Source organism: Gymnogyps californianus, chromosome 1, assembly GCF_018139145.2.
Source record: "Gymnogyps californianus isolate 813 chromosome 1, ASM1813914v2, whole genome shotgun sequence".
Lineage (NCBI taxonomy): Eukaryota > Metazoa > Chordata > Aves > Accipitriformes > Cathartidae > Gymnogyps > Gymnogyps californianus.
Window position 1 is genome coordinate 51,306,852 of NC_059471.1, and position 72,089 is coordinate 51,378,940.

The window sequence follows — 72,089 nt, forward strand, 5'->3', positions numbered from 1 at the left end:
AGAAGTTTTCTCATGAAGTTTTCTCCTGCTTGCACTCGGCACACCTGTGTGCATACAGAACTGAGCATGCCAAGACAAGCTGTAGTGCTTGGCCAATCATTTGTCAGTGTTGCTAGACTGATTAGTTAATTTAATGTGACACTTCTAAACTAACCCATGTATAGACTGTGTAGTTTTGACTAGTAAAGTTTATTTTATGATATCCCGAGTTTCTTAATAATATGATAAATATCCCCTTCTCTCTCCTTGACTGTGATATTTTCCTGCATATCATATCCAGCAGATCTCCCGTGGCTAATGAAAAGACAAATGAAGGAACTTTAATATGGACTAAACTTAGTAAGTCCAGAGTTAAAGTCTGGGTTCAGCATGGCTGACAGCTCCCTGTAGACTTGTCAGGAGGACCCTGGGGGTGTGTCAGGGCAGGACCTGGCAGCCTGGTCCTGTCCCACCGCCCCAGAGGAGCAGGGTAGCTGGGGGGCACCAGGGCAGACCCAGTCTCAGAAATCAGGCACCTCCCTGGGGACAGGGATGGAGTGAGGCTGGGCTGGGGCATAGGCCTGCAGGTGGGGCCGGCTTGGCAGGGCCCATGGCTGGGCAGGGCAGGGCTGTGGGAGCTGGAGACCAGCCCTGCTGTGGCATCACTGGGGCAGGGGCTGATGGTCCTGGGGGGCTGAAATGGGGTCCTGGGCTTTGGGCAGGGTGGGGGGAGCCCTGGGGGGTAGGGTAGGGACAGCCAGGCCTGGAGGTGCCTGCAGGGCCCTGACAGCCAAACGCTGAACTTAAAAATATCAAGTTCAAAATACATATTTTGAGCTTCTATGCTTTATCTGAGTATTGTGTTTCACTTCTATGCTTTTCGGAGATTGAGTTTGGTCAACTATATTCTGACTAAGCAGAGGAGAAATATATGAGATGACTTGTTTCCTTAACACATTTTCTGAATAGAATGGAAGAACAGTTTCTTATACATTGTTACAGATACCGAGGGACTCTTTGTATCATCTCACCAATTTCATGTTTCCATACTGTTTCTTTACTCTTGAACTTTACTACCACTGTAATTCAAATTTAAGATAACGTGAAATCCATCATGTGAGACTGTTCACTATAGAACAGACCTTTTCTTTTTCTTGGTAATGTTATCAAATACTCCTCTTCACTCACCAGAGCTGGAGTTAAGGTTCTGTCTTACGTGGTCTGTGAGACAGAAATAGACTGTGTTGTGGGAGATGGATGAGTATAAAACCTGCTACAGATTTTGCAGCAATGATTGTTCTTACTTGGAGGGCACTCAGAATTGATGGGTAGCAATAAAAAATTCCAAAGGTCAGTAAAAGAATGGCACATGGAATGGATGGGCAATTTTCTACATTTCTAATGACTGTACCCATGAGGCTTTTATAGGGGCAATCTAAAAATAAACTCTGTTTTTTGTTTGCTTTATTTTTCATTTTTTTAAATATGAAAATATCTTGGCTAGTACCTAGTACTGTATTCAAAAGTAAATGATTTACAGTTGTTGATTAAATGTCTTTGTTACAGCTCTTACAGCACTTGCTTAATGTAAAAACCTTTTTGCTTCAAATGCCATACATCTGAAACATTACAGAGAGTGTAGATTTTCAGATGGACCAGAAAACAAAGCCTAAATACTTACCTGCAATCAATATTAATTAATGTGACCTTATCTTAGAACATACACATTTCATTAAGAAGGTTTGAATAGTTCAAAATTAATTATATTTCTCCTGTATTTTATTCTTCCATAAACTGATACTATTTCCAAAGTTTGAGGTTTTGTTGTAATCTCTTCTGACATACATGTTTCAAATTATTTTCTTTCAACTAGATTAACACTATGTAGACAACACTAGTCTTATGCTGTGTATATTACCTTTCCATCTTGAAAGACATTATATTATTATTTTTTTTAATATAAAATATAATCTAAGATATAAGGATGGATAAAAAGAGATGGGATTATCTGCATATTTTCTGCTTCCACATGTACTGAACTGGGCAAAAAAATTTCCCACAGAAAATTCTCTAATCTACTTTCAAGTCACACATTTAAATGTAGCATAGATTTATTTAAATAAGAAAGCAATAGTCATTTGGCTCACTTTCTTTTATGATAAGGAAAGAAGAGCATCTGTAGTTTCAAGAGCAAAGATTCTTTTTTAATTTGCTGTTTTAGACTGGCAATCAATGGGCGAGCATGTTGATTTTATTATTGATCTTGCTATTGACCTAGAAGCAAATCTGATGCTCAAATAAAGATTGTCTTACTTAGGGTCAATTTAGGGGTTGCAATACATGCAAAGAATATTTAAAATGGATTGAACACACTTCACGTGCAACACGTATTTGAAGTTCTGCTGTTTAACAATAGTATGATCTACTGCATATGCCATACGCCTGAGGCACATTTTGTTTCCCATGTATTTGCCTTTGAGCAAGTAACCCTTAGTTCCTCCACTGTAAGGTACAAACAATGATTCTTAATTACTAGGTGTGAAAATGTAATATAGAGACGCAGGATTTTGTGGGCAAAGGTAGAAAAAATTATTGTTATACTTGTAAACCGTATCGTCAGTTAACCCATCTAACTTCTTTAGAAGTATTCTCGTCTCGGCTTTGCAGAAATATATACAAGAAGGGGAAGATAAAAAGTAGGGGAATGTTGAGGTCAAAGGGCAATAGGTTCTTGCACTTTGGATAGTCATTTATATCCAGGCAAGCATAAAGCAAAACAAAATTATTTATGTCCTGAAGGGCTTCAATTCCCATTTTGCATTTAAGGTAACATTCCACAACACCTAATAGGTATAGTGAAGATTCAACCTCCTGCAGTCTAAGCACTGTCTGTGACAGAAAATTTTTATCTACCATTTACCACCAAAGGAGATGCTGTGCTTCATCTTCAAATCATGTAAGTGACAATAAGGGGAAAAGGACAAAAGAGAAACAATCACTATACTTTGCAAATGTGCAGATATTGCATAGAAAGATGAGACAATGTTATAAAGACGAATATGATTTAAGATTAGCTATTGCAGCAAGACAAGCATGATCACTCAGTAAACAAACAAAAAGGGGATAGTTAAAGTGTCCTTCTGCAAAGCAGAGAGGCTGTGTTGTCTCTAGATTTAGTAAAGTGAATCTATCTCTAGCTCTGGTAAAGAAAAAATTTGTTCTGCATGGTTGCTGCAGCGAATGTGGATCACTGCTCTGAGAGGTCATACAGCTTCTTTACCACTTCATGAATTTTAGCTACATCAGCAGCAGAGATCTTTGTCTCAGTGAGTAACAGATCATTCTTAAAAACCTTTAATAGAAGGAATATTAGACATTCAGCTGTTGTGAACACAAATGCTATAGTAGACAACATTTTCAAAAGTAGGTGATCTAGTTCATACTTAAGGACTCAAATAACTTTTAATATCTAAATATGAAACTAAAAATCAAACTAAACATTCAAATTTGAAGATTTTAGTCACTATCAGTGGCACTTCTCTGGTTAATCTTTGACAGTCTTTAAGGTAAAATATTCTCTGATACTGATAGTCTTGTTTCTTCATTACTCTTGAAAAGTTGTTGTTGCCACTTTGGTTAAAAAAAAATCAAAATTATAGCACTAAAAGTATCTCCTACCTTCTGAGAAAAAGGATTCTTAAAATTACCTTTGGCTATCGCATGCAAGTACATTTCCACTATGTATATATCCAATTTAAGACTTACCTTGTAGTAATGCCTCTAAAAAGAAGAGTGGCTGATGCCCAAATGAAGTGCTCTGATGCACCTTAGGACATGAACCCAAGATTCTCAGCTTAGCTTATTAGTCACTGTTGGCTTTCCTAAAGAACCATGTCTTTGGTTCTCTTCTGGGCTTAGTGTAGAGGAAATCAGGCTGTGAAAGGATGAGGGAACTGTCATCACTGTTAGAAATTGTTTGGCGTTTTTTTCTCTACCGTGCTACAAAGTTCTTTAATCTGCAAACTAAAATAGTAAAATGCTTCCTGTAATCTTGTGCTTTTCTTAGAAAGAATGTGGTATAATCTATCTATGCATGTGGAAAAAAACATTAATCATCCCATGAATGGTAATCATTATGCAACAGCCCTAAAACCAATTTACAGATGCACTTAATTTCAGCTCCCTATAAAATGATTTTGATGTCCTTGAGATAGCTCACGGACTTAAAGCTATATTAAGCACTCTGCAAATAAATTCTTAGAGAGGCAGAGCTTTATTGCCCAACATCTAAAAGGCAGAACATTGTAGTGTTTACTTGTCCTGCGATAGAGTACGAGATAGGATGAAAAGAAGGTGAACACAGTGAATGCTTTGTAGTAAGTTTCAAAGAACACTGCACTTAGAGATGTGGTTGCAGATGTGGCAAGAGTGATAGGACTTAAGTTATTAGCAAGTTATAAATCTGAAAATCAAGTTTGTTCTTCACCTACAGTTGTGTTGTAGTTGGGTGTCAGGACTATGCTTGTATGTTCATTGACAGGAACCTAAGTTGTTAATTCCTTGGGTGGTCCAGGAATTCCCCAGTCAGTCATCTGAATAGATGAGGTAATGGACTGGTGTGAGACAACAGACCAGCTTGAAACAAGGTGGACCTTTACTATTAATATTAGACAGGAACCCTCCAGGTGGGAATTTTGGACAGTTCTATAATTTCTCCCCCCCACCCCTCCCGGTAGTTGCTACTGCACCTAGTACAATTTGCATGCCTAAATGTGTTGATTAACATCCTGGGTGCAGCATCCCAAAGACTTGTTACAGAAGTGATCAAGATGTGCACAGATATAATATCGGTATAAAGTTAGTAGAAATTATTTCTTCAGGAATGACCATGCCAGATAGTCTTTTGTATGTAGCTAAGATATTTAAGAGATGTCTTGTATGTAGTTAAGGTGTATCAAGTGATTAAGGTGTATTAAGTGATGCAGGTGTTGAGGTGGTCACATGGGACCTGGGGCCACATGGATTATAAGCACTGAGTAGAACAGTGGTTTGAAGAGTTTCTCCCAGTCCAGGTGAAGATGCCAGTGCAAGAACCCTTGCAGCAGAGGGTCTCATTGCCACTGGACAATGACTGACTGTCATCTTTGAAAGATTTCATTCCCTGCACAAGTGTTACCCTATTCCATTAGCTCAATAAATTAGTTTTCACTTCTTAACACTCTGAGTGTCCATGCAAAACAGAAAAAGTACAAATGCACAGTTAAACTCTAGTATGACTAGAGTTGTTGACAATACAGTCATATTAACATATCAACTCATCAGACTAATGCTGTCTTAGATTTTTTCAAGATATGACATTAGCTGATTTCAAATTACTTATTCCATTAACTTAGTATAAGACCTTGAGTAGATCATTTCTTTCAGTGTTGGTATTTCACTTTATAGATAAAGAAAGTTATTTCTACCCTTTGGTTCAATTAGTTCTGACAAGAAAAAGAAACTGCTTCTTCTTAGTAAAAGGTAAGATGGTATAATTCAGATCTATAAAAACTATGAGATGTTGGCAAAGTTGATAGAGTATATAAACTAACTTTTGAGATGAAAACTTGGAAACTGCATTAGCAGCCTGATTTAGTATTGTATGGGAATTCAAAGAATCATTATTGGAAATAAAAAATACAAGTTGATTTGGAAAATTAATTTTAAATGCATTTGTAGTAAGTCAAAAGCTTATTTTTCATGATAGTTGTTGGATGGATGGCTACAGGAATAGCTACCTGCAGTGCACACAGCTCTCTTGCTAAAGAGCTATGTTGAAATATTGGACAAGTAGTCCTGGCATGATTCCTTTGATAAACAGAATATAGCTCCAGATTTTAAGAACTGTATTTTATGTAGTTTTTCCTGTGAACACTTCAGGCCCATCACTTTGGAACTAATCAATGACAATAAAATTTTACTTGGTGTTGCTAAATGGTCTGAAAATAATAGTATCTGTTGTGTTGCAGTTCCACAGATGCTACAGTTGGGTTTTGGACATGTGATTATACAACAGCTGATAAAAAAGTTAAACTACCACAATCATGAATTACATTTTTTTAAATTGTAATCAATTTACATTAGTTGAGAGCTCTTGTGCAGCAAGTGACTGAAATAAAATCTCATTAATGATCAGCTTAATGTCACAACCTCTGATGCTCAGGTTGGATACCATTACACAAAAGGTAATACCATTACACAAAATACTATTACACAAAAGGTAAGAGATTTTTGCTGTTGGGGTCTTGCCCAAGGCCAGTATCTATTGGTGATTGAGAAGATCACCAATACTGTTTGTTGGTAGTATGGAGAAAAACATCCTGTGGCAGAATTAACTCCAGATGCTTTTTTTTTTTTAGCTTAATCCTGAACATTTAAGGCTTTATATCTAGTATAAAATAGAAGTCACGTGCTTGTGGGTCATAGTAATAATCTAGAACTTTGTTGTTCTTCTAGTAACTACATTTAGGGAAGAGCATAGGGGATCTTTCCGTATAAGGTGGGTTAGAACCTTAGAAATCCATGGAGTTATCTGACTCATGGAGTAGACACACAAAAACTACACACAAAGCTTAACTCTTAAGAAGCTGGGGATGTAAAGAATATGAAAACTCTTAACTTAGTTTCTTTTTTTTTTAGAAAACTAATGTTTGGCTTTTACAAGATGCTTGAAGAAAAATCTGGAAGTAAAAGGATAAAAAAGGGATTGTATGTTAACAATAACCAACACATTTCAAAATAAAATATCTTGATCTGAACTCTAAATTTTACTGCTCTTTTTTTTTTTTTTTTTACTTTCTGTTTATTATTCAAGAGAATGTTTGCTTCAGTTCATTGCATAGCCTTACCCTTGGACAATATTTCCAATACCCAATAAAAAGGTTACATCAACCTTTTATTGTGGGGCTACCCCTCATCAATTATAGCGCTTAGGTAATGGTCTCGGGTTTCCAGTTATGAAGACTGCTACCTTTCAAGAATTCAACAACATTCCTTTCAGAGTAAAATTTAGAATACAAGATTCCAGCTCAAGATAATTGTCATTCTAGATTTTTTCTTCGTGAACTTGAGATTGATTCTGTACTTAATTATAAGGTCTATGTAGTGTATTAAACACGTTTATTAGTTATATGTATTTGGTTTGTGTTCCAGCATTTAATGCAAATGTGTATGTATGCCTACCCGTGCACAAGAACACATTTAAATATACCTGCTTACCTGTCTTATACTAAAAACAGAAATTCTACAGGTCCTCAACCTGTAGCAGCTAAACACTTTTTAATATCTCCAGAGAGCAAAACTGAAACATCATATTGCTTACTTAAAGAAAAGCTTCTACTATGAGAAGAAAGTATCTTTCAGCCAAAATTTCACTAAATATATATATATAGAATATTATGAGCATACATCTATAAAAACATACTGTACAATGTGGATTGACTTCCTGTTCATTTCTAGCATAATTCCATGATATTGTCTTTGTTTGTGATACTTGGACCTGCCTATTTGGTAGAAGTAAACTAACTATACAGTGGACCTTAATGGAACTCATCGTCCATTGTTGATTTTGAGATCTTTTACTTTGCAACAGTGCAATCAGTCCTTTAAGCTGATGTTACAGGTCTATTTGGAGGGGAAAAGAAAATAACAGGATTTTTCCAGCATTCCCAGGAAGATAAATTGAACATTCTTCCTAAAGCTTGTGAAGTTACTAATATGACATGTGGGAAAAGCAAAGAATTTCATAAAACATAGTATTAGTCTACTGACTCACAATGTTTTTTGGAGATATCAAGAAATTTGATATTTTTCTTAAAGTTCTAGATCTCGTGATTTTTTCTGTTATAAAGAACATGCATTTCCAATGATAAAGTTTCTAGCTCTCTTCTTTACCTATTTACATGGATATACACATATTTATAATTTCTGTAGGCTGAAGTTATGATTTTGGTGGAACTGGTTCGATTTCTTAAATGTGTGAGGCTGGCAATATTACCTTTGGTTTTTATATATTTCTTACATTGTGTGACCTGTAAATACATTTTAAGGAAGCCCTTTAGGACCAAACACAGATTTTTCTTTGCCTGTGTTACCAGGAGTCACTAGGAAGGAAAATAATAAGAACAATTACAGTTTTATAAGTGTCAATACAAACCACTTTTTCTGTTAAAGGACATCATGGTATTTTCATTTCTATGGTAAAGACATATAAAGACAGAGACAACATGAAGCACAATGGACATGGGGTTGGAAAGGGAAGGAAGCATAGTTAAAGTGAATTTCAGTGGAATTTTCAGACATTGAAGTAGTTTACAAATATGCTCTTCAACCAAATATAATTATATACAGAAGAGGAAATTTTGTAGAGAAGAGGAAATTTTGCAGAGAATTCCTCCCCGGTTCGTAGCTTGTACCAATATTTTTCCCACAACTGCACCAGATTTGTTTTTAATCAATCCAATTAGAAATATGAACTCGAGTGGCCAGAACTGTAATCCAGATTGACAGAGGAAGCAAAATATAATGCTGCTTGGAGCAATTTGTTCAATACTGTGTTCCCAGGCCAGCAGTTAAGGTTAATGAGTTTAGGAGAATCAGGCAGCAGGGAAGGAAAGAGATTTGTCTTTCAGAATCTCTCTTGCTTTCTGAGCGGCTGTACTTCCTTGACTCAGTTCAAGTGACTCAGTTTCTGGGGAAGGGAGTACATGGAAGATAGGGAAGTGGATCAGGCAGATATGTAGTGAGTTGCTTTCAGTGCACCATTATTGCCTGTTTCCTCAGAGAAAAAAAATGGATCTGTCACACCTGCAACATCTACTCAGTGACCTTCTGGGACTAGAGGCTCAGAAAGCTATAGAGATGCTATGCTAGATTGAAGCCTAGGACTTTAACATGGGTAATTGGTTCATTTATTGATAGTGTTGAATTTAATGCTTACGCTCAATGGTATTGCTCATCTGCTATAATCTATTTCAGAGGTAATGAGGCTCGAAAATCCAGTCTGACATCCCATGAAAACCTAATATCTAACAAAAAATGTGCAAGCTAACATACTCTGAACTGGTGTCAGAAATGTGGAAGGCTTCTTCTACCTGTTAATTCAGTAGGAATAGTTCATTACCTGCTCTATGCCTGTCACCTTTGGCAATAGTTTGGAAATCGCAGCCAAGATTTTTGGACGTTTTATAAGGGCTGATAACAACAGTTTCAGTCTTTTCAATCATGCTTTGAGAAATGCTTGACTCGACTCTAACACTTGCATACTACAACTGAGTAGGTGGATAGAGTATTTCTTTCCGATCCCTCCCCCCCGCCCCGTTCAATTCCATTGTTACATGATAGTTAAATAGGATGTATTGCTATTTTAATTTCTTGGCTTTGCATACTGGCTTCAAAGTTTTGTAGGGAATAACACCAGGGTAGCTCTATAAGTCCCAAAGTACATCAGAATAAGTAGTGTAGAGGCTTATTACAGGCTTCTGTAATATTAAAAATGTATGTATGATAGATGATGGTCTGGTATACAGACATATACTTGGAGTAACTCACTTGAAAATTACAGAATTACTAGAAAAGAAAATAATTAGTTTGAACTTAGTATCAGAAAAATATGGAAAAAAACCTTTGTGCAGTGAATTCCTGCTTTTTTGATGCAGCAAAATGAAGTAAAATAATGCAGTCTAAAAATAATCTTTAAATGAGTACCTTTATATTATAGGAGACTTTTCATTTGGGAAAAAATAAACAAACCCCACAACTTAATTTTGCTGTATTGTTGCAAACTCTATGAAAACACTGACTCTAATTCTGGAGTATACTATACATATCACTGCAATTTTTCTAAATTTGTTTACATAAGTGTTCTATATTTGGCTCTAAGCTTGGTATCCTAAAACAGTAGACATTTCCTCAAGTGAGCCAAATCTGCCTCTGATCTATATCATTGTAAAGGTGATAAATGTGTGATAACCATTGTCTTCTAAGTCACTTATTTAGCAAGGGTTTGTGGCATGTAAATGCTCACTCTGAAATTTGAGAATTACTGTGTAAGTATATGTTTTACTGTACTACATGTGTTGCAAGAGCAAATTTTAGTTGTATGCCAGTGTTTGAACAGATGTGAAATAAAAAACATGTTAAATCAAAAATGTATTGTGAAAAATATACTTAGAAGTATCTCTGCATTTTTTCTTTGGTTGGTTATTAAAGGACCATCTGTTGTGGGTTTGTTTTTTTTCTTTCATATGTGGTAATAAAGGCATAAACTTGTGTCTGTGTTTCATAATGCAAGGAGATATAGAGCACTTTGTGTTCTTCTGATACAGACGTTCATGGCAATATGGGGTCTTTAACCTAGCTTGCCACCCAATTCACTGGCAAATGCTCCCAGTGGATCCTTTCGCATTCTGAGTCTCAGAGGAACAATGCATACTAATGACCACTAAAAGAGTGAGTGAAAGAGTGATTAAAGATATCAGAGAATTCTTATTTGGTAACAAAATACTGAACGTTCTTGATGGAGATTTTCTCACACTGAATTAATATGCTGCTCTATTTTCTAGCATGTAAAGGAAAACTGAGAGCAATGCAATCAACAGTATTATGGTAACACAAATAAATAATGACAGTGTTTCTTTTGTTCCTGTCCTCCTACACTATAATCTTACATTTTATTACAGTCTGTCCATGATCTTTAAAAATTTAAATCTCCCTCATTTTTTTCTCCTGTTGAATATGTTTAAATGTATCTTGTTTTTCTCATCAAGTGTGTATTCTTGAATAAAATTGACAAACAGCTACCACTATCAACATACTTATTTGATATGACTGAAATCCAAGATATCAGAGTACAAAACTATTTCTGATCAAGCACAGTAATTTTTGTTTTCATATTCTAAAGATTTTAATCACCATAATAGGGGTCTCTAAGCACATAGTTACAGAACAGACTGAAATAACTTCAAATCTCTGTTTGTGTAAATAAGGCCTTAATCAGATCAGTACTGATTTTAGGCTACATGCATTTTATATTTATTTCATAAATTGTCTGAGTACATTCAGTAAATAGAGCACAATCTTTTGGGAAATAGTCAAGCCAGGGGTATAGTCAAGCAAAAGTCACCCTCATCTTCAAAAAAAGCAAGAAGGAGGATCCAGGGAACTACAGGCCAGTCAGTATAGCTTCAGTCCTAGGAAGATTTTGGAGCAGTTTTTCCTGAAAGTACGTCTAGGTACATGAAGGGAAGAAGGAGTTTGGGAACAGACAGTACGGATTTACCAAGGTCATATATCACCTGATGAACCTGACAGTTTTCCATGATGAGTTGACATAATCAGTGAATAAGGGGAGAACATTGGGTGCTGATTATAGAACTGGAGAATGTTACAGATAAAGAAAACTCCATGCATTTGTTTTAAATTTTAATAAAAACGTGTTAAACTCTTGATCAAGTGAACATCATTATTAGAACTTAAAAATAAATTATCGATTTTCTTTTCAAATAAATTACCCACCATATCCAAATTCAGATTTTAACTTATGTTTACCTAACAATCTGAAAATATTCCAACATAACAACATAATACACGTTTGGTCTAATATTCCACTTTTGATTTTTTTATCCACACATTTTTATATTGTGGACAGTTATTGGGACAGTCTGCATTCCTTTTAATTTTTAAATGTAGAATAGATTCAAATACCCTTCAAAAAACAGTTGAACATCAATTTAAACTGATGTACATCTACCTAGATTTTTCATTTTCTTCCTTGAATGCTTAGAAATCCTTTACTTCTGACCTTTGAAATACGAAAATGTTTATAATAATTTTCATTTAAGATGTGTTGACTAAACTGGAGCATGATTTATTAATGATATGAAGCATCTACAATTTAAGAAAGGTTCTGTTATGGCCCCCTGGTGCACCATTTAAAATGTATATGACGCTGGAAGATTACTGAAACAATCAGAGCTTTACAGAGCCATAGTCTTCATTAGGATAGAAAGCATTATTAATGATATGCTACTTAATTTGCTCTTTCACTTACTCTTCTGATCTTCATGCAATGCTGAAAAGGTCATTTTTAACACAAAGCTACGTTGAAAGATGCAGGGGATATGTGTTGATAGGTGGAGATGCTGATGTGAGCAGCCATAAAGGTTAGAAGGGAAAAATTACTGAACAGAAGAAAATGCCTGTTCAAAAATACCGACAGAGAAATTACCTGCCAGCCTGTGAGCTGTGAGCCTGGGAACTAGGCCTGGGAACGAGAAACACCCTTGAAAAGTGCAGCTGGCATCTTTGAAGTACAGCTGGGTGCCTAGAAACAAGAGACATCCTGAGATACCATCGATAAGCATAAAAACAAAAAAATGTAATGGCAACTTATCATCTGAAAAAGTGGAAGCAGTCTGGGAAAATAAAATTGGTCTGAAAGAACAGAAACATCATCATCTCTTGGCTGTTACAGGTGAAAAATTGAAGTTAACAACATCTATTGGCTGCTCAAAGTAATTATGTCTTATACCTTTTTACGTCTCTGTGATATAAAAAGAACTAAATTTTTATCCAAAATGAAGCTTCTCTCTCTGAGAACTTCCCATGCTGCATGTACTTTTTCTTGCCTAAAGAGGCTGAATTCCACACGAACTTTTTACGAGATCTTGGACTCTCACCAGGGATGCCTGGCTGACTCCAGATTCCGTGATGCGAGTCATCTTTGAAGTGAGACTGAAGTCTACTATTTTACTGGTCCCCCTCTGGGCCCACTTCTGGGGTCAGTTCGGCTCGGCCTCCCACCTCTGGAATGGTTGGGTCTCCCTCTGGGATTGGTTTGTCCTCCCCTCTGGGATGCTTTGGCCCCTTCTGAAATCTAATTCACTTGGTAAGGGTATTATATATCTGTATAAATGATCTACCATAAGCATATCTGCTGCTATATTATTGTAAGTTGCTTCACTAATTACAAGTTTGTAGTAACCTGTAATAGTGTATACCTACTTAGTTGTTGCTGTTATTGGTTGTTGCTATACGATTGGTTGCTGCTATTATTAACTGCTGCCATACTATTGATTGATACTATACTACTGATTGCTAACAGTAATTTGTAATAGCTTGAGATATATTATCTTTATTAATCATAGATATACTTGCTAGTGGTTATTTTTGTGATAGTTTACATGCTAGTGGTGATTTTTGTGGTATTTGTGGTAATCTGTAATAAAGTAGAGAAATTTAGAGGATAGCTGCCTCCATGTTCTTGTGTATTACGGAATCCTACGAACCCACAGTTGTGATGTCTACACACCTGCAGGCTGGGTAACCCCCTAGGTCATGACGGATGCAAAGGGAAACAGACAGAATTCTGCTTTTGTTCTGAACTTCAGATTGGAATTCCGTACCCAGGAAAATTAAGAATGAAAATTTTAGCAATTAATTCACTGAAAATACTTCTCTCTGTTTACACCTATCACTTATTCACTGGTTATTACTTATTAAACCGTGACATACTAAAAAGGGTTAAAAGACTTGATATAAATATTTGTAGAACCTTTAATACTGCTTTAAAAGGAATAACTCAAGAGGGGATTCTTTTGGGCATAAAATAAAATTTAACAGTTGACATCTGTTTCCTTTAGTATTTACAGTGAAAAAGAATTTAAACTGTAACAGATCAGTGACTTGCAACCTGCCTAGATAACACAGCTGCGGCATTGTGTCAGCCTGTAAGTAGCAGAGAGACAGAGCTTGCTTATCAAACACAAACTAAGCAGAAGCGATAACTGCCATTTTATGAGGGGATTGCATCTATTACCTCCAAAAAATGATGAAAGCTGTTCTCATTTCAACATCACGGTGGTTAAAATTACATCCAGAGCTGAAATAACAGGTGTAAACAGTAAACAGAAAGGAAACAGTTGTGCCCTTAAGGAAAGCAAAAATCTGGAACTTTGTAGTCTTTTTACTGAGGATTTTCAATTTTCATGTAAGGAACACAAAAATTAGAATTAAAAATAACTCATGATGTGGATGGTTTCAGTGGACAGAATGGTAAAAATGAGAGCCGTGACTTGCTATTTGGCTGTACAAGAAATAAATTAATAGTTTTTCTTTACAAGGTTCTTTACTAGATACTTGTTATTTTTTCCTTTTTTTCAGGAAAGGCTTTGGTTGTTTTAGTTTTTTTTTTTTTAATTTTTTCATTTGTTTATCTCAGATTAGATGTGACCTGATTTTGGAAGATGATTAAATATGGATATGACTAAATACAAATAAGAATTTTTAAAAGTCTGCATTTAGATGAACAATTTGAAAAGATATGTGAAATGATCTGTCAATTATTGACTACAAGGAAAAAAAAATTGTAGTAAATATAAGAAGTCCTATGCCCAAATTTAAAAGATGCTTTTGTTTGCAGGGCTTAACTAGCTCTTTAAAATTTATGGATATTATAAGTTTTGTGCTTTGTTGGTGTTATATAGAAGCCTGATATTAATTTCTAAATAAACCACTGGAACTTGAGGGTCAGGTTCCAATCGTCAAAGAATTTCCAATTCAGGACAGAAATCATTTAACTGAGAAAGCCACTGTGTAGAATCCAGCATCTAACATTTTGCAGTTCAGTGACTTCAGAAGTAGATGCATCACCTACCTTCCAACTTTTAATATGCAGCAAGAACATGCTTTCCTACTGAGCCAGAGTAGATGACATCTTCAGGGCTGAGACAGGCTTTGGAGTCTTTTGTGAAACTCTAAAAAAGGTGCCAAGAAAAAACAATTCCTAGTGTATCTTCAGAATTACAAACACTGCATATGTGGCATTGTCTTTTTAAGCACATTCTCTAGAAACACAAATGTTTTATTGCTGGTGTCTATGGTGACTCCTTCTTGAAAAAAGACAGCAGTTTTCAAACAAGGTATAGGATGTGTTACAGCTCATCAAAATTCAGATGTCATGTCTCATGAGGAAATGATGTTTCAGATGTATTTTTGATAATGACACTAGTAGAACTTAAAGTGGTCTCACTGTGACAGGTCTTCTGTATGACACCAGAATTTCATTTGTTCCCCACATCTGCCAACTGGTACAACTTGTCTAAATGCATATTTTATATATATCTGTTCCTTTTAGAGAGAAGGGAGGAGTCATTTTCAACATGTAGCGGCAGAAAATCTGAATGTACTATCTGAACACTCCTCATAAGTCATGCCTTCTAGTCCTTTCACTATGTTTGCTGCCTTCCTTTGGACATATTCTAATATTTTTATATCCTTCTTATATTGTGGAGCCACCAGCTGCACACAGTACTCAAGGTGAGGCTGCAACAATGCTGAGTATAGTAGGACAATTGCTTCTCTTGACCAGTTAGCTACATTGTGCTTAATGCACCGCAGGATTTGGTTGGCTGCCAGGCTTTTGGCTGCCAGGGCACATTGTTGACTCATATTGAGCTTACCATCAACCAAAACCCCCAGATCCCTTTCTGCAGGGTTGCACTCCAGTCTCTTGTCCCCCAATCTATACATACATCCAGGATTATACCGACCCAGGTGCAGAATCTGGCATTTCTCCTTGTTAAATTTCATACTGTTGGTGATTGCCCAGCACTCTAATCTATCAAGATCTGTCTATAACGCCTCTCTAGCCTCGAGGGAATCAACAGCTCCTCCTAGATTAATATCATCAGCAAACTGACTTTGTGTGCAGTCAAATCCTGTGCCCAGGTCATTGATAAAAACACTGAAGAGAACTGGCCCTAAAACTGAGCCCTGGGGAACACTACTAGTGACTGGCCACCATCCAGGTGTTACCCCATTCACTAGAACTCTTCAGGCCTGACCCTTCAGCCAATTGTTCACCCATCATATTGTGTACATGTCTGGCAGTATGCTGGACATTTTGTCCAGAAGGATACTCTGAGAGACAGTATTAAAAGCTTTGCTAAAATCCCTTGAAACCCCCCCACATCCACTGCCTTCCCTTCATCTACTAGATGGGTAACCTTGTCATAAAAGGATATTAAGTTAGTAAGGCATAACTTTCCCTTCATGAACTCATGTTAGCTTTGACTGATTACTGCGTTGTCTTTCAAGTGTTTTTCAATAACTCCCAGAATAATCTCCATAATTTTACCAGTCATTGAAGTGAGTCTGACAGGCCTATAATTACCAGGGTCTTCCTTCCTGCCCTTCTTGAAAATTGAAATAATATTTGCTAGCTTCCAGTCAACTGGGACCTCTTCAGATTCCCAAGGCCATTGATAAATAACTGAGACATGTCTCGCAATAACATCGGCCAATGTTTTCAGTTCCCGTGAATGAATCCCATCGCGCTCCGTAGACGCATGTGCATTCAGTTGCAGCAGAAAATCCTGTACAAGTTCAAAGTCAGTTGGGAGTGTATCACTCCCCCAGTCACAGTCCTCCAACCCAGGGCTCTGGGGGTCCCAGAGCCCATCATTGGCTTTAAAGACAGAGGCGAAGAAGGCATTAAATGTCTCTGCTTTATCTTCATCCCTATTTGTGAAGGTGACCAACCTCATCAAGTAATGGTCCAACGTTTTCTTTAGTCCTCCTTTTGCTGTTAACATACATTTAGAAGCTTTTTTTTTTCTCTGAGGAGATTTTGATTGTCTTTGAAAATTAATCTATAGTTCTTCTTCCATGAGAGACCCTATGATGGATAGTTAAGTCCATCTAAGAACTGTTATTTTGAAATTCTGGATAAAATGTTCTGCGCTTACAAGCTAGATATCTGGAATATGGAGTGGCTTGCATAGATGTATAGAATATACTGACACCAGACAATCTGCAGTTTTGTAACTTAGTTGCTGCACTACTGAGCAGTTTTGGCAGCAGCTACAAAAAACACAGCTAAAGTCTCCCCTGCTGTCTCCAGCAGCTTCAGGAAGAGAATGGAGAAAAGAACAAAGAGCAATATGGTAAGATTGCACAGCTGTTTCAGGAGGGATGTGACTTAGAATAGTTTCATTTTGGGATCTCAGAACAAGCATGACTGGATGAAGAATGTCTATGGATGAACAATGTGTGTGTGTGTGTGTTAGAAGGATCTCTGTTTCTTGACATATTGTAAATCAGTTACCAGAAGGAAAGAAAAGCATAAAGCAAAGGAGAACTCTCATGTCTGTTCTGATGCACATGTCCGTTGCCATCTGGAAGCTCACTGCTCAGAATGTTAATATCAAATCAAACTGGTGTAACAAATCAACCATCAGTCTGTTGTGGAAATATGTAGAATCATAGAATCATAGAATAGTCTGGGTTGGAAAGGACCTTTAAAGGTCATCTAGTACAATCCCCCCTGCAATGAGCAGGGACATCTTCAATTAGATCAGGTTGCTCAGAGCCCTGTCCAACCTGACCTTGAATGTTTCCAGGGATGGGGCATCTATCACCTCTCTGTGAAACCTGTTCCAGTGCTTCTCCACCCTCTTCGTAAAAAATTTCTTCTTTACATCTAGTCTGATTCTACCCTCTTTTAGTTTACAACCATCACCCCTTGTCCTATCGCAACAGGCCCTACTAAAAAGTCTGTTCCCATCTTTCTTATAAGCCCCCTTTAAGTATTGAAAAGCCACAGTAAGGTCTCCCCAGAGCTTTCTCTTCTCCAGGCTGAACAACCCCAACTCTTTCAGCCTTTCTTCATAGGAGAGGTGTTCCAGCCCTCTGACTATTTTTATGGCCCTCCTCTGGACCTGCTCCAACAGGTCCAGGTCTTTCCTGTGCTGAGGACTCCAGAGCCGGATGCAGTACTCCAGGTGGGGTCTCACCAGAGCAGAGTAGAGGGGGGAGAATCACCTCCCTCAACCTGCTGGCCAGACTTTTGATGCACCCCAGGATATAGTTGGATTTCTGGGCTGCAAGTGCACATTGTTGTCTCATGTCCAGCTTTTCATCCAGCAACACCTCCAAGTCCTTCTCTGCAGGGCTGCTCTCAATTCCTTCATCCTCCAGCCTGTATTGATACCAGCAGTTGCCCTGACCCAGGTGCAGGACCTTGCACTTGGCCTTGTTGAACCTCATGAGGTTCACATGGGCCCACTTCTCAAGCTTGTCCAGGTCCTCTGGATGGCATCTCATCCCTCAGGCATGTTGACTGCACCACTCAGCTTGGTGTCCTCTGCAAACTTGCTGAGGGCACACTTGATCCTGCTGTCTATATCATTGATGAAGATATTAAACAGTACTGGTCCCAATATGAGGGACACCACTCGTCCTCCATCTGGACGTCCAGATGACCTCCATCTGGACATTGAGCTGTTGACCACTACCCTCTGGATGTGACCATCCAGCCAATTCCTCATCCACTGAACAGTCCACCCATCAAATCCATATCTCTCCAATTTAGAGAGAAGGATGTTGTGGTGGATCGTGTCAAAGGCCTTACAGAAGTCCAGATGGATGACATCCGTAGCTCTTCTCTTGTCCATTGTTGTAGTCACTCCATCATAGAAGGCCACTAGGTTGGTCAGGCAGGATTTGCCCTTGGTGAAGCCATGCTGGCTGTCTCAAATCACCTCCCTGTCCTCCATGTGCCTTAGTATAGCTTCTGGGAGGATCTGTTCCATGATCTTCCCAGGCACAGAGGTGAGGCTGACAGGTCGGCAGTTCCCAGGGTCCTCCTTTCTACCGTTTTTAAAAATGGGTGCAATGTTTCCCTTTTTCCAGTCACTGAGGACTGCACCTGACTGCCATGACTTTTCAAATATGATGGAGAGTGGCTTGGCAACTACATCAGCCAATTCCCTCAGGATTCTACTGTTATTCAAGAGAACTGTTGACCTGTACTTTAGGATTTGCCTGTCTCCAGGAAATTATTAAGGGTTTTATTTGCCTGCCATTCTTGGAGAGAGATTCACATCTGAACAAATTGGCATTAACCGGCTCTGTGAATAGAAATATTTCTGACAGAAACTCATCCATGAGATTCAAATCTTAGAACATACGGTTAATGCAAATTTAATGATAGTGCAAGGGTCTCTACTGTACAACAAATAGATCAAGTTTTTCCTTTTTGTGGGGATGGAAGACAAGCTGACTGTTCCAACTGATTTACGTTTATTCTGAATCAAAGTTCTGTGTACTGAAGACAGCTCACGTGTTAGTCTGGCCTTTTTGCAAGGCATCATTTGTCCCACAGTCCTCTATATCCTCTTGTACATGGTGGTATTTCAGTTGAAGTCAAGGTCTCTGCCAGGAACTGGTCCTAGGACTGTGTCCATCTGACTGCTGTCAGAGGTCCCCGTTTTGCCTTTTGATACTTGTAAAAAAATTCTATTTTTTAATGTGACATTAGATGGAAACCTACTGAGACATCATATTTCAGGATTTCTCTTTAATTCTTCTTCCACCTTTAAATTAAAGAAAAATAAAAGACAATAAGGAACAGTATGGGAGCAAGTAATTACTTATGTCATACCTGGGAGTGTATACATCATATGTGACTGTTCCTACCTGACCCCAGTATTTAAATGAGATATGGTATTCAGTTATTTTGAGTCCAAAGCAGCAAGACAGCATGTAGTCCATGTGAGGCAGGTGGAGATTTTGGAATGTAAATGGAAAAAACCGAAAAACGTTTTTAACATAAACTTTACTTCTGAGTATAACAACCAGATGAAAATAAAAAAAAGAGTTGTTTTCCCATTATTTCAGACTAAAGAACCGTGCATTGTGGATACAGATCTTTTTACCTTATTTCAGTGTAATTCTTATCCATATAGAGAAGCTAATGAATTCTTGAAATTATACTGGAATAAATTCCTGGAAACAATGCGAAAGTTAAAGCCTTTTGTGCAAAGATTTGAAAGCTTTTAAAATGCACTGGTAGTTAATACCACTGCAGCACTGATCCTTCTCTCTTTGCATATATTCTTAAGTGCTATGCCAGTTCCTCTTCTCAAATACATTCAGGAGATTAAGTTTACATATATTATCCTCTCCCCTAAAGATAAAGTTTGTGAGTACACAATGACTTTTTCTCTGGATAGAGTGCCATTTTTGCATCATAATTCTTTCTTTCTGTAGTATTACTTGGAAATTTTTTTTCTGACCAGGAATGTAACAGAGAATCCGTCGTGCATGAGGACTAGGCCTGGCCTATAGAAGTCAGACTTACGTTCAGAATGAGACCTTAAATGAGCCCTTTTGCTGCGATTCTTCCTTAAGTGTGTAGAGAATTATTTTGTTTCCTATTTCTGAGACTGTAATAAGTAGAAGAAAATTTTTCATGCTGTCTCCAATACAACAGAAAGATGCTATCTAAGAGTGTTTATGTGGTTAGTTTATTATTAGTATTATTTCTAAGAAAGAGAATGGTTCAGCTATTAGTATATAATAATGGTCTGTGATCTGAGCGTCTTGGCCTTTATTGAAATAATCAGGTAATATATTAGGAGTGATATCACTGTTCTCAAGTGAAATTCTGGGACAATTGTCTATTTTAATTTCTTCTTTTTTGACTTACTCTTTAAAAAGGTTTACATTTTAGTTCTGTGCTCATGTAGCACCTAGCATAAGAGCTTCTGGCAGATTTTTGACTAGATAATACTACTGGCAATAAAAATTATAATATTTGCTACAGTCCCCTTCTTACATCTTGACCTGAGGCTGACTGCATAAAAATGAAGCTATTCCACAAACTAGTTTCCTGCTTAGGGATAGTCACCTTTCCAAACATAACCATATTTCAATATACAACACTTCCTAAATAATGTATTGAAAAAATTGAAATGCATTAATCACCAATGCTAAATGAACCATTCTGTGACAAAAATTTCAGCTATTTGCTGAAAATACAGCAAGTACTAAAATTTTTCTCCAGGGGCAGCTATTCTTTTTTTTCTAGTCAAGTAACTATATTCAGGAGAAACTGCCAAAAATGTTGAGTTAGTGTATAAGCAATTTGTTTCTAATATGAAAATGTTATTTTTTCTATTCTGACATAATATTTGGATTGTGTTTAATTAATTCAACACAATTACAGTTTTAATGTTGCCATTAAAGAAGAAAATACATTCTTAGAGCATGAAAAGTAGGATCATAATAAATATAAAAATCTTCCCTAAGAAGTTCAGGTATATGGTACTGACGTACTGACGTACTGATGTGGTTTAACCGTAGCCAGCAACTAAGCACCACGTAGACACTCACATCTCCCTCCCAGTGGGATGGGGAGGAGGACCAGGAAAAAAAAAAGTAAAACTCATGGGTTGAGATAAGAGCAGTTTAATAACTAAAGTAAAATAAAATACACTACTAACTAAAAATAATAAAAATATAATAATAATAATAATAGTAATTAAAGGAATATAACAACAAAAAAAGAGAAATAACCCCAAGAAAAGACAAGTGATGCACAATGCAATTGCTCACCACCCACTGACCGATGCCCAAGCAGCAATCCACCTCTCCTGGCCAATTTCCCCCAGTTTATATAATGAGCATGATATCCTATGGTATGGAATACCCCTTTGGCTAGTTCAGGTCAGCTGCCCCGGCTATGCTCCCTCCCAGCTTCTTGTACACCTGCTTGCTGGCAGAGCATGGGAAACTGAAAAGTCCTTAAGTTAGGATAAGCGCTATTTAGCAACAACTAAAACATCAGTGTGTTATCAACATTATTCTCACACTAAATCCAAAATACACTGTACCAGCTACTAAGAAGAAAATTCACTCTGTCCCAGCTAAAACCAGGACACGTACACATTTTGTTTTGGTTGTAGTTTTGTTACACAAATCTGAGAGGTAACAGAGCACCAAGTCTTCTTTTATGTCTTCATGCTGCAAATAGAACCAACAAGCTGAATGGTTGATCTTTATGTATCCCACTTAAGGAATTGGCACCATTTGGTAAACTAAATTACGGTTGTAAAATCTGTACTTTTATGCTGTCCTTTAAAAGTGAGTAATACACTCTGAATTCAGAGCAATGTAACTGTCATTAAGTAAGCACTGCTGTTCTTTTGAGAATAACTTGTTATGTTCGTTTTAAACATAATATGACACGTGTTTTTTTTCTATCCCATTAAGTTTTCTGTGACTTCAAATACTTCCACTTCCAAGCACAGCCAAGTTCCTTCCCATTTTACCTTTATACAAGTGATATACTAGGGCTGCATCTGTTGTCTTTATACATCCTTTTTATATCTGAGCATCTACAGTCTTCTACTGCAGTCTCGTTTAACCTCTCCTCTTATGTTCTGGGAATATAACTGTCAGGGAATTAAGAACACAGACACACTGAAATTAGTTTATGTATGCAAAAATCCAGGTAAATTATTTCTTTGAGCCTTCCCACTGATGAAACTTTCCTACTCATTTTCTTACTTCAGTGTCTTGAGTAGCATAGCACACATATTATTTTGTTCCTAATTCTATCCTTCCCAATTAGTTGTCCTGCACACATAATTTTAATGCTCTTTTAATCTCTTTCCGTTACTTAATTCTTACAAAGTGTGATTAACATTGATTTCTTGAAAAAGTTTTACATTTCAGATATATGACCCTGCAAGTGTTTTTCTTCTGTAGACTATAGAATAAGTTATAAAATCTTAATGCTTAGACTTCTCTAGTTACCTCTGCAGATTCATGTGTTAGAACCTGACATTAGAAACTGCAAGGGATCCTAAGGAACCTGAACTTTTCAAAACAAAATTTATTTCAATTTTCAAAGTGTAAGTCTTAAGGAATTTTAGTAACGTAGAGACAAAAAATTTTTGTCACTATGTTTCATGATAAAGATATGTCATATAAATCCTAACTGAAATCTCTCTAGTGAATTTAAAAACTGGTCAACATCTGATTATATTTGTCCACTGCACTTCATGAAGACTTTCACTGTCACTGTTCTTTGGTCACAAAGCATAAAAGCTTAATGGGTAAGCTTATTTGTCTTGAGTTGTTGATGAGTCAAATGGTCACAATATTTCTCCTGTATTGAATCATAAGAAGCTTTTTAATTTTGGGTCCTTGTCCCCATCATATGTAAAATTAAATATATCCCTGCAAGCAAATTACACTTTTCCCTTGAAATTACTTCACTTAAATAATTCTGCTTGAGGCAATACATCTGAGTTTTAGTCTTTTTTTAATGAATAAAGCTTCACTTCAGCTTTATTGCTACCTGTCTGAAAATCCTTTACAGCATGATAAAAGGAGGAAAGAAAAAGGTCCAGGAAATTATGGACTAACTCTTCAAATTTTGGTAGAATACTAGTAGAACAAGTTATTGAACAATCTATCAATAATCAATTATATTATAATAAATCTCAGAAGAAACCATATAAAATCAAATATATTTTCCTCTTTTAGCGAGAAAGTAAGCAACTAATGTCAGCAGTAGAACATACATATGTTGAGTTTGATGAAGTTTTCAACACGTTCTACATGGGAACCTCCTGAATAAAATAAGAAAGCAGGGTCTTTAAGAAATCCTAAAATAGCTGAAGAAATGAATGAAAAAGAAAAAAATACCAACAAAACAACAACCAAAAAAACCAGTACTGCAAGTCTAATTATAATTCTTTTTAAGTTTTTCAAGGTGGATACAAAGAAAGTTTGATTTGGACTTCATTCTGGTCAGTATTTTTTACAAGCAGCTCTCCTGTTGTTAGAGAGAAAACATCTATAGAAAATATCAATCTATGAGCAGCTACAAGCATCACAAAAAATGGTCAAAAGGCAAGAGATACAATTCGCTTCATTAAAACTATATGTGAATTCCTGTACTAAGGCAGGGCATATCAAAGTAAAATCGATCTAGCTAAGCAGATGTATTTCAAGATAGAGGAGTTGGGCTTTCAGTAGGATAAAAATAGAATATGGCTCCATCACATGATACTGTTGCAGCAAATAAATAAGAGGTAAAATACCGTTTGGGGTATATTACCAATCATTTTGTATAAAAGTCAGAGGAGGAAATGGTTTATTTTATTATGTTCTGTTCTAATGTGTGTTTGGGCAAGCACACTTCAAAAATATTGTAGAAAATTTGGAAAGCATAATAGAAAGAGCATATTTGACAAAAAAGCATAAAGAAAAATTGGAATAAATGTATATATTATCTGTGGAAGGAAGGAATTTTCTTTTAAAGAAGTACTCTTTTAATTTATATACCCTTTTTTTTTTTTTCTTTGAAGAGGATAAAACTTATAGACAGTGGTTCCCTATGCTCACGAGGGATCAGAAAAATAGTTCTTAAGTAGTTCTAGAAGGACACTGAAATTTACCGTTCAATGCATGTTTTCAAGACCAGGTTAGACACAACTGTCAGGAACTGTTTAGGTATACTGAGTCTTGTTTTAGGGATCTTTTGAGACCTCCTGTTCTCAGAAAGGTATTTCTCTGATTCTCCTTGACCTTATGACTGTACGGTTACAGCTCTTTATTATAAGGCTTTATATCTTGTCTCATGATGAACTTCACATAATCCCAGTAAAGGAAGTCCGGGTCTCTAAACATAGTGATAGACTTACAGTCTTATAGACTTTTAATATTTGATCACTGGGATATATCTACTAAAAATCATTTGGAATGACAGATCCCCTATGAGTGAACAAAGAAATAGCTTTCTATACTGATGCTGGAGTGACTCATACAAACTGAGAAATCAAGGAAAGACCTGCACAGACTTTATGCTTAGTTTTATAAGAAAAATAAAATCAGATAAATGATAATATAAGAATGGATAAAGGAATATTAATAGCAGAATTAATTAAAAAACAGATTGACATTATCTTTGTTTTCCTTATTAATATTAATCTTTATCACAGAAAGTGAAAGTTTAGTAGTTGGCCAGATTTCATTTAGTCTTTTTTGGACATACATTAAATGAAAAAAGACTGAGTGGGCAAACTCAACAAGAAGAAATTTACTTTGGCAGCAAAATGAGCTAAGTTATTGAAACTAGACACTGAGTAGATAGTAGGAATACTATGAAATATTTGTCTCCTCTAGAATAGAGTTGTTGAAGAATATGCAATAATTAAGAAAGTTAGGAATATAAGATGATGAGACAATGTTGTGCGTTACTGATGTGAGAGATTGTGAAGGAGTAAAAATATCTAGCTTTCATACAGTAGAACACATTCCCATCAAATCACTTTGGGGAACGATGATAAAACAGAGTATAATGAGGCCGAGCTTTTTAGCTCCCCCCCCCCTTTTTTTTTTGTAGACTTCTGTTGTGGTTTTGGATGTGACGTAGTATGATGGGTATAAATAACACCATGGATATGGATTCTTTTATGAAATAATTTAATTTTCAGGATGTTAATTGGAAAACAAAAACAATAAAAATGGAAGGATGTGAACATCATAGTAAAAAAAATTCTTCGTCAAAGAGTTGCTGAACCATTAAGAGGTGAAGCTATTTTAGACATGGTTTTGGTTTTTATTTTTCTAATGAGAACATTATAGAAGGGCCATAAAAAACAATCTCGGACTGTGTGTTGAAGTTTGATTCAATTTAAATTGAATGGAAGAAAAGCAGATCTGTAATTAAAGCTTTGGATTCAAGAAGAGGGCAAAGTTTAATATACTGAGAAAAAGAACAGCTAAGCCTAAAGACTTGAATGTGACAGGCCTTAAATGTCTGCATGTCAAAGGACTTTAAACTGTGAAGCATCTGTACCCAGAAGGCATTGTCTTAAAGAAATTTTTGGAATGTTTTGATCTGTAGATTGATGATACAAGATCAAGAATCACCATTAGTATAGGCTAGTGTATGATCTTGAAGAATGTGATAAGAGAAGAGAATAGAAATAGGACAGATATAGGGTCATGCATTTGGGCACAGTATTAAAAATATTATTTTCTTAGCTTTCCAAAACTGGGACTGAGATACAAATGTAATCTCTAGCACCTTACGGAATAAAGAAAACTCTTTTAAATTGAAAGAAAACTTTTATTTTAAGCTGAAGAACAGTGCAATCAAATATAACCTGCTTATTAATAAATATAGGGACAAAATGATAAAAATGCTTCTCATCATCAAGTTCCAGAATAGTGATGGCAAAATTAAAGAAACAGAGAAAATCCTTAGCTATGTTTTAAGTGGATTTCCATAAGTTTATAGAAAGGTTTATATGGCTTACAGGAGTTTGAGACTTTTCTTGAAAACCAGTGCAAAAACCTTCTCATGGAGGAGGTGGAAAAAACCAAACCAAATTAAAAATACGCAGTTCATAGCACAGATCAGTTTTAATATTTAGGTCATGACTCCCATTAAAAATCAAGTTAGCATAACTTGTGTATAAAGGCAGAAAAGAGGAAAAAAAAAAAAAGAGATGGCCATAAAAAGACTTACAGGAGAGAGATTTTTTTCCAAACTATTAGAAATCTCAAGTAACAGCATTGCAGGCCAAAAGCCTCAGAACACAAACTTAGTTTGTAAATTGGGAATGCTATCAACACAGAGGAATCTGTTATTTTCTCACAGAGGAAGTATTTTACAGTGATAGTTTTAAATTATATGGAAGTGGTACATAGAGAAGATTGGGTAAGAGAAAAGGCTAAAACTGATAGCATAGTTTTTACCAGCTAAATTAAAGTAATGTCTCTACATTTTATCTAATACCTGCAGTATATTTATTACATCCCAGGAAGCAAAGAAAAGAAACACAGCAGTGTACAATGGAGTTCAGTAGGTCAATAACTGAAAGTGTGCCAATGTTTTCACATCCGCTAAAAAATCAGGAAGCCAGTGAAAGTATTCTGGTGAAACATTTTCCGTTTTCACCTCTAAAATACTGATCTGATTTCCTGTAGTTAAGCTTTCCACACTGTGTTTCAGAACGTGTTTGGAAGAAAAACCTAGTAACCTTGACAATGGTTTTCCATTAAATGTATAAAAAGCAATGATTTATGTTTATGTTTCAGGAAAAAAAGTAGCCACACAAGTTGCAATATAATGATTGTAAAGTACAATGAAGGTATCTACATTCTAGTAAACACCTGATTAACATAACTTAAAGATGCCTAATAATACATCATATTGTCATGGTGTTTGTGCTTATGCACAATATTCGTGTATGGTGTGCATTCAGTTTAACTCTTGCAATACCTTTGTGTTATTTATAAACAGTATTTTAAGACTACTAATTTGTAGTGTTTCTTTACTGTTTCCTAAGGTGGTGTTTTTTGTTTTCTCCTAAGGATTTATGAGTAAACTGCTTTCTTGAATCTCCAGTATTAAAGGTCTTGAATTGTGCATTACAATATTGAAGCACAAAATTTCAGTGTATACATTGCATTTAGATGCCTTAGTCATAAACCAACATCAAACATTCTGGTACAGAAAATAAAATTATCAACTTGTCTGCTCATCTCATAGGGTTATTAGAAATGTTATTTAAAATTTGTTGAGTAACTTGAAATCAATTAAAATACTAGAAATTAAATGCAAACAATAAATATTTTTTGGCTTTCATCTTTGTAAGATTAGCATGGCACTGAAGATGCATTCTAACTTGCCTTTCTAGGATGACTAGAAACATAATAACCACAGTTGTCTTTTGTTTTATGTAAATCCTTTCTTCATTCTAAAAGATAAAGTTCAGAGTATGTGACTTGGTTAAGTAATCTGAAATAGAAAAGTGGGAGAATAAATTTAGTCACTCGATATTCCAGATATTTTGTCAATTTTTATTACTCTGCCTTTAAAATTCTTTTTTCTTTATATATAATAAGAAAAAAAATAGTAAGCATCCTCCAAAACCCCTTCAGAGAAGAACTGTTTTCTGGAAGGTATCAATCTCGCATGCATAACAGAATACCATACCATGTGGATACACACATTTGCATGAAGAAATTCTGCCTGAACAATGTTTTCTATCTTGCAAAAGCAGTTACCTCTTTTTCTGACTTCATGCAGATTTATTTCAGATTTTCTTGCTCCTTCCTGTCTTTTTTTAGTTGCTTTACTAATCAGATTTTAACTAACTTCCCCCTGTTCATCCCTACCCCCCAAAGGTCTTTTTCTTCCTTCTTACCAGCCTCTTCCTGCTTCCAATCCTTTCTTTTCAATCTACCATCATGTCATCATCCTCACTCTGTGCGGGTGAATATCTTCTCTCTCTCTTTAAAAATACATTCAAATATGTATGGCCTGGTAACCCATTCTTACTCAGCATATGCATAAGTCTCTACTTCTAAACTAATTCTCCATATTCTTGTTCTCTAGATGAGCTCAGTCCTTTTCACCCTATCTGTACTTTATTTTTCTTTTTATAATTAATTTTTCTTCCAAGTTATCCAGCTCATTTTTAACTACAGGTATATTTGTATACATAAATGGGTGTATGTCTAGATGTATGTCTGATGCATGTCAGATGAAACTGGTGTGACTCATTTATTTTTGGATAAATTATCTTTGATGAAAACTTGAGATTAGAAATAATAGACAAAATAGGAGGTTATGGTCACACCATTCACAAACAGAAGAGGTGAGGAGATTAAATCTGCACATACAACATCAAATGCTGTTATGCAATCCATAAAGGCCCATACCAATTTTTCTGCAATGCCAGACGTCTAATTCCTACAAGGATGTCAGGGCTATGCCCTTCCATATATACACATTCACATTTTTCATATTGAACCGTAAGCTATACAGTCAGGTTAACTGACTGTCTTAGTGATACAACTTCTTCTGTATTCTTTGATAATTATCGAGATCAGTTTAGATACTTAAAAGAACAGACTCTATGTGTAATTACATGATATTTGTGCACTTTCATCTAGAAGACTCACTCCACATGATATTTTTTTTTTAATTTATTTTTAATATTCAGAATGATCATAGAAGGGCATTTAATTTTCTCAAAACTGTCTTATGAAAGCTCTTAAATTTTAATTTTGTTTGAAATATTGCAGTATTTTGTTATCTGCCTGGAAAATATACTCTTTCTGTCCACCCAATAAATAGTTTTAGAAAAGAGCCCTCTTGACTGCCTGTAGCCTGTATCCTGATTAATGTATGCCTCTTTTACTTAGCAAAAGATAATTATCTCTATTATAGAGGACGAAAACAAATAAAACAACAAAACAACTATGCCATAAGAAATCATTGTCAACAATTGTTTTTTAATATTAGTAATTTTATTTGTTGTATAAAAAAACCTCAACCTGAGAGATTTCATTTTCTTTATATACAGTTAAATACTTGTTTGTTTAAATACTTGGTTTTTTTCAGCTGACCAAAAAGATATAATATATCTTCCTTTAAATATATTTTTCTTTTATCCTTAGATTGTCGTTGTTACAATGGTGTTACTACGTTATAATCTGTGCTTGAGGAATGGCTGTAAAAGCAAAGGTCCCTTTTATGAAAACGTAGTAATTCATACATATCGAAATACTTGAGGGCATGCTATTATTCTGTCTGGTTAATCAAATTAAACACAAGAAGAACTTCTCTATTTAGTTTCAGGTCTCTTATAACCTTTCAAAAGTGAAAAGGAAAGTCTCAGATTCCTGAAACACAACTCCAAAAGATAAAATTTAGAGTATGTGACTTGGTTAAGTAATCCGAAATAGAAAGCGGGAGAATAAATATTAGAATTATTTGTGGAAACTTTTAAGGGCTAGCACATCTGAATTTTTTAACAAATCTTTTAAAAACACAAGTATCCTGCTTACTCAGTTTCTGATCTAAATATAAAAAGTGACTCACTCATTGACTTCAAACTGTAGTCAAATCAACTGAGTCACATGGGATGCCAGAAAAAACATACTAAGACATGGAGCTAAAATCTTCGATGCATACCTTCTTATGTTTCCGACTTTAAAAATTATAAAAATGGGCAAAATGCTAGGAATTATGTAAGTTTTATCTGCCATTGTGAGTGCATTACATGACTAGCAGACAGATCTCACACAGTCGTCAGGTTATAAAGGTTTAATGTAAATAGGTAACTCTAAATTTCTTAGTCTTTACCCTCTGCCTAGCTAACATATTTTTCATCCCAGTCTCAAGTGATTAATGAACATTGCATCAGTATGGGGGGGGGGGGAGGGGGTGTGCACAATGACTAGAAAGCTGTACAATAACTAGAAAGCCATATCAATAAAAGAAGAGGAAAACGAAACTTTTCCAACTATGGAGGCCAAGGCACATGTGAAAACAGCAGTTAATAATGAGATTATTAATTCCTGGATTGTCTCTCAAAGGAGCTGAGTGTACATTTGGTGAGCTAAATATAATTAGCGCTATTATGATTTCTTTACTATGGTCATCACTAGTAATAACATTGTTGAGTAGAACTTAATACAATTGCTATCCATCATGCTTGTTACAGATGCACAGTCACCTGCTGTTAAATCTCTACTTTTGTTACAAAATAGGCAAGAGTATATAGTTAAATTCTATGCCTAAATTTTTACTTGCAAAAACTGAAATGGATAAAACGGTTAAATGTTTAGAGTGATAATATTGCTCTGTCTTAAATTGCAATTAGAATGAAACCAACATACTTAAAACATGAACGTTTTCAGTAGTACATGCTGACCCAAATTTCTAATTTTCTACCTCCATGGTAATTTGCAAAATGTTCTAACATTTGCTTCCAATCAATTTTAAACTATTTTTACATTTTTTAGAAAACATTGCTGTTTGGGCTTAATTTTATTATCTGAAAAAAATCTTTCACAAGCTGAAATCAGGTATCTGAGAAATAATGTATAGAAAAAAAAAGCAATTCCATTTCTACTATTTTCCCAAAGTATATCTTTAAACTAATTACAATAAAAATATCCCTAACCTTTTTCAAATACCTTTTAATTAATGTTTTATTTCTCTGAGACATCGAAGATAAGAGTTTTCTAGTTTTAAGACAGAATATAAAATATTTTAGCTACTGAGGAAAAAGTAGAAGCAATAGCCAGTGATCAAAGGTCTCCAATACTCAATGTCTTTGTTTTGCTTAAAACAAACAGGAATTACAGAAGAGAAACTTACCTAATATAGAGAAACAACTGCTAATATCTGGAAAACACTTTCAAGGTTACAGAGATTACTGTCTTGTAAGAACACGCCTCAGTCGATTCACGTTTCTGGGTCAAAAATGCAGTACTGAACTTGAATTGTTTTGTAGAAAGTTTCAACAGACAGTTATCTAAAAAATATTTTGCTAATGATAGGTAGCATGTGAAATTGAAAGTTACCTGAAAACACATATTGGTTATTACATTAATTTGTAGTCTTCATCTGAGTATCTTCCAAGCTTATGTTCATATTATCATATGCAAATGGTGGTACCTTGTGAAAGTTCAAACCAATTGTATTGTTATGCTCTTTTAAAACCATTTTCAAATATCACTCGTACAGTTTCTTTTATGACTTGAAAATAATGAAGAAATAAGGGCTAATTCAAATACAAATTCACTATCCATGCGTTTTTATGTTTTCATGCTTTGAGGCATTTTTAAATGTTGTGAAGAATATGTGTTTTTCAAAACATCTTTAATTGTTTTCTCAATGGAAAAATGAGTTATTTTATAGTTCATTTGGCAATACACAGATTTTAGATTAGCAAGACGTATTACTTTAAACGTAGGTGAAGCTTTAACAACAGTAGTATTTTATATGCATTTTTGGGTGTTAAGCTTTTTTAATTTGTTGTTGTAAACAGTTGGTCTATGCAAACAATCATGGATAACAGTATGTTATGCTTTGTATTTATGCACTCCAGCATAAGTAGTCAGCAATATCCAGGGAGCAATTCAGTCCTAGATTAAGACATTCAGGTTGTCTACAGCATCTGCCTATTAGTTAGATGCCTTCATACACATTATAGTTGGTCTAAGCAGTACAGTCATTGGAATCGAGAGAGCTGTTCAGCTCGTCCTAAAATACATCTGCACATTTGGTGAGTTGAACACTTTTTTCAGGCAACACTGGGCTCTCCATATTTACTCATAAATTGATATCTAGTACCACTTGATTTGGCCTTTGTTTTCCTACTTGGTCTTCAGTTGCTGCAGACAAATAAATTTAGGCATCTGAATGTGAAATTGATTTCTTAGAAAGATATTGTGGCTCAGTTTTGGGCTTAAACAAGTTTTTGGACTTATCTTGCATAAGAGAAAATATAATTTTTACTTCATGAAAGTTTGCATAGATAAAATGTTCCTATCTTCAGCTCCTTAAAAAGAAAAAAGCTATTTCAAACATCTTTTCACATTACAATGGTGAATTCTGGCATTACTGTAAGAGCTTTTCTAAAACAATTCATAATTTGAGGGACTTGAAGATAATTCATAAGTGTAAAATATATTCTCTCAGGTCAGATAAATAGCGATTTATCTGAAGCGAGTATTTGGATTGGGGTAAAGACAGGAACTTAAAATAAACTTTCCAAAAAAACCCAATCAGATTCAGCTATTTAGAGGTTGGGATGACAATGCTTCTTGTGGTTACATACAATTTCCTACTGTTGGCTGGCCAAATTGTTTCATCTTTAAGCAGCATAATGAGTGCAAAGTTTAAGAGAGATTCCAGCTGCACAACTTTTGAATTTTTTCTCTTTTTACTTCTTTTTTGTGGGGCTAACCCTCCTGTTTCTGCTTTTTGTGTCCCACCTTGTCTTTTCGTAGAATTCAAAGGAAGCATGGTTGTGGCGGGTTGACCCTGGCTAGACACCAGGTGTCCACCAAAGCCACTCTATCACTCCCCCTCCTAAGCTGCATAGGGGGGAGAAAATGTAACGAAAGGCTTGTGGGTCGAGATAAGGACCGGGAGAGATCATTCACCAATTACCCTCACAGGCAAAACAGACTCAACTTGGGGAAAAATTAACTTATTACCAATCATATCAGAGTAGGATAATGAGAAATAAACCAAAGCTTAAAAACACCTTCCCCCCACCCCTCCCTTCTTCCTGGCTTAACTTTACTCCTGAATTCTCTACCTCCTCCCTCCCAGCAGCACAGGGGGATGGGGAATGGGGGTTATGGTCAGTTCATCACGCGTTGTTTCTGCCACTCCTTCCTCCTCGGGGTGGGGGAAGACTCCTCACACTCTTCCCCTGCTCCAGCATGGGGTCCCTCCCATGGGAGACAGTCCTCCACAAAATTCTCCAACATGGGTCCTTCCCACGGGCTGCAGTTCTTCACAAACTGCTCCAGTGTGGGTTCCTTCCATGGGGTGCAGTCCTTCAGGAACAGACTGCTCCAGTGTGAGTCCCCTGCAGGGTCACAGGTCTTGCCAGCAAACCTGCTCCAGCATGGGCTCCTCTCTCCATGGGTCCACAGGTTCTGCCAGGAGTCTGCTCCAGTGCGGGCTTCCCATGGGGCCACAGACTCCTTCGGGCATTCACCTGCTCTGGCGTGGGGTCCTCCATGGGCTGCAGGTGGATATCTGCTCCACCGTGGACCTCCATGGGCTGCAGGGCAGCCTCACCATGGTCTTCACCATGGGCTGCAGGGGAATCTCTCTGCTCCGGCACCTGGAGCACCTCCTCCCCCTCCTTCTTCACTGACCTTGGTGTCTGCAGAGTTGTTTCTTTCACATATTCTCACTCCTCTCTCTTCTGACTGCTGTTGGTGTTACGCAGTTTCTTTTTCCACTTCTTAAATATGTTATCCCAGAGGTGCTACCACCGTTGCTGATGGGTTCGGCCTTGGTCAGCAGCGGGTCCGTCTTGGAGCCGCCTGGCATTAGCTCTATCGGACATAGGGGAAGCTTCTGGCATCTTCTCACAGAAGGCACCCCTGTAGCCCCCCTGCTACTAAAACCTTGCCATGCAAACCAAATACAGTGATCTTTTTCCAATGTTACCCACAAGATTTTGAGGATTCCCTGCAAACTCTTAATCTGATTTGAACATACAAGCAACGTACTACACCAAAGCTCCTTAAAGACTGGTGTCCTCTTCTATTTTTAAGCTACTGAAATTAACTAGATCTCTTTTGAAAGGCTTGTAAAATTTTTCCTATCTGCCAGAAAGATCTCGCATGCCACCATGCTTCAGACTCCTCTTACACACAGAATCCATTGGATCTTAACAATAAAACAAATGCCAGCTTAGATTTATTATCTGTGTATTAAGTAACAAAATTTTCTGGAAGCATGTCTTCTCGCACTCATTTTCATTACTTGAGTTACATTTGTTAAAAACCTCAGTCTGAATAATGTTATTTTTTTAGAAAAAGTTATATGTATTTTGGCACTTTAAGAACTGTTATTTCAAGTATATAAATCACTGAAGTTGTAGGGTAACAAGTAATCTTCATGTTCTGTAAAAAGGCAAGGTTGTGAGGTTGAATGTTACATTATAAATGAAAAATAGTCAACATTTTCATTGCTTAATGTTGCTTTGAAAAAGATAACTTTCTGATACTCTTGTGAGAAAGAAATGAAATCAAAGGACATTTTAAATTAGTCAAACTGCTGGACAAATACATAAAGAAACAAATAAGACAGTGACTCTTAAAATAAGGAAGGAGTTGCTTTGACTAGCAATGAGTTTTGGTTGGAAAGTGTATTTGGATTTTACTGGGTTTTGTGTTGTTTTGCTTGTTTTGTTCTGTTTTCCACTAGGAATCTGTCAAAATATGAAATCAAACAGATTTAGGAACCAATGTGAATCAGTAACCACCTATGATAGAACGTCAAGTTTTTAAAAGATCTTGATGTAAACTTCCTGTTCCCTGTAGAAACCATGGCATCTTGTGAAGCACTGATTCAGTAATTTTCAACATGAAGCTACTTTGTTATTGTATGTAATAGCATACACAGGAAATTAGGTGCATATAACAAGTGAGTCATTAGTGCCATAGTTTTTCAGCAGAGAATAAAGTAAGACTCTCTACAGTTTTTGAACTATATTCTTAAAAGTTCATATTTTGTCTTAGCACTAAACTAATTAGTGATGCCAGTATGTCTACACATGAAATGTCCTTAAGCTTATATGAGCAATTTATACTGTTGTGAAATTAAATCTACTAATACAATGGAATAATAATAATTATTATAATTATTATTAATAATAATAATAAAGGAAGAGGAAGGGGAACGGAAAGGAGAAGTGGAAGTAAAGAAGAAGAAAAGAAGGTAGGAGGTTGTGTAGTTGAGTTACTATTTAGATACTAGGAAAAATCTATACAACCATGTCTCAAAATATGACCAAGACTTTTGCTTTTTGATACAGTGATATCCATAAGCATTTAGCTTTATGCCTAATTGTGCATGCAGTGTACAAGGTACTCTAGCTATCTAAAGTAGGATTTCCAAGCATTCTCTGTGTGGCTTTGGAAAATAAATCATGTGAAAATGTTACAGTTCTGCCTTTTTTCTCACACCATAATATACAGCTTTTTTTTTATATCTACATGATGTATGTTAATGTAGATTATTCTGACTGACTAAAGCTTTACATCAATAAAACTCTCATTCAGCAAGGAAACCATATGGCTTGTTGTTGCCAACTGATTGTACATTTACAATAATGCTTTCACAAAAGGATTTTAATGTGTGTAAAAATTACTTTCCTCTGTTGTTTAAGTTGCTAACATCTGTGCACAATTAAACTATTGCATTAATACCTACTGAACAAGCCATTATGTGGCACTTGAGGGTTACAACTGATATTTAGAATTAAATTTATGATTGATTTTTGGAGAATGTGATCAGTTTGCTTATTAAGGGAATATAATCATATATTATCAACTGAACTGTCTTCAATTTGGAATGCGATGCTTGGGGTTTCACTGCTGTTCGCACTGTGAACTTTGAGAACTTGGAGGTTCTCACTTCCTTTTTTTCAAGGGCATAGAGGCAAATGAAAAAAACTTAGCAACATAAATTTATCATAATATCCTTTATTTCCGAGTACATGCTAGCTGTTGGCATTAAACAAATAAAATATTATGATATCTGAGATAAGGGAACTTCAGAAGCACAATGCATATCACCATCCACTGTAAATTACAGTCCACCACATACATGTTTTACTTGAGAACATGTTTTACACATGATTCTTCATGATTTTTTTGCACCACAAGGTCATCAAGTATTTAGAAGGTTACAGGGCATATATACTCATGGAACAATAAAAAGTTCAGTTCTAATCTGAGAGCTGATCACTACATATGGTATCAACTACACTGAAAGCCAGAGGTGCTTTTTAACATTTTATATGGTGTTTTTGAAATTAGGCTGGAAGATCAGTAGAAAAGTATTATTCTGAAAGGCTGAACATCATGTTTGGCATTCAGCTATAGATTGTCAACATCTAAATTCACAGATCTAAAAGCAGGATTCTGATTCACTTCCTTGACTCTCTGAAGAATATCCTAGTAACGTGTCTGAAATAGGGCTGTCAAGTAAGACACAGGACCAATGCCTTTCTGGAACCAAAGGTGGATGTCAGGCTGGATGGCATAGGGTACCCCAGATAGCATTAGATGCATATATGCTTATAACTAAGTGAAGCCCTAGATCTCTTCACTGTAATGGGAGCATAATAGGAGTATATAGGTCACATATAAATGTGGCACCTAAATATTTTGTCACCTTGGGAACGGAGACTGAAATTATTAGTTGAGTCCCAAAAAGTGAGATTAAAAGATCAGATAAAACAAACGGGATAAATGGTCTTTAATATTTATTCTTCATGTTTTATAAAAAAAGCAAAAAACATTGTTTGAATGCCCAAGAAAACATACATATACTCTTTGCTAATAATATAGTCAATGAGTGAAGGAAGTTTTAGGGTAAGAGCAGATATGACTTTTGTAGTACTTTTTTCACAGTTATTATATTCATGCAGAAACAAAATAAAAGAAATGCAGAATTAAGGGAGTCATATGAAAATAGTTACTAATTGAATGCATTTTATTGTACTGGAAATATGAATTTAAACCTATGTGAACTACGACTGAGACACATTTACAGAAATTTGTTTAGTTGCATGGTCTTCAAGTTGAACCAGGTACAAGTTATGGAAATGGTATTTGTTTCCTGCTTTCTGCCACATTCTGGAGGCTTGTGTCCCAGGAGCATTTCCCCTGGCATATGGAAGCCTAAAAATCCTACAGAAATGAAGGTAGTATGACGAGCTTGTCCCTTCCTCTGCATTTGCCACATAGGCTGGATGTTTGAAGAGGTTTGTCATTGATTTATTATTCTGACTCACATGCACAGGAAATTCTAAGATAACTGACAGAAATGGCATTATGATTTATATCACTGATAGGCATGTTATCACTACATTGTTTCAGTTTTTTTCTTGCTGATTGTACTAGTCTTCCATTATAATAACTATGAATTCCAATATAGTTCCAAATAATAGTTCTGTACCTTAAGAGCTTCATATAGTCTAAATTACAAATTTGTTCCCACAGCTTCCTCATTGTCTTAAATGAGTTTTCTGAAAAAGAACTTCAAAGAATAACAGTGCATCTGTTCTGGAACTGAATCCCAAACCAGTTTGAAGGTAATGATAAAATTATTTCTTTGTGCACAGATTAAATATAAAGGACAATGTCCTTTATTGTGTCTTTCTGGGTCACTTCTCTTTATTTTAAGTTCTCTAAACAAGCAAACAAATTGGTATTTCTCCTCTCTGAATTATCAGTACAAATCAACAGTACAAATTAAATCTTCAGACTCTCACTACAAGTCAACATACCTTTAATATGGAACAATTAGATCCCATGTTTTGATTTTCAAGATGTTTGGAAACCTCCATTATGATTGGTTTTCTCATGGATGGAATGAGACTGAGTTGTGTATGGAAAAAAATGGATCAAATCAATAAATATCCAAAATTCTCATTGATATATCCATTTAAAAGTTTGTCTTCACTTAGTATTTATAATTTTCTTCAGCATATCACTAGACTAATCGGATGTAAGAAAGATTTCTCCATCACCGGATGGAGAAAGACTTTTTACCAAGGCCTGTAGTGACAAGACAAGAGGTAATGTTTTTTAACTGAAAGAGGGTAGATTAGGATTGGATATAAGGATGAAATTTTTTTAGGATGAGGGTGATGAGACCCTGGAACATGTTGCCCAGAGAAGTAGTGGATGTCCCATTATTGGAAGTGTTCAAGGTCAGGTTGGATGGGGCTTTGAGCAACATGATCTAGTGAAAGATGCCCCTGCCTGTAGCAGGGGGGGTTGGACTAGATGATCTTTAAAAGTCCCTTCCAACCCAAACCATTCCATGATTCTATGATTCTGTGATTCTGAAAATTACATTTTTCTGAAAGGGCTGTTGTTGTTTCTATGATATATGATACACAACGATGACTGAGATAGATAACATCTGAGTTTGCAATAATATGTTGATCCCTTCCTTTGTTCTTTCTATTCTCTGTCACTCTTTTAGATTGTAACAAAAAACCAGTAACAGTAATCATATCAAGTCAACATTAATCAATGAATGAGTATGGAACATTTACAGTTGTTCAAAATAGTTGATTTAAATAATGATTTTAAGCAGAGCAATATTCATGGAATATGCTTTTCCTCTTTTTCTAAGTATGTAGGATTTCTACAGCACTAATTTAGGACTAAATACTACAAATTTTTAGAGTAGTTATATTTAAACTATCAGTTTAATTCTGCTAAAAATCATAGTGTCTCACTCTGTTCCCTGGAGGGGAATCCAAAACGTAGCATTTCACTCTTAAGTTCCCTATACAATTAATGAAGAGAGATAACCATCTCACAGAAAATCCAAAAACAGTTGAATGCTGAAGAGGCAGCCATGATGTTCTCTCTAAAGGGAATGCTAAACACAGTTATCTTTCTGAAACATTTCTTTGTCCAATTGGCACTGCGCTAACTTCCCACGTCCAGTAGGCTGGGAAGGTTTTAGCCAGCTGATCAGGTCTAGATGCAATGAGCTTGAGCAAAACTGAACTCTGCCCTCTCCTTTGAATTTCTTAAGCTGAAAAAAAAATAACAAACCCTCACAAAAAATAGTAGTTAGGTTTACAAGTTAATTATAGACCATGGAAATTTAGGATCGTTTAATCAATCTAAGTGCTTTTTTGTGTGCTATATCCCAACATCTTTTCTGTTTTAATCTATGTTAGACTATTTTCATTACCAGCATTAATAAAAGATGAATGATGACATTAAATTACAGTTTCCCCTTACGTTTAATCTCAGCAAATGTTAACCAGTGGCTAAGTCAAATCCTGTTCATTCAAACACTGGTCAAAGCAATATATAAACAATGCTATGAGTAGGAAAGCATTTTTGACTCTCATGGTGCCAACCTGTAAAGATTTAATAATCATTTATGCTGCAGCATGGATTGAGAGATGCAAAGTTGATATTGTGGTATGGGTTAAAATGGCTGTAATTTCTATTGAAAAAATGTGGCTTCTCTATATTGACAATACTCTTTACAGGCAAAACTAGGTCTAGTGAGTTTCTTTTACATTAACATTTGTATCACTTTATTCTGAGAAATATGATCACAGAATCACAGAATGGTTGAGGATGGAAGGTACCTCTGGAGATCATTTAGTCCAGCCTCTCTGGTCAGAGTGGTATCAGCTCAAGCAGATTGCTCAGGGATCTTCCCAGTCAGATTTTGAATATCTCCAAACGCAGAGATTCTGCAACCTCTCTCTGAAACCTATTTGAGTGTTTAACCGCTTTCACAATAAAAAAGTGTTTCTTTGTGTTCAGAAAGAATTTAATTTGTTTTCTTCTGTGCCCATTGCCTCTTGTCCTGTGGGCACTATTGCAAAGAGTCTGGCTCCCTTTTCCTCATTGCTCCCCCCTTTCAATATACATCAATAAGATCCTCCTCAAGCCTTCTCTTCTCCAGGCTAAATAACTGCAACTCCTCAGCAACTCCTCATATGACAGATGCTCCAATGCTTTAATCACCTTTTTGTCTGTCCACTGGACACTCACCAGTTTGTCCAAGACTCTCCGGTACTGAGGTACCCAGACCTGGACACAGCACTCCAGATGTGGCCTCAGAAGGGCTGTGGAGAGGGGAAGGATCACCTCCCTCAAGCTGCTGACAACGTTAGCCAAAAACTCTCAAGATTTATGCAGTTAGAATTAAAGGTCAAATTAAAGGTATTTTTGGGGAAAGGATTTTCGTGCTAAATTAATACTACGTACCAATGTGTTGCTATAGCTAAGGAATTTAGAGAAAAAAGTCACTTGAAGAACTTCTTTTGAGTGAATATTGATGTTACTTTATTCTGGGCATAATTTTAATTGTTGTCCTGCTTTCTCATTGGTCACCCTTTCCAGTGATGACATGAGGTACTTAGAAAGTACACTTAATGCATACTTTAGGAAATTGCTTAGATTAAACTTAGAAAGCATGTCTATTACAACTATATCTTCGGAGAATTAGTCTTTAAACAATAATCAGAAAGGCACAGTGGTGTCTTACATTAATGTTCACTGCTGATGACCATCAATTAAGTTACATCACTAGTATAGAAAAGGAAATCATAGAATCACAGAATCATAGAATCATAGAATGGTTTGGGTTGGAAGGGACCTTAAAGATTATCTAGTTCCAACCCTAATGCCATGGGCGGGGACACCTTCCGCTAGATCAGGTTGCTCAAAGCCCCATCCAACCTGGTCTTGAACACTTCCAGGGAGGGAGTATCCACAGCTTCTCTGGGCAACCTGTTCCAGGGTCTCACCACCCTCAGAGTGAAGAATTTCTTCCTAATATCTAATCTAAATCTACCCTCTTTCAGTTTAAAGCCATTACCCCTTGTCCTATCATTACACTCCCTGATAAAGAGTCCCTCTCCAGCTTTCTTGTAGGCCCCCTTTAGGTACTGAACAACACCAGTTCTCTCAGGCTGTCTTCATAGGATAGATGCTCCAGCCTTCTGAGCATCTTTGTGGCCCTCCTCTGCACTCACTCCAACAGGTCCATGTCCTTCTTCTGTTGAGGGCCCCAGAGTTGAATGCAGTACTCCAGGTGGGGTTTCACCAGAGCAGAGTAGAGGGGGAGAATCACATCCCTCGACCTGCTGGCCACACTTTTTTGATGCAGCCCAAGATATGGTTGGCTTTCTGGGCTGCAAGCGTACATTGCATCATGTTGAGCTTCTCACCAACCAACACCCCCAAGTCCTTCTCTGCAGGGCTGCTCTCAATCCACTCATGCCCCAGCCTGTATTGATACTGATGATTGCCCCGACCCAGGTACAGGATGTTGCACTTGGCCTTGTTGAACTTCATGAAGTTCACATCAGGTCACGACTCAAGCCTGTCAAGGTCCCTCTGGATGGCATCCCTTCCCTCCAGCACGTCAACCATACCACACAACTTGGTGCCATCTGCAAACTTGCTGAGGGTGCACTCAATCCCATTGTCCATATTGCTGACAAAGATGTTAAACAGTGCCGGTCCCAATACTGACCCTTGAGGAATGCCACTTGTCACTGGTCTCCACTTGGACATCAAACTGTTGACCACAACTCTTTGAGTACGACCATCCAGCCAATTCCTTATCCACTGAGTGGTCCATCCGTCAAATCCATGCAATTTAGAGACAAGGGTGTCGTGTGGGACAGTGTCAAATGCTTTGCACAAGCCCAGGTAGAAGATGTCCATTGCTTTTCTCTTACCACCAAAGCTGTAACCTCATTATAGAAGGCCACCAGATTTGTCAGGCACGATTTGCCCTTAGTGAAGCCATGTTGGCTGTCACCAATCACTTCCTTAGTTCCCATGTGCCTTAGCACAGTTTCCAGGAGGATCCGCTCCATGATCTTGCCAGGCACAGAGGTGAGAGTGACTGGCCTGTAGTTCTCCAGGTCTTCCTTTTTTCCCTTTTTAAAAATGGGGGTTATGTTTCCCCTTTTCCAGTCAGTGGGAACTTCACCGGACAGCCACGACTTCTCACATCATCCAGTATGTAGTTCTACTGGGACAAATTAAAAGTCTTTAATATTAAACTAAGGGTTGAGATGCAAACATATTCCATTGTTCGCAGAATATTTCATATTGTGAAGCAGAAATAGAAGGTTCTAAGCATAGATGCATCTTTTAGTTAAAAATGAAAGCATCTTGCATAGAATATATTTTATAGCATCTACCATACTATATGCTTGTCTTCTACTCTGAATTCCACCCTCTAAAATACTCCAGTAGACAAATAGTAATAAGAAAAATTTTCCTGTCCTCTGAAGTTCTCTGAAACTTTTCAGAGATTGTAACTTGATAGGGTTGAAATAAATCCATTGCTTCTTCCATTCACCATAAATTTAGAAAGCAGTTAATTTCCTCCCTTCTTACAACCAGTATACACACATTTGAAGGTCCACTGTTCTCTCTCCACATATTTCCCCACTGTTCTCTTTTTACATTGATGTCCTGGTTTCACTGGGATAGAATTAATTTTCTTCTTAATAGCTGGTACAGTGTGTTTTGGATTTAGTGTGAGAAAAATGTTGATAACACACTGTTATTTTAGTTGTTGCTAAGTAGCACTTATCCTAACTTAGGACTTCTCAGTTTCCCATGCTCTGCCAGCAAGCAGGTGTGCAAGAAGCTGGGAGGGAGCATAGCCAGGGCAGCTGACCTGAACTAGCCAATTCCATACCATAGAACATCATGCTCAGTATGAAAACTGGCGGAGTTGGCCGGGAGGGGCAGATCACAGCTCTGGTATCAGTCAGCGGATAGTGAGCAATTCCATTGTGCATCATTGTTTTTTTCTTGGGTTTTATTTCTTTTCTTTTTTTTTTTTGTTATGTTCCTTTTCATTACAATTATAATTATTAATATTATTATATTTTATTATTGTCAGTATTATAGTTTATTTTACTTTAGTTATTAAACTGTTCTTATCTCAACCCATGAGTTTTACTTTTTTTTTTCCCAATCCTCCTCCCCATCCCACTGGGAGAAGGGAGGGGTGAATAGCTGCGTGGTGCTTAGTTACTCACTGAGGTTAAACCACAACAATTGAATAACCCCAATTTCTACTTTTTTGTGGGAGAGTGGGGGGAGATACCCAACTGTTCTGGCTTGGGGTCCTCTCCATGGGCTGCAGAGAAACACCTGCTCGGACACCTGGAGCACCTCCTCGCCCTCCTCCTTCTTTCACCTTGGTGTCTGCAAGGTCATTTCTCACTTTTCCTCACTCCTCACTGCCTGTGAAGCTTTTTGCCCTTTCTTAAATATCTTTTGCTGGGGCTGCAACCAGCTTCACTGATGGGCTCAGCTGTGTCCTGTGGTGGGTCCATTTTGGAGCCAGCTGGAAATGACTGTGTCTGGAATGGGGCAGCCCATGGTCTCTTCTCATAGAGGCCTCCCCCACATCTCCCCATGCCCCCCACTCCCAAAATCTTTCCATCTGTACCCAATACATATATGCACAATACACATATACTACAATACTGATATACCCAATCTTTTTGTTGGCCTACATTTTTCTGGACCATAGTTTCCCAAAATAAACTTTTCTAAGGTATTGTCAGTTCTATACAGAATGATTATGTATATCATATGTCTCACAGACAGTGGCTCATTTTATGCTCATTGGTATGATATTTGACTTTTTTTCAACAGTAAGACATGGACTCATGCCAATGTTCGTTCCACTGTGGTCCCTAGACTCCGTTCTTTCTAGCTACTGTGTCTCCAGATAGTGTCCAATCCATATTTCTGAATTAGTGTTTCTCAAGAATAAACCTTATATGGACATATTTATTTATATTTTCCCATCATTTCTCTATTTTGTCTGGATACTTTTCGAATTCCATATTATGTAGCACTTTTTTATTATTCTTTATTGTGTAGGAATATAGTATGGAAGAAAACCTTTGTGAAACGCCACTGGAATCATTCTTACGTTTTGACAGTAAGCTAGTGACAGCTGTTCCTTGTCAGTGATCATTTCAGTCCCTTTAATTGCATTTATCCTTTTACGGACTTATCTAAATAACATCTCCTTAGCTTACTTTTAAGAATTGCATGACAATCAAGATGAGATACTTATGTAAACATACTCTCTTGTCTGGACTCTTTGTATACAATTAAAAAAAAATCTATTTTAATATAGCCTCAAAGGATAAAAGTAGGCACATTTAAGACATGGTTCATCTCCTCTTACTATAGAATTGACCCTTACAAGTGTCTTAACCTTGATTGTAAAGCTAATATTAGTTGACTAGCATTATTGTGCAAATTTAATCTAGTTTGGAAAGTAATTATTCAGACCTTTGAAATCAGTAAAATAAACTTGAATAAGGTGCTACTCAATGTTAAAGTGAATAGCAGAGCCTAGTTTTATGTCTGCAAGATAAAATCATTATTTTTCCAGATGTAATCTTGAGCACTAAGCATAAATTCTGTGACCCCAGGAAACTCGCTGGAAGGTTGGACTGTGTGCAGTCCATACCAAAGGATTTGTAATGTACTAAATGGAGCACCTTATATGGATTCCACTTCTTGTTTGTTTCATTTTGTTTGTCTGTTTGTTTTTTTTTTCTTTTGCATGGAAGCTGGGTTCTCATTTCAATTGCTGTAAATCATGGTCTTCATCTTTTATGGTCATTCAGTCTCAAAGTGCAAAACCTTAAAACATACAGTCAACACACATGTTCTTGCAGAGGAGATGAAAAAGTGAAATCTCTTCCTATTAGTCACACCATATTAACTCTAGCAAATTCCAAGTCTGACAGGATCAATAGTTGCATATATGTTATTATTGCAGGTTGAGTTTTATCCTACAACTAAGACCAAACTCTTTGACCACCTACACTCATGGACAACCTCTGTATGTATTGGATAACACTCTCATTTGAGTCAGGTTTATATATTCATGAAACTCATTACAACTCAAATGTAGGATAAACATTAGAATCTGTCTTTCAAAATTCGGGATACACCTAATTAAAACAAAGCCAATAGATGACTACAATGAAAAAGATAGAGAAACCAACTTTTCAGTTGTATTATACATACATTCTTCTTCTTTATTTTACATGACATATTCTTGATTCATTAAAGATGTTATGTTGTCATGATTACACTTTTTAAAAGAAGCTTTAATTTTTATATTAACAACACTGGAGAGTTTTAACAAAAATTAACTTGTATATAACAAAATATTTTTTTTTTCCTTATAAAACAAATATAATTATAAACCGCATATGTTGTATCACTTTGGATGATAAAAGAAAGACAAGAATAAACATAGTCTGGATTAAAGAAGAAAAGGGAAATGTAGTGTTTTGACTGATGGATTTTTTCTTATAAAAAGCCTAGAGAAAGAACAAAAAAAATATGATTTAATCTAAGACCACCTCTTTGATCATTTAAGTGTGTAGCTTCAGGCTTTGTCAAAGGAGACACAGTAAGAAGCAATTCTAAAAATATTATTGTTCACTTATCAAAAGTATTAACAAAGAAGACAAATGAAAATGCTTAAAAAGAGAGCTGTCAGTGGTATGTCTTAAGCCAACTATAAGACTGTATAGCTTGATAACCAACAGAATCGTGATCCCAAGCTCATGCCTCACGGCATGCCTCATGGGATGCCTCTACTGAGAACTTTTAATGAGTCACTTTGAGCAGTCTGTTTTCATTTGCATCAGAAGTTTCCAAATTCTCTTGAAAGATTCCCTTGTTGCTCTTCTACTCTCCCTCCTATGCTACATTTGATTTAAATGAGCACATAGATCTACAACATCATCTAACACGGTTCTGAATCCCCTGAAGGAAATAGCATTTCTAATCTTTGAGATTAGTGTCAAGTTTACAACTTTTAAAGCAATCCCATGCCAATTTATTAAATCCATTTTCCTAAGCAAATTCTAGTTTTAAAATACATGAATAGTTGTTTGGCTTGTCAAAACTGCACTTAAGTGTACTTGACTGTTGCTGTATTCTAACGTAACTTTTTCCTCGGTTTATTTTGCTTCGTTAAACTGGATATGGGAAACAGACACTAAAATTACTGAAAGAGTGATGTATTCTTATCTCTATTATACTATAGGATTGTGTATTGTGTATGATAGTATATAATAAATATGAAAAGAGGGAATCCTAAATTCAATTATTTTATGACCTTGATAGAGTTCAAGGTCGCATTTATTATTTAGAGTTGAGGCAAGAACGCTGAATACCCATCCTATTGAATGCCCCTTCTATTCCTTAAAATAAAATAAAATAATAATTAAAAAAAAAAATCAGGTAAACCAAGAAGCAATGTAATTGTTTATTCCAGCAAGTTACACTCACTGTAGGAGATCTGGATTCTAGTCACTGCTCCAAGGACTGTGAAGGTATTTTACTTTAAAATTCCATGGAGTGGAGGACAGAAGCCCCCTCTAAGGAATCATCCTAGTTGCAAATCTACAGCATAATGTCTTTTGTTTATTCTTTCTTCTACAAGGGACGTTGAATTATTTCCTGAAAATTGTCACAGCCTCAACAGCACCCACTGTAGAACAGCCTGTAATTTTACTCAAGAAAACACCTTGCTTTTGTGTATTGGATTTGTGGGGCTAGGGAATTTCCCTAGGGAATTTTCTGACATCCTTGGTTGATTTCATACAAGAAAGATAGTGATGGCTGTTCTACTTTCTAAATAAGCAACTTAGGATCTTTTTAACCTTTGAAAATGTATATGGTGCTGAGATTCCAGAGATAGTAGAAATACAAAATAGCAAACTCACATGGGGCAACAAGGGAAAATTCCAATTTTGTAGCAGTTTTTAGAGACCAATATATATAATATTAGTCCTATTAGGTAACTTAACTTGAATTGATACTACGCAAAAAGTTTTTGTATTCATAATGAACAAGGTTTGGTATAAGAATTATACCTTAAGGATAAGGCTTTTCTGTATTTCATTCAAATCATTATGGAGGAACTGCATGAGAATGGGTTGCAGGGTGTTTGAATTAGAAAAATCAGGAAGGCTATAACAAAATCTGCACTGGAAATATATGCCCCTCTTTAAATCATCTGAGTGAGAAAAATACGAATCTATGCTGTTTGGCTGAGGTGTAGACAAATGTAAGATATCAAAAATATAGCCAGGTATGGCAAAGGTGTTTGAATTTAAAAAAAAAAAAAAAAAAAGAAAATATTTTCTGTCTGCTGGCATGAGGCAAATGATGGGGCTGACCTAGGTGTTGAGTGCAGTTATCTTCATGGGGATGATTCAGTTGGGGCATTAGCAATGATCCACAGAGTGAAGGAAGTTCTCTTGATTGTGTTAATCTGGGAAAAAAAGGAACCAATTCTTCTCAAACAATTTCAAGCAGCCAGAAATGTTTGCTGAGCCTTTCCCTAGCTTTATATCATAGTGTTTTTTAGTAAGGAAAGGAAGAAAAAAAGGGAGGAAAGGCTTGGAATTCAAAATATAACCATCAAGTTCTGCTAAGTAAGAGACCAACGTGGCTAAATTGCAAGTTCTTCATTATTTACAATCTCAAAAAGAAAATACATAGAAGTTATAACACTTGCATCTTGAAAACATGAATGGTCTCTTGGAAAAGAGACCAAGGCACAAAGGAGATATAATTATCAAGGGACCAAGAACAGCATTTTTTTCCAGATGTACTGGAATATTACATATAAAAAAGAGGAAAATGTTAGCTTCCTACTTCACAGAGAGATGAAGAAAAAAATGCTAATTGTGAAGCATTTCAGATTTTCTTTCATTAGACTTCAGAAAGATTCTTTCAGCTTTTACTTCATTTAGGATTTTCAGTTTTTGTGAAAATGCATTCTTGGCCCGTAGTTCTCATGTGTACAGGAAATCATTGGGGATTGGGGGACAGCGAGGAGAGGGCATCAAAACTCAGCCCCAGTGTGAATAAACCTACTCAGAACATTGCCACAATAATACCACAATATCCTACATTGCTACAAAGAAAAGCAACATGACCTGAGCCAAATTGGGGAGAGGTCAGAGAACTTTATTTCAGGCACCTTCATTAAAGACTGAATGTCCTTACCCTGCCAACAAACTGAATACACTACCTCGAATAATTTGCTTGTATTTCCTTTCTGCAAGCTCTTCTTTCAATTTACACTTTGTGTAATACATATTGTTTTATTCAGTTATGTGACTTGATAACCCATTCTCTACCAAGCTTCTTATGAAAGCGAGGTCATCACTGCATTCAAAACTGACAATTTACCTGAACATTTGCTGAAATGAAGAGCCAAACAGAGGTAAGGCAACATATTCAAAGCTAAACAATTTAATTCAACTCTTTCCTGACTTCTCAAATTTTCAGTCGTTTACCCTCTTATTCTATCTTGGGACCTTCACTGTTTTGTAATATCTTAGCGTGTCTCCATCTTATCTGAATGAAAGGAGTCACCCAAGTTCTCAGATTAAAACCCTTTATGTATGTGTCATCTCAGCAACCAGAGACCACTGTAATTGAAGACAAACTCAAACTTAAATGAACGTGTTGCCAAGAAACTCCTTAAGGGATCTCCTTGTAGACCTCCATCTTCTCATTTTTAATTTCAAAATCTCTGTTGGCTAATTTTGATCACTAATAAGATTGCCTTTTTGTTACTTTAAATGGCAACAGTTAAAAAATGCAAGCAGAAAATGACCAGTTTCGTATCTGTCTGCCAGATGGAAAGGAAGCAAGAGTAAGACATGCAGATTCTCTGTGAACTGCAACAAGATTATTGGTATCCATTAAAAATACACTCACTTACTTAAATTTCTAAATGCATAGCCTATGAAATACTATGGACAGATAAGTACTCTGAACTTTTCCATTTAATATCAAATAAGAGCAAGTGCAAGAGTCATCTGTGTTTACTGAAAATGAGCCAGTATTGGTTCCTGAGTTGACAAATTTGATCCTTGACTGAGACCATTTTAGCAGTTAGCAAGAAGTTGTTTTATTGTACAGTTCCCTTCTGCAGTCAGTTTGCTTTAAAAAAAAATCTTTAAAGGAGATATGCTTCAGTATAAACATCTGATGTGTGGGAAACAGGAATATTTTTTCTCTCTCTTACTTATTTGGAGTAATATTAAACAATACAGTCTTGTTTATATACACTATATATATACACATTTCATCCATTCATATAAAACAATATGATCTTGTTTATATACTCTCTATATACACAAATATACACTATAACCAAACCCCACAGAATTAAAACTTATTTTTTCATAACTAATTTTTTCAATTTTTTTTTTTTAACGAAACAGAAAAAAGAAATTGAAAGCGTTAAAGGTGACTCTCTAAGAGAAAAAGTCAGTGATTAGAGTTGGGGTAATCTATGTTGTAATTCATTTACAGAAATACACAAAAGTCATTTTACTTTCTTCATTGTTATGAACACTTAATAATAAATAGATTTTTGCAAAAATCCTGAGGCAAAGATGCTGTCCTAGTGTCAGGAGATGACTGTCTCATACTGTTTTTTACCCATAGACTAAGCTGTCCCCTGAAGCATAACAAAGAACTTCTTGTTTGTGGTTTAGTTCACACTTTTAAATACATCCCTGTCTTTTTCTTTACTGTAGAAAGGAGCTTCAGCTGTGAATAAATCCTTCCTTAACACCAGATAAGTTACTTAATACCTCAGTTTATATAGGAAGTTAATTAAAATGACTTTATGTAGGATCCCGCAATTCTGGTCTACAACTTAACTTCATACTGACTTTAAGGACATTTTTCTGAGTAAATTCAAGATAGATATCAAGAAAAAAGACCAAAATTGCCTTGAAATCTATGGCTTTATGTTATGATGAATTTTTTAATGACTGATGAAGAAAAAAAAAAGAGATCTAGCATTTCAGTTGTATTTATGAAAATGGACAAATTACTGAGGAATATACATAGACTACAGTTTTGTACTGTTCTGTGTGTACTGTGTACACACATTCACTTTTTATTTCTTTATTTCAGAACTCTCTAGTCACGTGCTATGCTACACAAAATTGGCATATACTGTTATATTTCTTGCAAACTAAAATGTTAAACAAATATAATTTAGAAGTTTATTTAAGATGTTGAACTCTGAATACATATTCAGAGAAATTGAAAACAATAGTATTTCATGGGTGATAATTAAAGAAGAAACTGACATTCTTCAGAAATATTGCAGATAAACTATATCACAAATCATATGAAGATTCCTCTCTGCTACAAACGGCACTTGTAATGAATAGCCCTGACATTTTCATTTTTCTCAAGCTAAACATTTGTGTTAATTGATGGCAAATATGCTTCCCATGATGTGTTCTTTACATAAATTACTAGGTGTTTTCATTCCCCCTCCTGGGGTGTCTTTCTAGCTGAGTGTATCAGGTTTGCGTGGCAAGGTTTTGGTAGCAGGGGAGCTACTGGGGTGCCTTCTGTGAGAAGATGCCAGAAGCTTCCCCTATGTCCGTTAGAGCCAATGCCAGCCGGCTCCAAGATGGACCCGCTGCTGGCCAAGGCCGAACCCATCAGTGACGGTGGTAGTGCCTCTGTGATAACGTATTTAAGAAAGGGGAAAAAAACCTGCGCAACACCAGCAGCAGTCAGAAGAGAGAGGAGTGAGAATATGAGAGAGGAACAACTCCACAGACACCAAGGTCAGTGAAGAAGGAGGGGGAGGAGGTGCTCCAGGCGCTGGAGCAGAGATTCCCCTGAAGCCTGTGGTGAAGACCATGGTGAGGCAGGCTGTCCCCCTGCAGCCCATGGAGGTCCACAGTGGAGCAGATATCCACCTGCAGCCTGTGGAGGACCCCACGCCAGATCAGGTGGATGCCCGAAGGAGGCTGTGACCCTGTGGGAAGCCCACACTGGAGCAGACTCCTGGCAGGACCTGTGGACCTGTGGAGAGAGAAGAGCCCATGCTGGAGCAGGTTTGCTGGCAGGACTTGTGACCCCATGGGGGACCCACACTGGAGCAGTCTGTTCCTGAAGGACTGCACCTCATGGAAGGGACCCCACACTGGAGCAGGGGAAGAGCGTGAGGAGTCCTCCCTCTGAGGAGGAAGGAGCAGCAGAGACGACACGTGATGAACTGACCACAATCCCCATTCTCTGTCCGCCTATGCTGCTGAGGGGGAGAAGGTAGAGAAAATCAGGAGTGAAGTTAAGCCCGGGAAGAAGGGAGGGGTAGGGAGAAGGTGTTTTAAGATTTAGTTTTTATTTCTCATTATCCTACTCTGATTTGATAGGTAATAAATTAAGCTAATTTCCCCAAGTCAAGCCTATTTTGCCCATGACGGTAATTGCTGAGTGATCTCCCTGTCCTTATCTCAACCCATGAGCCTTTCGTTATATTTTCTCTCCCCTGTTCAGCTGAGAAGGGCAAGTGACAGAGAAGATTTGGTGGACACCTGGCATCCAGCCATGGCAAACCCACCACACTGAGTTTGTTGTAAACTCTGCTCATATAGGAAGCGTTAAACAAGGGGATTTTTTTTTCCCCTTGGAAAGTATATGTTATCGGCACAGATAGAATATAAAAAACCCTTGTACCTGGCTTGGGCATAAACTTTATTTTGTGTGCTTAAAATTATAAGAGTTTCCTTGTAAAGCTGTTTATTATTTAAAGCCTGTAGACTCTTTCCTTATCTTCCACAATTAAATTAACTAAATTTGAGTAAGTATTTTGGTTTTCTGCAAGAATATCAATGTCATTGATTCTTTTTTAAACTGTATTTTAGAAACCTACTCAAACAAGCACACAGGATTCCACCCATGGTAGATCTTAGAAGTAGAGTTTGTCCAATAAGTGAAATGAACCTATGAAATCCAAATAGTAAATCAACTGAAGTGATGCAATAGAAGAAATAAAAATAGAATTATTTGTGGTAACAAAAAGTGGTTAAATAAATTATATTCTCTAATGAAATACTTGTCTTGACAACATGCTTTAAACACTAGGAAGTGGAAGCTATGACATTAGGAAGGCCAGAGAAGCAGATCAGCCAAGAGGACACAGAAGAATGTTCAGTGTTTTTCTCTTGCCATTGTTACTTATTTTTCTGTAGAGTATAACCCCACAGCAGTTGTCGTGGTGCACCCCAGGGGAAATCACACTCATCAGTACAAGACTAAAGTTACATCTCCAGGAGCGTCTAGTGAAAAGCCCCACCTCATTGCCGCTTCCCATGCTGCAGCTGCCTGCAATCTAAGCCAACTTTTTTAAATAATGTAGATTGAAACTTTTGAAAACTGGTTAGAACTCCATTATCAAGATTAAATTAAGTTACTTCAAACACAGCAGATGAATTATGTATAAAAGAAAATGTATTCACCACAGTAATTTACTGAATAATAAAGATATAAAGCCATATTTTGAAAAACAGAAATGCAGAGTACAACAAAAATGTGTTTAAAATGTAGCTTTCATCTGCATTAACCTGTTCCAGTATTAGGAATGGCTGGAAAAATAGAATTGTGTTTAATCAAGAATTTCAAGATTTTGAAAATTGGTGTCACTCTTCTTCAGAATACAATGAAATATTTCTGAAGAGTAAGAGAGATAAGTGAGACAATGTGAAAGAGAAAACCACTGTCTAAATAATTTACAATATAGGTATTCTGATTCCAGTTCAACCTGATTTTGGCTGGAGACTTAAACTTTAAGTTTTCCATAAAATTAGTGAATATTCTAAATCATTATTATACAGTTAGTATCTCCTCTAAAGCTGCTGTATCTGGTATAAGTAAGAAATAGCTACTGCATACATCACTAGGACAGAGAAGCTATTAGATGCCAGTGGGAGGGGGGTGGTCTGGGAGCATTTCACAGGTCCAGAAGCAACTTCCAGTCACATCTTGACTTCATCCCCAACTGCTCAGTTTCTGCAGGAAAACAAACAAAACATAGCTGATGCATGATCTGGAAGTGAGGACTGAGTTCCACTGTGTTCAGATTTTAGACAATAGGGCCCAAGGCACTGTGAAGAGTGCCTCTGTCTCGTTGTTTATATGTAGACAGACACCATGATGCTTTAGCTTAGTATTTACATCAATATTTCAGAATAGACTTAGATTCCCAAACATGAGTCCTGTTTGTTCAGTCAAATATGAGTCACGTTTATTCTAGGCACATTGATATGTTAACATCAAGAAAACAAATGGAATCATAAATCAAAAAGTGAGAATATGAATTCCTCACTGTAAAACTTTATAACATTTACGTAAGGCTCAGGATTCTGAATACAATGATTTCAACCTCTGAGTAAAAATATTATTACAAGATTTGAAAATATGTATTAAAGAAGTAAAGAAGGGAGGACAATCATAATATTGCAATGTAAATTATTAGTCAAAGATACATTTTTCACACTATTTTTCATTTCTTTTTGTTTTGCCATGGTTTTGTGTGTGCATGTGAAGACATTAGGGGGAGTGTTAACTGTCTGGTTGGCTTTTTCTTCTTATAAGGAAGGGAAGGTAATAATTATATATTCTTATATTTGAAAAAAAGTGAAAATTTTGATGAAGTGTGGCAGAACTACTGCTGCTTATGCGTAAATGTGAGATCCAGAACAAGGTTGTACACTCCTTAGTCCTGAACTTCAAGCATCTTGATTTGAAACCATCTAACCCTAGGTATTCTTAAGCTTATTAGATGATTCCTCTTTTTACCTAAAAAAGAAATCTAAGACAATTAAATTTTGCATAGTGCATGTCCCGAATCATCCTAATTCAAGAACTGAGGTAGAAAATTCCTTAAGTTGCAACAGCCATTTCTCAGCTGTGAAAGGGGGAAGCACAACCAGCTCTGGAGCACAGGTGTATATAGCTGGGCTGTGTTCTGCCTGCAGGACATCACCTAAGGCTCTTTCCTCACTTTTCTTCTCACTTTTCTTCTTGCCAATTCATTTAAGGTTGCCAGCGGAAGAAAATCTTGGCACATAAGCAGAAATGAGGCTATGCTGCACTTCTATAAGTCTGGATCCTGAGAACTAGGTCTGTCTCAAGCACCATAAATTATACTTCTAATCAGAGTTCACTACCATCCAGAAACTTGGAATTTGAAATGTGGAATTTCTTGGAAAGGAACAGTGCAGTAGTGTGTTTTTTTCACACATTAACACTAAAGACTTCAAAACTAGCAGTTATAGCTCCTTCCTTTTTAAAATGCTGCTGTCAAAAAAAGTCATCCATCTTTAACAAAAGAGCTTTATTTTGAGTTTCTTGCCTTACTGAGAATACTTAAATCCACTTCCTGAAAGCTTTGACTTATGTCATTTTGCTATCTTTATTCTTTGTTGAAGATGAGCTGTTTTGATGATCAAACTGTAAGTTTCCAGACTGCTGCAGGAAATAAATAGGGGGAGAAAAATATGATTCTCCAAGCTAAACATGAGACCACTCTGCTTCTAAGGGAAGTTTTACATTCCAGTCTTTTTTGTCATGACTGTACAAAAGCAGTATATAATGCTAAATAAAGTATTCTGCTTTCTATTTTGCTGATGGGAATAAGGACATAGAGCAAGATGAATTATCCTCAATCAGAGAATCAGAAGTGCATTGTAAGCTACCCTAGAAAATTGAATGCTGAATTCTCATTCTTTGATATATCTTCTTAATTAACTCCATACTTACACATAACTTTTTGCTCACCTATTGTTATGTGGAAATGAAAACTGTATTTTTATTGCTTTTAGTGCATTTTGACAAGTTTTAGGAATAGTGCATTATCAAGAACAAGACTGTTAGTGTAACCCATCTCTCCCATTGGAAGTGGTTTCAGTAACTTATACTACTTGAGTTAAGGTCAAAAAAATAATTAAGTATGTTAACCATCCATGTAAGTAGTTGCCCGAGTTCTGCATATAATTTTGCTTTGTTGACTGAAAGATAAAATTCATTTCTGAATTTCTGAACCAATCTAACTTAAAATACAGAAATTCAATAGCCTGAAATATATCTTTTTCTCAAAGAACCAATTGTGTATTCAGTTGAAAATACCTTGATTCTGGACAACAATAAACTAGGGAGACCAATAGTGAAATCTCTGAGATAGATAACATACGCGTATGATGCCTAAATAACAAAGTTCTTTATACTGACTGTTAAATGGCTGTCTGTGAAGACAGCAATATAAAGACACTTTTGAAGAAGAAATATCAAGGTTAATTTCAGACTCTTTTAATAAATGTTGCTGGCCTTTTTTCCCCCTTATTGGAGATTATACAAAGTAGTAATTATTTCATAGGGATTATAAGATGTTAGTATCTTCCTTTTATGTATTCATGATCTGATTTTTGGTGTTGACACCCATTTTCCACATTTCATTTTCCAGAAGTCATCAACAGTCTGTGGCTGAGAGAGGCTAAGTTTCCCCCAACGCTGTTCATGGCTCAGAAACATTCTTCTGGGGCAGTTCCAATGTCAACCACCTGCACAAAAGCAAACTCATTCCTGTAGAGCCAAAAATGTGACATCAGTAGGGCATATGAAGAGTAAAACTAACAGTCAGGAATCTCCAGGTCTGTCATAAAGCTATCCACAAACCCCAGATTCTAGAAATTAGCATATCACGAAGGAAAACCAGTTTCAGGGGATCTTGCCATGTGCTTTCATTCAAGTCAAAGTGCTTATGAAAATTAGTTTTACTCTGTGTAAAACAGGATTAGTTCCATATTTATAACTCACTAGGGTGTTAATTTATTTTTTCTGAAATGCTTCAGCATTGATACAACAATGCAGAATATATTAAGCCCTCAGAGTTACTGTAATCTAACAGCTTTCATTTTTTTGTCAATTGCTTTTCCTATTTCCATTTTTCAAGGGGACAGATGATGACCTTGAAAATCTATATTTAGTATCTCTATTATCTATTCTTTGTATCAAGTGAATCGGTTAGACTGTGGAGTCTGTTATATTTGCTATCAGCTAAAAAAGTGGTTGCAGATCCATTAAAACCTTCTGTGCTGTTTTCCTATCTAGACTGAATTTCTGAAACTTCACATGATGGGGAAGGAAATTAACAAGGAAACAATCATAAAGTTGTCTTATCACAAAGAAATGGACATCACTCCCAAGAGAGCTCCTCCTTAAGGCTGAGAGAAAATTACCAGTGATGTAGAATGACTGAGGGATTGAGTTAAATTCTCTGTATAATGGCTAATGTTTGCCTGTCTCTCACCCCTGAACTAATAACTTATTCTTCTACCTGCTGGTTAAGGTCAGAATACAGGGTTTTATTTTGCTTATTTCTTGCTTATTTAATATTTTATGTCATTGATTAATTATTTTTCTTAAGACTAGAGAGGAATTTTCCCTGAGTTTCAGACTGATTTTTGAGTGGTATAAGGAGGTTCTCTGTCTTCTCAAGGAAAATTCTGGATTTAGTGTATGCTAAATCCAACCCAACAATTTAACAAATGTCAGATACCAACTGCAAAATGGACCAATTCCCTAATAGCAGTCAGAAAAGGGTTGAGACAATAGTGTCTCGCAGAAACAGCAGAGTGGTGTAACGTCTCATGCATGCAGCTTCCTTTTCCTTGTATGAGGAGAAGGTTAATGTGTCCTAAGCACAGGCTCAGCATAATCGTTCTCAAAAAGGAAGAAATAAGGAAAGGAGTGAAGGCCTGCATTACTAACTAATTCCTAGATTAATTGGTAAGGTCACAGCTTAACTGAACAACATCCCTCACACCTCTTCTTTTGACTTGCAAATCAGAGACAATGCTGGCAAGAAAACCGAAGCAGTTCTTGAGCATTAGGAAAATAGAAATGTTTGGGCAGGTTTGAAAACATTCACTAAAAAAGTGAAAAGACTTTCTGAAGGGTATCATTTTCTTATTTGAAAATGATACGTATTCTCAAACCAGCAAATCAAAAGGCTGATATCCCAGCAGATCATGTCTGATTACTTGCCCAGAGTGCTGAGACTGCAACAAAAAGATAGGCCTGGAATTCTTTTATTTTCACAGACTAAAGAGACATAGACAGTGAGTACTTCACTTAATGTATTTCAAAATGTCTTGGGACAAAATCCTATCCTTTAAAATTTTGGCTCTGAGGATAAGTTGGAGGACAATAGTACTAATAAGAATGTAAGAGTCTTCATGTCATATTCATTTCTGTGGGATTTCACATCTCATTGCTAGTGCAAATGAAAAGTGGCTGGGTTTTGATCCAGTTTGATGCATGCTTATCAAATGACAGTTAAAAAGATGTGTTTATATTAAGATATCTTCTTTGTCTCTTTTGAGCAGTGAAATCTAATCTTACCTGCTTATTTACAGAGTGAGACAGAAGTATTCCTCAGTGAATTATCCAGAGGAGGCTGGGCATTTTGCCAGAGTACTGGTAGACCATCCGACTGGAAATGTATATATTTTTTATAATGCACATCTACTTTTGAGGAGACTTTGCTTGCTCTTGCAAGGTTATTAAAGTTATTCAAGGAATCTTCTCACTCCCACGTCTGTCCCATATGCAAACATCACAAATACAAGTGGCTGAGCACCTTGTGCTTTGGACCAACATTATAGGTACTTTTGCTTAAAACAACAGTCATGCAAAAGATAGTATGAACAAAACTTAATAACTAAGTCACTAAATGTATATTGAAATATTTCAAGGTAATTTGCACCATTAAAACTGTATCATGGTGCTTGCTAAAGAGACAATGATAGATGAGGTATGAGGCACAAAATGGGTGCTTCAAGCAACAGAACAAGCAAAACCAAAATTCAAACAAAAAAAAAGGTCTTGAGTAGTATGAGACTTTTTTTATGTAAAATATTGTTTCCTTGTATTTTTTACAGTTTATCTCTACTTTTGGAGATAAATTGAGATTTTTTCATTCTTGTTTTCTACATTCAACATTTTTAGATGGAAGTGTTTTGTTAAATGAAACAGAACGAAAAAATAGTTTTCTCTAGGTGAGTATACTCATGTACATTTGAGAATTGAAGTTTTGCATCTATGATAATAGTTTAGCTAATCTGTTGTCCTAGTTTCGGCTGAGATAGAGTTACTTTTCTTCCTAGTAGCTGGTATAGTGTTATGTTTTGGATTTAGTATGAGAATAATGTTGATAACACACTGATGGTTTTAGTTGTTGCTAAGTAGCGTTTATACTAAGTCAAGGATTTTTCAGTTTCTCATGCCCAGCCAGCAAGAAGGCTGGAGGGGCACAAGAAGTTGGGAGGGGACACAGATGGGACAGCTGACCCAAACTGGCCAAAGGAATATTCCATACGATATGACATCATGCCCAGTGTATAAACTGGGGGGAGTTAGCTGGGAGGGGCAGATCGCTGCTCGGGAACTAACTGGGCATTGGTTGGCAAGTGGTGAGCAATTGCATTGTTTTATATATTCTAATTTTTTTTTAATTATTATTGTAATTTTATTGTTATTATTATTATTATTATTATCATCATCATCATTACTATTATTTTCTTCATTCTGTCCTATTAAACTTTATCTCAACCCACGAGTTTTACTTTTTTTTGATTCTCTCTCCCATCCCACTGCGGGGAGTGAGCGAGCGGCTGCATGGCACTTAGTTGCCGGCTGGGATTAAACCACGACACCTATAAAGACAGAATACTAGATTATTGCTTATTATCCAGTATTTGTATTTACAGTAAGCTTCAATTCTATATAGGACTTAAAACTTTCAGAAAAATTTGGGGTTTGTATATATGTATGTATATATACACGAAGATGACTGGGGGCCTGGAGTACCTCCCCTGTGAGGACAGGCTGAGAGAGCTGCCTAGAGAAGAGAAGGCTCGGAGGAGACCTTATAGCGGCCTTTGAGTACCTAAAAGGGGCCTACAGGAAAGATGGGGAGGGATTCTTTATCACGGAGTGTAGTAATAGAACAAGGGGTAATGGCTTTAAACTGAAAGAGGGTAGATTTAGATTAGATGAAAGGAAGAAATTCTTCACTGTGAGGGTGGTGAGTCCCTGGAACAGGTTGCCCAGAGAAGCTGTGGATATCCCATCCCTGGAAGTGTTCTAGGCCAGGTTGGATGGGGCTTTGAGCAACCTGGTCTAGTGGAAGGTGTCCCTCCCCATGGCAGGGGTGTTGGAACTAGATGATCTTTAAAGTCCCTTCCAACCCAAACCATTCTATGATTCTATGATATGTACTTGCTTATAAAGTTATTTGACTGCTCTCTGCTACACTTCATCTAGCTTTTATTACAAGGTACTATATATCCATGGTAAAAACTATGTTTTTTAACATCAACATTAACATTAACTGTTCACATTTCTTGGAATGTGATATTCAGAAAGAACATCTAATATGTGTATTCTTAAATGTATTATTTACATTATTCAGTTGCACAAGCTAAACCGGATGGAAATATGGATTTCCACTTTTTATAGCTAAAAGATTTTTAGGATTATGGCTGACGCACCCATTCATTCTTTCTCATTTATCATAGTTTGATCTGAAAATGGTACAAGGAATCTACGTTAGCATGAAAAATAATGTCTTTTGATTTCAGTATCATTCATACTAATCTAATCACACTAAATTTTCTGGCAGTAAGGGATAATAGATAAAGGTTTTATCATTTCTTATCTTAACAGGGCCTACCTCAATACTAACACACAACGTAATGAATATGAGTTCGTGCAACTTCAGTAGCTTCAGATGGATAGATAAATGCTGAAAAAATGAAACTCCTCCAGAAAAAAAAAACCCAACACTATAGTAGCACTACTGGAGTACAGCAGTAGTACAGTTAGCCCTTGAAACTGCTGCGGTAAGACTAAGGAAGATGGACTATGTATTTCAATAAAGATCTTCTTTAAAAATTAAGATTCTGAGTAGAATACCTTTCACATTTATTAACTCACTAGTTATCACATTATTCATTTGAGACCTGACCAGTATAAATTATTATATATTCTTTAGCATAGTTCTTTGAGAAACTACTTGTCCATGCCTATGTTGGGTTGGACATTGAAAAGACTGCCATGGCTCCAATATGCTTACCTCAATATGCAAAACACATCTAAAAGTCTCCCCTCATCTCTGCACTAAAATTCGAGGTAGCAAACAGTTCTTAAACACATTTCTCTTTACATATCAAGGAGAGTAACCTGACTGAGAGGAAGGCAGCCATAAGAATGATGATGTAGGTGTTTAGACTCCACAGTGAGTTAAAAACCCTTTCTGCACCCTTCCCCATTCTAAGAATTCACCCACAAGTGCTGTCATAAGGCAAAGAGTCTTCTGTTGCACACACAGGTGTCCCATCCTTCCTTTCCATGAGAGTTAGAACAATTGGGTGTCTACTTCTGTCATAAAATAGCAGTACTTTTTTAAAAAAGATAACATTAGGCGGTCTGGCTTTGGTTTTTTAGAATATTTAATCATGGTTATATGTACTTTTCTCTCTGTTTTATAGAGCATTATCATGCTAAGTAAGCTGGTTGAGAAAGAGGACACATTTATAGCTTCTTTATTTTATTTGTTACAAGCTTTTCTAATCAGCTTGTGTCAACAATAATCTCACAAGATATTTGAAATCCAACACAAAATATTCCCAATGCATATGGAACCACTCATTGCATAGCATCATGTTATGATCATTTGAGTTTGATTTATTTATTTATTAGATTCTGAAATACTTTTCATAACAAGTGTGACTAAATATCATGTAGTACTTCCACCATCACACAAGAAAAAACTTTCATTGTTCACCACTCAAAATTGTAACAATAAATAAATAAATATTTCATTTTATATTATTTTAAGATTTTGTCAGAAAGAATATATAATTAGATTAACTTTTATCATTAATTTTTAAAATCCCATTTTGCAGCTTATTTAAAGAGAAACATGTTTATGTTTCTTTTTAATATTCAATCTTGGGTTTAGAAAATAACAACAATAATGACCAAAATATTAAGAGGAAAAAATGCTTAATTTTTCTTTGTAGCGATACAATAAATCACTTTGGAATCTTTCCTTCAAACTTGGTCCAAAGTTTTTTCTGTTGTTAATTACAGCTGTTAAATATTGTGTTTGGGGTTTTTTGAGACAGAGAGACTAAAATAAAGCAAATCTACTCTTTGATGGCTAAGAAATAAACAAGACAATAACATGTTGAAACAAACACTTTTTTTGTACTGGGAAATGTTTACAAGAATCTAAACATTAAAAGAGCTGACCGTACAGTCTAACATTTGGATTTTTCATTCCTTTTTGTAAAACCAAAGTGAAATAAAAGCTTGTATAACAAAATAGAGAAGGCTGAATAGAATTCCAGAGATCCTCAGAGTATTTTCTTCTCTATCTAGAACTTATTGCCTATGTTTCAAAATGCAGCCAACTGTTGATTGTCTATTTTTTCTCTCAGAGCATAATCTTGTCAAAGCAAAATAAGGGACTGCTAAATAATTAGAAAACCAAAACACTAAAACTGATTTGACTAAAATACAGAGGAGACAGAGAATTTGAGATCGAAGTCTGTATAAAGAATAAACTATTATACATCCTATTGGATCAATGATTCTTTCTAGGATAGATTTCCAATTTTAATACCTTAATTTGTTGTAATATTCTTTAAAATATTCAGTCTTTATGATAAATATCACCAGCATGTTTAAAAGAATGGCAAGAACTTATATTCAGAATTACATGAACGTGTGTGAACTGCTCTGTATGCACTTAATTCCTGCTAAACCCAAGTTACTCAAACACCATCTTTTACCATGTTTGTTAGGGAATAACTTTTTTTTTTTTTTTTTAAGAGAAACTTCTTTCTTGCCATAATAGTGAACAATATAATACTAAACAATATGGAGTGGGGCAGGGGATTACTCACAGAGAGACTAAAGGCTAAGCCCTACTTTGATAATACTTCAAATATCTACACATATAAGCTTTGAATGGCTTCTAGGGTACTTTATAACAATGCCCAACTCCACGGGGTGTAAACTCACTATGAACCTATTTACCTTGGAACTCCTCTAGGCACTATAGCTCTGTAAATGTGAAAAAGAAATCTAATTTCTCCTTGTACCTAGCATGTTACTGTGATCCTGGTTTAAGTGGGTAGCCATTTATACTTCATTTGAGTTCTCCCCAAAACTTCTAAAAGTCGTAAGTCATCATAACTAGTAATAACTTCACTGGTGGTGGCATGAGTGCCAAACCTTCTTTTCAGGTTCTCATCCATGATATTCTGATCCATAATGAATCAATTCCCTGAACACTAAAGAAGTTGATTTCTTTTTTTCTTTGTTTTTTTGGTTCTTATGCACCTGTCTGATACTAGCCTGCGTCCTAAAGGGAGAGAGATGACTGCTGCCTGGTATTCAGGACCACCTGTCAACCCTGTAATGTAGAAGATCCCATTTAGACTTTAAAAGACCTTGAAAGACCTCCATCTCCCACATCCCTGTAAGTGCTTTCATCAAGAGAACAAAACAATTAAAACTATGTAAAGCTATTATCACCATTTTTCCAGCTTTAGAAGTAAGGTAAACAGGTAAACAGATAGAATCCCTGGAGGTGGACTTTTAGATTGGTTTTCTATAGAGAAAACAAAAGTAAAATGAGACACCTATAAGCCTTCTGTGGGTATTCAGAGGCTCCCGTACGTCTCCATTACCTGTATAAAAAACTAAGGCAATCATTTTATGACATGAGATTCTCAATAATTCAATGTGGCAATGACTAAGTTAGACACCTATATTAGGCGACTATTTTTCACCTTTCACTTCCTTGGGTTATAAGATTCAGGAATATGAGGACACTGAGGTCAACTGAGTGCAGAAAAGAATAATGAAACACTGACAAATGCAAAGTAAGTTTTTCAATGTTTCTTCTGTCATCTCCCTTTTGTGTTCAACTATTCCTTTTTTCCCCCTTTGTGAGCAGGAAGCCATTTTAATCTCCACCTATAAAATACCATGGCTGTCTTCTACATCTGCTTAAGAGTAATAGTTGTCATCCGCCTTGTGAGTACTTCCAACTCAAAGTTCTTCATTTAACTTCTTTATGTTTGTCTTATCTTTTGTTGTTTCACAAGCTAGTAGTCAGGGTGGTAAGTTAGATGTTTGGAGGAAGTCATGTACCTATTCTGACTGAAGACTAGCCTGAGAAAGATGCTTAGTTCTTGTCAGAAAGTAAAATAATTTCCTTGATAGTGACTCAAAAGTTAGTCTCAATGGTAGCTTCTGAGAAATAAATGTTGTTTAGTTTTGGGGTTGTGGTTTGGTTTTTTTTTTAATCTCTCAGTTCTTTCTTTATACATGGCTCAATTTACAATTACAAATTTCCCTTTCTACCTGTCCATTATGTATCTTCTTGCTGGATTTTAAAAATCTAGCTGACATCTTTACTTCTTTAATAACCTATAAGCTCACAAATGTTATAAAAAGTTTTAATTAGATCCTTCATTAGACTGTAGTCATATCCATATGTTAAATACTCACAGGAAAAAGATACCAGAGTCAAAATATTGAAATCCATGGAACATTACATTTGCCTTTTGCCCATCAGATGCATTCTGTATGAGTATTTCTATATTGCCTTTCTGTGCTATGCTAGGAACTAGTTTAATCCTCTAGTTATAGTGCCATTTACTACATTCTGAAAGTATTGCTGAAAGAAAAAATCTAATTGATATTGAAGTAGTATTTTAGTGGTCATTACTCAGCACATTTGCATTTCATTCTAAGAACAAGAACAAAAATTCTAGCAGCCTTTGGCCCTGGCAGCTGAAAATGTGTTACCCATAGAAAGAAATGCCACCAGCATGTCATTATTACAAATAAATAGTGAAACTACTGAAAATGTTCTACTTCATTAGGTTTAATAATGCTGATGAATAAAATAAGTCATTAAAAGATATTAAATTTAATTGTTAGAATTTTCTGCTTTGGTTTCTTCTTCATAATTTTATTGAGTCTGGCTGAGGTGGAGTTAATTTTCCCCACAGCAGCCCTCATAGTGCTGTGCTCTGTATTGGTAGCTAGAAGGGTGTTGAGAACACACCAGTGTTTTGGCTACTGCTGAGCAGTGCTCGCACAGCATCAAGGCTGTCTCTCCAACATTCCACCCCCTCACCAGTAGGCTGGGGGTGGGCAAGATCTTGGGAGGGGACAGATCCAGGACAGCTGACCCAAACTGACCGAAAGGATATTCCATACCATATGACGTCTGCTCAGCAATAAAAGCTAAGAGAAAGGAAGAGGAAGGGGCGGCATTTGTTACTTACAACATTTGTCTTTTGGAGCAACCGTTAGGTGTACTGAAGCCCTGCTTCCTGGGAAGTGGCCGGACATCTCTTGCTGATCGGAAGCAGAGAATAAAATCTTTTGTTTTCCTTTGCTTCTGCCCATGACCTTTGCTTTTACTTTATTAAATTGCCTTTATCTTAATCCACAAGGGTTTTTTTCTATCTTATTTTCTACCACCCACCCCCGCTGAGGAGGGAAGTGATAGAGCAGCTTGGTGGGCACCTGGCATCCAGCCAAGGTCAAACCACCACAGTAATTCAAGTGTTATTCACATGAAAGAAAAGATTTTGGTGGTTAAAAAAATCTGTACCAGGACCATTTTTGTCTGTGTTTCAGAATGCCAAGACAGGGAAAGTTGCTTAAAGCACAATTTTCACAAGTGAATTCCTTTGTTGGTTTGTTTGCTTGTTTTGCCTTGTTTTCCTTTCTTTGGGCTTTTTGTTCTTTTTGCTCTGGTTAAATTTTTTTTTCAGAATTAGTCATTGAGCTTTCTGAACATTCATCAGGAAATGAAGTCTGCTGAGAAAGTGCCGGTTCCTGTCCTGGACAATTGCAAAGGAAATAATAACAAGAATAAGAACCCATCTGATTTTAAAGGCTATGCCAACATATGTAGAAGATAAGGCATGTTCTTTCAGAACCCACTAGTTCCTCAACATTGACAACAAAAGGAATGAGGAAGGATGATACAAAATACTGAAAAACTATTAAACATTGTGCAATAGGAAAGCTGAATCTAGAATGAAAGAAAGGAGGATTAAAAATGCTTCTACTTTGGGAATACTTTGTACCAGTATGATTGTACTGCTGCCTAAACTATCTTTTTGTTCTGTTCATCATTAGTAAATTATGGTCTCTTAGAAAAATGAAGTATCTGTTACAATATTAGACTGAATGGGAGTGGAAACAATGCAATTTAATGGAAAAAGTCAAATGACAACTTATAAACTCAGGTTTTTAAAAATTCTTGTAGTCATATGTGGGACTCAGAATAGTTTCTTAGCTTTTTAATTTCCACTGACAGTTCTTGTTTGCAAAAATATCTTAAAAATTCAGGACACATACATTTTAGAATAGTATACTATAGAATACATAGACATGTCTAATGTCTCAGATTGGGTATACATGTTAGTTGGATATTCCTGCTTGGGTCTCTTTACGCATTCCATGGAGTAAGAACATTTAAGTGAATTATGCACATGCATTTAAATGAACACACATGTATGCACAGCTTTTATTTATTTATATCCTACTTTTCTGTTTGAAATCAATTAATAATAAAAAATACAGTTTACTAAAGGATAAATGTCTATGCATATAAAAATGATCTGTTGATTGGTCTGATAAAGACTATTTCACAAACTATGCTTATTTTCTGTTTACCTGGTTTACCCATGGAATTGTTGAAGTTTTTAATTATTTTATCCAATGTTCATAAAACACTTATTTTTTGCTTGTTTTCTACACTCCAACTGTATTTGTCCTCAGTTCCTATCTCAGCGGGTCTTGTGAACTATGAAAGACTTTTTGTTCATCTCAAATTTTTGATCTTGTACCTTGAAACCCCTGAGATGCACACCTTGTGGAACTGAAAGATTCTATTTATTAAGTTTACTTCAGTAAATTTTTATTATCTTCCCTTTGTTCTGTTTTTTATTGCTTCCTGAATTTGGGACAAAGCTTTATTTTTGTGCATATTTCTAATTTTTTACATGTTCTTGTAATGCTTGGAGTTGTGAATCACATTATACTAAGCACTGTATGGACAGTGAGAGAGAGTTTTTCCTGAAGAAGTTTCTGGACTGGACAATAACAGAAAAACAGCTTTTCCTTTGGTAAGCTGACTATCCCTTTAAACTCTATTGTTTTTGATTCAGTTGCTTTAATGCACAATGTTAATAAAATCTGAGAAGCCCTAGGGCAGAATTCAGTTCTCTAAAGAAGACAGCCATCCAGCATACCTTAACATATTCTGCTTCAGCTGTGAGTTTAGAAGATTTTATATCTCCTGTAGCACTGTGTTGCATTTGCCAGTGCCATCTGAATGACAAAAAATGAAGCATATGGAATTGTATTACATGCCTGTGTGTAGGCAACTGAAATCAAACCTAGCTCTCTGGTGACTATAATCATTGTCTGGACCTGACAGTTACAGAACAAGACCTGACCTTCAGGAGACTTGTGCCCTTCTGGACCAGGAACTGGAAGCCATGAAGTGCCCCTAGGTGTATCTCAGATAGCACTAGAGACCAGTATTATGTGCGACTGCATCAAGACCTACTTTTCCATTAACTGTAATACATGCTTGGACACAAGTAGAAACCTAGTTTATAGAGTTTACACACTGGAAGTGATTTCATTTTAAAGTCCAGCAAGGAGAATTTTGCCCAAAAGCAGGTCAATTCTCTTGCCACAGATCATTGGCTCTTTAGCTGAAGAGTTAATAAGATACCTTTGACGTTTAAAAATAGAATTCTACTCTTTTCACTTATTCATCAAGTTCTATGAAATGTTTGCCCCTTCCTCAATAATTCAGAGAGAAAGAGATATCTGATCTATAGTCTTGTGTATTCCTCTTAGCAAAATTATTAAAAAAAATCCTCTCAGGTAGTTTTATAAAGTTATTTCTCAGCCTGATTTTAGGAAAATATCGTAAAAAAAAAATTTCTAAAATTGCTCCCAGAAGAAGCTGTTTTTACCCTGATTTTATTTTATTACAGCTGTGACCATTTTCCTAGCTGTATATTACAATAGCAGGGCAGGGCAGGATATAGATACAAGTAGCCATAATCGAAAGACTGGTGCATATGTATCACTCAGAGTACCGAACATCTTTTTTTTTTTATGCATAACTGTTTGGACAAAATATGTAGGAACCACATGTAGGGCTACTTTTCTCCAGTGTGTGTACATTTTTATCTTTTATGTGTAACTAAAGTGCATCCTTTGGGATGGAATTGACTTTTTGGACCAAACTTTTGCCTTCAGATGAGAATACTTAAGTCTTTTACTGCATTTTTAAATCACACCATCGTATCTGTTATTTTATTTCATGGTTCTTAGTTAGGAATTTTAATTTCCTGGGATAAGTATTTGTGTTACATCCTTCTGTCTTTCCTCTGTTTACAACCTTTTTCCCTTCTTTAATTGCATTCTGTAAAGTTACTTTTTTTGTCTCTTTTCAGATAATGTGTCTCTCAGTGATAACAGTTCAAGCTTGACTTATTCTTTGTAATTACTCAATGAAGTTTAACTGGTTTTCTCAACCCACTAATAAAGAACGTGAAGGGTGATATTGATTTTCATTTTTGATTGGGTAGAAACAAATTAAAATAATATTGTTTAACTTAGAAAGCAGTAATAGAAATAATTGGAAATCGTCTCTTGTCTGTTTTGCAGTGCTTAAAATTCTTTTGTCAATGCAGTTTTTTCTTATAAGATCGCTTTCACATGAACGAGCAGAACTGTTACATGTAAGATTAAAACAAATGGAAGAACACAAATTTTCTTGTTAACTAAAGGAAGTGATTGACTAGATACTCTACTACATAAATAGTAAAATTTAATACATAATTTAAAAAGGATAGTTGTTAAAATTTCTTGCTAGAATACAGGTTTTTTTCTTCAGTCTTAAAAAAATAATTTTAATGAGAATTTTTTTTTTTTGCATTTGCATTTGCATTTGCAGTTATTTGTACTTCAAAATTAAATTCAGGGAGGTTTTAACAACTGTTCATATATGCCAGACTTAATGTATTGATTATAAGTATGAGAAAATAGATAAGAAGCTGGAAATAAAAATATGAATTTTTTATATTCACCAGAGTTACTGAATTCCAAAAATAATATGGATTCTAAAGAGTTTTCAAAAGTCTATCATCTCACTTACTATCTCCAGTAGACCATTTTGTGACTATGTCTTTGTTTCCTTTCCTTTTCAAGGCAAGTTCCTATTAATGGGGAAAAAAACATTACAGTCAGGTAAGTCAAATGAATACAAGGCATAGGGCATTCCAAGAAACACTGTGTTTTTTCAAGTAGAAAAACTCAGTAACGTACATTTATTAATTGGTTTTGTATTTTAAGTGTCATCTTTTCTTACAAATCGTAATTGTGCTGATGATTTTTGACTGCCCATGACTTTGCCAAACATACACAATTGACTGTCATAGGGCAGAGAGAAGGAAGGATATCGAATCTCCTCTCCTTTCTGTCCAGGAAGAGAGAGTAAATATATGTGATCCAAACAGTAATAGAGTCTGACAACACTTTATAAACCAAACTTCATTGAGGCAGTAAGAAAGATAAGCAACAATGCGCCTGTACGGCAACTTACCCAATCATTGATAGCAAACACAGGGTCATAAGTAATGCCCTGACTCCATCAGACTACCAGGGACACTTGATGTCTGGGTCACCCAACAGCAACAGTCGATTGTGCAAATGCCTTTTGAATGCAGGTAAGAGTCACACCACCCCTTGGCTCCACCAATGGCAGTGTGATTTGAGAGAATCGTACCTTACATGGATAATGTGGGCAGCATCCTACCTACACTGCCAATGTCATCAAGAGACAGTGTCAGGGGGCTGTGTTAGCAGTTTGTCTACACCGATGACATTGGTCAAGGGGCAGAGTGTCAACATACAGCATTTTTCTGTCATTACAGAAAGACTTTCAAGTAATGAAGAAACGAAAAGCAGATGAGGTGCACATAAATAGTAAGTGCATTTGGATGTGCTGTAATTTATGGCCAATGTCCAGAGTGCAGACTATTTTTTATATCAAATAGACCCCAAAAGAACCGTAAGAACCACTCTGAACTAGGCAAAAATAGCTATGGCAGCCTGAATGACTCTATTAGGTAACACTCTGTGACTACTGAGCAACTAGAAAAATTATTTTGCTATTAAGATCAACTACTAATTTAAAGATGTAGGTGGATACCTGTTAATAAATATAGAATGCTGTTCATAAATATAGAAAGCTGTTTGAGTGAAACTCATGGCAGAAGCTCATGGGCAAAATTCTCAAGCTATTATGCTTACAGTTCTAGTCTGAGCTGTCAAGCCATTTATTCCTTTAATTATAAAAAATGTTTTTCTTTCAAAGGTTAATTGGCTTATAAACCTAAACCACCAGAGAAATATGTCCTTAATCTATAAGAAGTACTTGCATATTTCCCTGTTTTTATTCAAAACTCTCACTCACTTTATTCTATGCTGCAATTACTGTGTATTTTGTGTACATGTATGTGTGAAAATGTGTACGCCTATGTATATTTTCTCTGTTAATTTCACAGTCAAGGTCAAACTCTTTGTCTTTCATGACTTAGAAAATCAGCTAAACCAATTTTAATTTTTAAATTGATTAAATAATTTCAAGTCATTTTTTATCTGTTTAATGGTCATTCCAAGGGTATTTGTATCTTTATGAACAGGTAATCTGTGTAAAGGGATTTCTGGGAAAAAAGACACAGAGACCTACCTTTCTTCTACATGTGAACTTTATAGATCCTGAGAAGATATCTGTGCACTGGTATGAGCAGTTCTATTAATATATTTTGCTCTCTACACAAAATTCAGAATACTTTCTGACACCGAGTTTAAAAATACAAACATATTTATATGTGAACTATGTTTTTTGTGTTATGCTTAAATAGTAATCAGACTAGATTTCATTTGCCTTTCCATTTTAACTGGTTCTGATCACCCATTTGGTCATCTGTAAATAATAAACTAGAAATAAACATAAGCTTCTGATAAAACTAGACAAAAATAACCTTCCAATAGACAGTCCATCTTTAGGATATTTCTCTACAATATTGTCACTGTCTTTTATTTTATTGTAAAACAGTTCATATTATTTCCTGTTAATTCCCCTGTAGATTCCTCCAGTGTTACACCTTTCAATTTTCAAGAAAAGAGTAGATGCAAGAAACCAAGCCTTCGAATATTACCCCTTGTTGCTCATCCATGTAAGATTCAATGATACTGCTAAGAGAGATCATGAAAATATCAAGTTTAACTATATAGGGCTCTGGGGAAAGGGTGAAGAGCTCAGGAACCAAAGTAGTTCTCTTTTTTATTTTTCTAGCAAATGGGAAAGGCTCAGGTAGGAGCAGAGACATCCTGTAGGTCAACATCTGTACACCTGCCTGTATAGCATGTGTTACAGGCAAAGCTTTGGGTTTTATGACCACTCTACCATCTTTGAAGAATAAGGACTGCTGGGGAGATGATAGAATCCATCTGACAAAGTAAAGCAGGAACAAGTTTGCCAACAGGCTTGCTAACCTACCGAGGTGGACTTTAAACTAGGTTTGTTGGGGGATAGTGACCAACGTCTGAAGAAAAGTTCAAACTCAAAAGAGAGTGAGTAAATCCCTAGAGGACAGCATATTTGGGGATGCTGTTACATTTTCCCTGAAAAAAAGGTATCACTGAAGGCCAAGTGAAAATGTCTGTTAACAAATGCTTGCAGCACGGAAAACAAACAGTTGGACTTAGAAGTCTGTGAGCAGTCACAGAGCAATATTCTCCTTATGATTACAGAGCCGTTGTGGGATAGCTCTTGTGACTAAAGTTGTGCAGTGGATGGACACAATTACTTGAGGAAAGACAGGACAGGCAGTCAGGGACTCTATGTAAAGGAGTCTCCAATGCATGGAGTTTTGCCTTGAAGCTGGTAATGAGCCAGTCAAGAACTTATGGATAAAGACCTGAGGACAGATTTAATCACATTGGTACCTGCTCAAAGGAAAACATAGCGGTCACAAGCAACTAGGGAGATTTCTGGGAAGGGTCAAGGACAATTTTTATGCAGGTGATCAACAAACCATTAGGGGAGGCATTCTGCTGGACCTGCTAATCATAAACAAGAACTTTTTGAGGATATAAAACCAGAGGGCAGCCTTGGCTGTAGTGAACATGAGGCTTACCATCCTACAAGAAGCAAACAAAACCTATAGTAGAATCACAGCATACTATTTGAAAAACATATTTAATATTATCTGAGAAATGTCTACACTATAATTAAAAATGAAAGTTGGAAAATAGTCTAATTTTGTTGACATTGTTCCTCTCTTTTCTTTGTTAAGAAAACAGAATAGAATGGAACAGAAGACAAATTCCTTAAATCTACTTGGAATCTCTTCATTTAAACTGGCCCCTAATAATTCTCAATTGACACTTTTCACAGATTTGCATTTTGAAGATGCTTATCTAGGGGAAGAAAAAAACAAGAAATGTAGGTACAAACTGAAGCAGACCTTTCTTGGAATTATATTTGATATTTTGTCAGCAGAAACTTTCAGATTCCAGGTCTAAAAAAAAATTCAGTCCATTTTCCAGACTGATAACTTAAATATTCTGTCACTATGTTAAACAGCGAGAAGATTCCATTGGATTTATGTGTAATATCACAAAACAGTAGGCACCAGACCCTGTGCCAGGTGAAATGAGGAATGGGATCTCTGGGAACTGCAGTTTATTCCGACAATCATGTAATGTGAACTAATTGCATAAACATTTGAAGACAGATAGAGATATTTGGTTTTACACTTGATTTTAATGAGAGTTACCCTCTGGCAGCGGTATTTCATCGTGGGTCCTAAAAATAAAATTAAATAGTCTCTGTCAAAAGGCAGACAGAAATACAGAAGACAACACCCTAATATGGTCAATGTCTTCCATTTATATGTGAGTCTGCCTTCAGCATCAGATTATGGATATATGCAGGAGTTCATTCACTTCTTGATTTTCTGATTGAGAAAAGGAATCTTGACCTTCTTCCTTTAGTCAAACTGTCTGTGAAGCTGAAGAATAGCAGACATGCTGATATTTTTTTTCCCCTTCAATATGTGAAAGGTGAAAGTTTATTTTTTGGCCCAGCTGATGGCTGGCTG